Raw genomic sequence first — 72,089 nt, forward strand, 5'->3', positions numbered from 1 at the left:
CCAATCATTCTATACGACAAATGTTTCTTCTAACATCCCCACAATATCACCCCTTACCACAAGACCTCCCTTCAGCTTAATCTCTCCCACTCTAGGTTCCCACACCGCCCCAATCCCGCTTGAAGCAGCCCTGAGAAACATCGCCCATTCTCTCTCCATACCACCCCCCAAAAATTTTCGCTGCCCCAACGCTTCGACACTATTTTGTTTTATTTTTCTTATTAATATAAGAAGGCAGGAATGTCAGGCCTCTGAGCCCAAGATAAGCCATCACATCCCCTGTGACTTGCAGGTATACGCCCAGACAGCCTGAAGTAACTGAAGAATCACAAAAGAAGTGAATACGCCCTGCCCCGCCTTAACTGATGACATTCCACCACAAAAGAAGTGTAAATGGCCGGTCCTTGCCTTAACTGATGATATTACCTTGTGAAAGTCCTTTTCCTGGCTCATCCTGGCTCAAAAACACCCCCACTGAGCACCTTGCGACCCCCACTCCTGCCCGCCAGAGAACAAACCCCCTTGACTGTAATTTTCCTTTACCTACCCAAATCCTATAAAACGGCCCCACCCTTATCTCCCTTCACTGACTCTCTTTTCGGACTCAGCCCGCCGGCACCCAGGTGAAATAAACAGCCATGTTGCTCACACAAAGCCTGTTTGGTGGTCTCTTCACACGGACACGCATGAAAGGTTTCACTTATAAAACCATCAGATCTGGTGAAACGGATTGACCACCACGAGAACAGTATGGGGGAAACTGCCCCTGTGATTCAATTATCTCCCATCAGGTCCCTCCCACAACACATGGGAATTATGGGCGGGATAAGATTTGGGTGGGGACACAGCGAAACCATATCAGTGCATAACTGCTGTTTAACAAATATTTGTTGAATGCGTTAAAAGGAAATTCTTAGAAAAAGGTAAAACCATGACTAGCAGACAGATATAAATATAAACACTTGCTAGAGGATGTATTTTATGCTTATAAGATGAGGGAAGCAGGCAGATGTCAGAACCATTTCACAGCAAAGGTCAAAACAGCACAAATCTATGTCTAGTAAAGGAGAGTTGAGATGAATTGCAAATGGAGACAAAATTGTTTCTTTCAAAGTAGGAGGAAGTCAATTTAAACCACTACCAGCTAGGACAGTATTTACATATCTATCACTTACCTACAATTCACAAAGAGTTTCAGAATAGCTGGGAGATAATGGGCAAGGCTGCAATCTGATAGCTCAGAGGACATGGGATAGGCAGTGCAGTTTTCCACTGAAACACAAAAATGTTTTATCTACGAATGAATGAATCACTGGTGTCATCTTGACATGCAGTGAAGAGAGAACATTAATCAATAGAAACAACTTTAAGTCAGGACCTTGGGTACAAGATAACAGTTACCACGTTTGAGACAAGTCATTGTGTTCCCAAGTTGTGTGTCTGTCCAGGCCGCTCCGGCAGAGACGTGGAGCCATGGCTGTGGCTCACGGCTGTGATCCGCATCCTTGTGGCTGCAGGGAGAGTTGCAGGGCAAACTCTGCCCTGATTCTTTTGAGCCCATGGTGTGAGCATTTCTACTCAAAGCAGGCTTAACTGTAGCAACATGTTACTCCAGAATTGTACCTTGTATCTGTTAGATTTCATAGGCAGTAGTGGTTTTTTCTTTCACTGTGCTCCCTTTATGAGCCAAAATGAGCCCTGATGCTCTTATTCATAACTGCTGGAGCAGGACTTGCAGGAAGCCTGGGCCTGACGGTGATATTTCCACTGCCTGGCTGATGACCTGGCACGAGGGACTCGCACTGAGGCTGAAGTTAGCAACTGTGCATTGGCTGCATGGCTGATTGGCAAGGGGAAGGCTCTCAGCCCTTCTCTGCCCCCTGTGTGTTCTGCTGGGAATGAAAGCTCTTTGCAGGCACAGAGGGGAGTGGCTCCCCTTTGTAAACAAAATGACTGATGTCCCTCTCCATCCTTCTTTCATGAGTGAAATTCAGTAGCATCTTTATTTAAAAAACAAAATGAGCAGGGTACGGTGTCTCACGCTTGTAATCCCAGCACTTTGGGAGGCCAAGGCAGGAGGATCATGAGGTCAGGAATTCAAGACCAGCCTGGCCAACACAGTGAAACCCCTTCTCTACTAAAAATACAAAAATTAGTTGGGCGTGGTGGTAGGCACCTGTAGTCCCAGGCAGGGGAATCACTTGAACACGGAAGGTGGAGGTTGAGCCGAGATTGTGCCACTGCACTCCAGCCTGGGCAATAGAGCTAGATTCCATCTCACAAAAAAAAAAAAAAAAAAAAGGTTAAAAGTTTTCATTCATTTGTTAAATAACTAAAAAGTGCCTGTCAGTGGTCAAGGACCTTCATATGTAAAATATCTGATGATTATAACAAATCAGAGCACTTAATGTCCATTCACCCATCCATCCACCCACTCCTACCCACCTCCACACCCACCTACCTATCCACTTATTCACCCATCCATCTGTCTATCCACCTATCCACTTTCACACCCACCCACTCATCCTTTCATTCATCCATCCATCCACTCACCCATCTCCACAACCACCCACCCATCCATTCATTCATCCATCCACCCACCCACGCATTCATCCTATCCACCCATCCATGTATTCATCCATCAAAGTATCCAGCTATCCATTCATTCATCCATCCATCCATCCAACCACCCAGACATTCATCCCATCCACCCATTCATGTATTCATCCATCAAACTATCCATTCATTCCTCCATCCACTCACCTACTTACACACCCACTCACCCATCCAATCATTAATTCATCCATCCATCCATCCATCCTCCTACCCACACATTCTTCCCATCTATCCATTCATGTATCATCCACCCATATATCCACCTATCTATCCCCCCTTTTGTCCATTTTTTATTAAATGTTATTCTGTGGACCAGAAATTGTGGTAGGCACACAGCAAGATGAGCAAGAAAGACACCATCTCTGCCCTCAGGCAGAGTTAGGGAACAAACTCAGTCTATCAGCAAAACCTATTGGCTCTATATTCAAAATATATCCAGAATTTGACCACTTCTCACCACCCCAATGCTACCATCTTGCCCTTACCTGGTAAGTAGACAAGGAGCAATCACCATCCCCATCAAGACCTGCAGGGACCTGGTGATCGTGTCCTACCTTGTCCTCTGACCTCGTTTCTTATTTCTTTCTTCCTTCCTTGGTTGGCTTCAGGTGCTCTGGGCTCCACATCAAGCTTCCTTCAGCGTAGGAGACATAGGCCAGCCCTAGAGTGTCTGTGTAGACTGTCCCCTTGGCCCCTCTTCTTGGCCACTCTTCCAATAGGTAACAGCATGGCTGATGCCCTCACCTCCTTTACACCTCTGCTTAGTTGTTCTTCTCAATGAGGCCTTAAAAATGACAATCCACGTCCTACCCTGGCCCTCCTTTCCCCTTCACCCAGCCCCACTTTATATTTTGTCCCTTCTACCTAGACACTTTTTTAAAATGTGTCTCCCTTGGCCAATTGGAATGGAAGCTCCAAGGAGCAGGGACATTTGTCTGTTGCTCCCTGTTGTGTCCCAGATGCTCACAACAATGCCCAACACAGGGTGGAACTCAGCCAGTCTTTGTTGAATGAATGAAGGAAGGAAAGAATCAGCTAAGCAAAGAAAGTTGAATTAGTACAGCAGTTTCCAGCTATGGGGGCAATTTTGCCCTGGAGACAATGATGGGGATCAGAAAACACACCCTAAAATATGCCACTTTGTCATAAAGGTTATTTTAAGCTGAAGACACTTGAGATTCAACAGATGCAGGAAAAAAAAAGCCCTCAGAACTTTAGTTTTCTGACCCAAAGCAACTATCTTTGGGAAGTGAGGCTGCCATAAATTTCTCTTTAAGTCAAATCTACTTCCAGAAGGTAGAACGGGAATAAAAACTACCCCAAATCTCTCTCCAGGGTCGTTTTATGTCCCCAAAGGAGGCAGAAAGACCGCTCACACCTGAATAGACAAACATTATCACAAACTTTATCTAGTCTTTGTTCTCCTGAAAACCCATTTATCTTTCCAAAAAGCCATTTTTCTCCCCTGTAAGTGCCTTTTCCCTCCCACTTCATGTATTAAGATGGTAAATAAACCCCAGATTCTAACCACCCCTTGAGTTACTCATCACTGAGTTCTCTATGTGTGCTTTGCATGTGTAAATAAAATCTTTCCCCTTCTCTTAATCTGCCTTTTGTCAGTTTAAGTTTCACTGAACCTAAGAGGGTGAAGGAAAGGTGTTTTTCTCCTCCCCTGCTAGGACATCTCGGAGTGTATGGAGACATGCCTTATTGTCCGTTGACAGGACTTGGCAGGGTGCTTAGTGGCATTTAATGGGTAGAGATCAGAGATGCTACTAACCATCCTACAATGTGGCCTACAATCCTACAGGGCAGCCCCCACACTGACAAGGAATTATCTGAAACAAAACATCAATAGTATAGAGAAACCCTGAGCCAGTGGTTATAAATGGTGTTTAAAAAATCACTTTATTGAAGTAAGAGTAATGTACCAATAAATGCACCTATTTAAGTGCACAGTTTGAAGAGTTTTGACGGATGCATACACCCCTGTACTCGTGACTTCACTTCAGAAAGAAAATATTTACATGTTTCTAAAATGCAAAATCATGCCCCTTTCAGTCAATCCCTTCCCCTCCTCAGACAACCACTTGATCTCATCATTCTCACCATAGCTTAGCTTTCCCACTCTAGAACTTCATGTGAATAAAAGTATGTGTGTTTCGTATTGGGTTTCTTTTGTGCAAAACCATGTGTTTGAGATTCCCCTAGTTACATGTATCAGCAGTTTCTTCATTTTTATTGCTCAGTCGTATTCCATTGTGTGAATATATTACATTTTTTTTAATCCATTCTCCTGCTAATGGACATTGAAATTATTTCCAGTTCTTGGCTATAAAGAATAAAGCTGCTATGGACACTCGTAGAGTCCATTTGTGGACATAGGTTTTTATTTCTCTTTATCAATACCCAGGCATAAAATTGTTGGGTCTTAGGGTAGACCTAACCACATGAGAAAGTGCCAAATGGTTTTCCAAAATGAGAGTACCATTTTAATTTTAATTTTTTTATTTTTTATTTTTATTTTAGAACTGGGGGTACATGTGAAGGTTCTTTACATAGATAAACATGTCATGGAGGTTTGCTGAAGAGTATCATTTTAGTCCCGCTAGCAATCTATGACAGTTTTTGGAATTGGCCATTGTGTTAATTTCAGCCATACAAGTGGGTGGAGAGTGGTATTCACAGAAGTTGAATTGGGGCATTTATCAAAGTTTTGGTTATTCTAAGTGAATTCAGATGTCTCCCTCTTTCCATAAGGTCCCTATAACCAAATACTGTGACACGATTAGATCTCAAAACGGTAAGATCTTGGGTCTGCTGGACCTGGAAGTTGCTAGTCTGGGGGATGAACAGAGCATGAGGTGGCTGGATCTGGGAACAGCAAGATCATCACACAACAATGCTGCTAGTCTTCAAAACGGTGACACCACAATGCAAAAGCGTGAGGTTTCTTTTCTGCTCGGGCACAGCTGTTACTTTCTCGGCAAAAATTTCACAGAAGAGTATAACTAAGGAGAAAAGATTATCCTAATATATGGGGTGTCACCGAGTTCAAATCCGACAAACCAGCCACAGGTGTGACTGCATTCAGCTGCTTTCCCGCCCATGGGCAAGTCCGCCGTTCTTAGCAGGCTTTTAGCTCTGTTTTACCTGACCTTGGTTTGACCATTTGCTCTTCTGTTCACCTAGGGAAGATTTAGCCCTCTGGAGTTTAGTTCTCAAAAATTTCCTTCTGTACTTCTTTCTTCAGTGGCTTAAAAGAAAAGCTTCGTTTTGGTGATTTCTTGTGGTTTCATCAGAAACAAACTTATTTCGGCCAGGCACGGTGGCTCAGGCCTGCAATCCCAGCACTTTGGGAGGCCAAGGTGGGTGGGTCATTTGATGCCAGGAGTTCAAGACCAGCCTGGCCAACATGGTAAAACCCCATCTCAACCAAAATAATACAAAAATTGGCTGGGTGTGGTGATGCATGCCTGTAGTCCCAGCTACTCGGGAGGCTGAGGCACGAGAATCACTTGAACCAGGAGATGGAGGTTGCAGTGAGCCAAGATTGCACCACTGCACTCTAGACTCTAGCCAGGGCACACAGCAAGACCTGTCTCAAAAAAAAAAAAAAAAAAAAAAAAGAACTTATTTCACTGTCTTCTGTATGCCAAATGGGAGTGGAATCTCTCATTACAGCAACGTGTGGCAAATCCCAGAAGAATGGAATCACAGGATGCTCTAGAAACCCAGAGACAAGTAACTAATTTGAGGAGTCAAGGAAGACAGTCTAGAGGAAGCTAGAGTAAAAATCATTGGTAGGAAGTGTGCGGAAACAGGGGGAAGGTGCAGAGTGTTTCAAACCAGGGAAACAAGAGTCAGGGGAGAGTACAGACAAGGAGGAAAATGAAAGAATATGAAGGCAGGAATGGCAAAAATAAAGCTGGATCTGGTTTCTTCAATATGGTAGCCTCTAGTCCCCTGTGGCTATTGGGCATTTGAGACGAAACGGGTCCAGGTTGAGACGAGGTGTCACTATTCAGCTATATACACAGGACTTCAAATCCAGCTATAAATCACTGGATTTATAGTATACACTAGACATTTGTAGATAATCTATAATTTATAATTATAGATAGATCCATAATTTATAGATTTATACTCTAAATCTACTATAAATCCAGCTATACACCCTGGATTTCAAAGACTGCAAGAAAAATATCTCTAACAATTTTTGTATTGATAATATGTTGAAATGATATTTCAGATATATTAGGTTAAATATACTATATTATTAAAATTAATGTCATCTGCTTGTTTTTAATTTTTTCAATGTGTCTACTGGGAAATTTAAAACTATATTTGCAGTGTGCATTCCATTTTTATTGGGTAGTGCTAGGCTAGAAACTCATGCAGCACCAGATCCTGAAGGGCCCTAAAAGCTATCATGCGGGGTTTGAAGGGTGCACAAAGTAAATAGAAATGATAGGATCTGATTGATGGGTTGGGATTTTAGAGAGCTAGTAAATATCTCCTGTTTTCCGGAGTTCTGAATTAATCCACTGGCATAGTGGACAACCGTAGGACCCCTGGAGGCAGGCTCCTGTTATAACGTGGTATGAGAACGGATGTTCTCTGTGGTCAGAAAGATCGCAGAGTAAGCAGAAAGGAACAGGCTGAAATGAGTATGCCTCACTTCTCCTAAACTTGCCTACCCAGAAATCTTTCCTTTTCTGGGCAGAAGTGAAAGAGGGACTGAGGGAAACCAGGAGTTGGGAAGTACCCAGAGGTCCAACGTTACTCCTCCAAGCTTTCTCAATGATATGGGATGATTTTCCTTTTGCAGTTGTAACAAATAATCAAAAACTTAGTGGCTTAAAACAATGTATATGTATTATCTCCCAGCCCTGGAGAAGTCCAGGTCAGCTCAGCTGGTTTCTCTACTCTGGTTCTCAGAGGCTAAAATAAAGGTGTCAGCTAGACCGAGTTTCCATCTAAATGTTTGGAAAGGATCATTCAGATGGTTGACGGAATTCAGCTCTGTGCTGTTGTGGGACTGAGGGTTCCACTTCCTCATGGGCTGCAGGCTGTGGCCACCATCCCCTCTCAGGGGCCTCTCTACAGTCCTAGCACAGCAGGCCCACCTCTCAGAGCCTGCTCACATTTGGACTCTTTAGGGCCTCCTGTTTTGCTGAATCTCTTCTGATTGCCTCTTCTTCCAACTCAGAGAAAAACCTCTTCTTTTACAGACTCCTGTGATTAGATGAGTCCTGCTCAAATAATCCAGGATCATCTCTCCCTGGCTCAAGGTCCATAATCATAATCCCATCTATAAAGTTCCCTTTACCATGTAAGGCCACAGATTCACAGATTTGGGGATTAGGATGTGCACGTCTTCCAGGGGAACTCTCACTGTTCCACCTACCATACATCCTAAATGAAATACAGAGATATCCTATATTTAAATATGTACATTTGAAACCACCTTTGTAAACTTATGATGGAGACACTGAAAGAGATCAGACCTAACTGACTCCATCTTGTTTCTAACCTCCAAGCTGTCCTTGTTCATTCTTGGGTGTAGGCTGAACTAACTTTGGGAGGAACTTAGTTTATAGTTTAAAACAAAGATGATAGCCCTCTCCCAAAACAAACCTCCTTCTTGCCTGGGGACTAAACTGCCTTTGTAGGACTAAGAAATTAGCCACAAGATTAGAAACTATGGTTTAGGAGTCATGCAGCTGGAGGGTACAAGATTCTGACCCCTCCCTAAACTGCTCCTAAGGTCCGTGGTTGAGATGTTTTGCAGACTCTGCACTTGATGGATCAGCTGGCACCACCCAAATTGATAAACTGGCTCATCTGATCTTGTGGCCCCACCCAGGAACTGACTCGGCACAAGAAGGCAACTTCGACTCCCTATCAGGACACAGGATTTCATCTCTCACCAATCAGCACTCCTGGCTCACTAGCTTCTCCCCAACCATTTCATCTCTGACCAGTCAGCACTCCTGGCTCACTAGCTTTCCCCTGACCACTAAGTTGTCCTTAAAACTCTGATCCCCAAATGCTCAGGGAGACCAATTTGAGTAATAATAAAACTTGGTCTGCTGCACTTGGTCTGCTGCACAGCGGGCTCGGGGTGAATTACTCTTTCTCTATTGCAATTCCTGCATCTTGATAAATCAGCTCTGTCTAGGCAGCTGGCAGGGTGAACCCATTGGGCAGTGACACATTCTTTTGTTATTAATTTCTTGAGAGGTAATTAAAATTCAAAGGTATTTTCTTTGCCTCAGTGTCCTCCTATAGAATATGGGGAAAATACTGAACTCTACTTCCTGAGGCTGTTGCGTGTGGTTGCAGCTATGCCAGGTAACAAGTTAAGTGCTCAGTAAAGGCAAGTCATTACCTTTATAGAACAATACTGATCTGCTTAACAGACAAGCTACCGACACAAATCAGCCCCTAGCAGCAATGTCATCTTCCACATGTTGTTCGTGTCCCACCTGCCAAATGGTGCCTAGTTTTCCAGGTTCCCAGGCAATGTGCCATGTTTTTCCTGTCTTAGGGAACCACCAATGAGACTGGTATTCTGTTTGGAAAGATTACCTGTTTCTGCATTTGTCAATATAAGTATAGAGAATTGCTAAATAGGGGGGATGATGTGAGGACCCTACTGAAGGGACTTTGGTTCGGATGCAACTTTCCTCACCCTATCAAATTTGCACAACCAAATTGCAATGGTAACAAATGAGTGCAATTATACCTACCTGCTGAGTGCAGCCCCCCATGCAAAATACAGGATGGTCGATGAAGACTATTCACACCTATTCCCTCCTGTGGTCTGGTTGGCCATGGGCCCTGCCTGCTTGGAAGTGCTTATTTCAAGATGCATCCCCATCTATGCTGAAGAAAGAGGCACCACCAGCCACAGCCAGCACCTCTGGCTTTGCGTCTTCTGTGCAAGGCCAGCACCTGCTTCTACAGCAGTGCCCTTGAGGTCCTTTTCCTTGGCCCTTGCTGTTGGAACTCAGCTGCCTCGTCCTTTTAACTCCACCCATCAGGTGACTCTCACCATCTTTGCTGAAGTTACAGATATTTGCTGGAATATTTATTTATTTAAGAGTAATTTAAAATATCATTTCAGTGATGTAAGTGATATTTAGGTTTTTGGGTTTTTGGTTTTCTGGATGGTCTGTGGTTTTTTAATTTTTTATTTTTTATATTATTATTTTTGAGACAGAGTCTCAATCTGTCACCCAGGCTGGAGTACAGTGGTACAGTCTTGGCTCACTGCAACCTCCATCTCCTGAGTTAAAGTGATTCTCCTGCATCAGCCCCCCAAGTAACTGGAATTACAGGTGTCCACCATGATGCCTGGCTAATTTTTGTATTTTTAGTAGAGATGAGGTTTCACCATGTTGACCAGGCTGGTCTCGAACTCCTGACCTCAGGTGATCTGCCCACCTCAGCCTCCCAAAGTGCTGGGATTACAGGCGTGAGCCACTGTGCCCAGGCTGGATGGTCTGGTTTTGAATTATTCACCCTGGCTGCAATTGTGCCCATCAGATACGTTTTGCTTTTGTTTGCTTGTGCATTTATTTTTCCCCTCATAATTTTTCAGAATTCAAGCTTTTGAAAATATATATGCAGTGGTTTTGTAGCTTGGAGTATTTATTCAAAATACTTTCTTCTACCCCTGTGTACTAGGTCTACTGCTCGGGTCCTCCTCTAACCCCCTTTGTATGAGATGAAATGAGAATATTTCCCCTCTATTGCTGCTGGGCTTGACCATGTGACTTGCTTTAGCCAATGAAACGTGAGAGGAAATGATGTAAACCACAGCCAGGTAGAAACTCCTGGATTCTCTGCCCTTCCTCTTCTTACTGAGAAGTGAAGTCTAGATCAGGGAAGCTGCTTCAGCTTGGATAGGAAAGGACATGGAGAAAAGCTGAAGTCAACCCACCAAGCAGTCATGTAATGTGAGTGAGAAGTAGCCTATTATGTTCATAAGCCATTGAGATTTAGGGGTTGTTTGTTACCAGGACGTAATGGATGAAAGCTGACTGGTGCACCTGTGTCATCGGGAATATCCGCAATTACTCAGTCCCAGGGCAACTAACTTCAGGGCGCCTTGGCATGGAGCAGGCCCCTTTCTACAATTCAGTTCATAATAGCCACTTTCTGCCTTGACCCTTGAAATATCTTGCTTGATCATCCAGTCCTATCTTCTGCAGCTGTGACAAATTTGAAAACCATTGTTACAGTTAGTGTAGCTACACAATGTAAAAGGCTGCAGGGGCCAAGCGTTCAGTGGCTCATGCCTGTAATCCCAGCACTTTGGAAGTGGATCACTTGAGGCCAGGGACTCAAGACCAACCTGGCCAATATGGCAAAACCCGGCTAAAAATACAAAAATTAGCTGGATGTGGTGGTGCACACCTGAATTCCAGCTGCTTGGGAGGCTGAGGCAGGAAAATTGCTTGAACCTGGGAGGTGGAGGTTGCAGTGAGCCAAGATTGTGCCAACACACTCCAGCCTGGGTAACAGAGAGAGACTCCATCTCAAAAAAAAAAAATAATAACAATAATAATAATAAATGAAAATAATAAAGAACAAAAAGGCTCCAGGGCTTGCATCATTTTGTATATATGTTATAAATCTTTATTGGGTTAACTCACCGTGATTGACTGATTGATTGATTGATCTGTGTTGTTGTTACTGTAGACTAGCATAGCCCACCCTGACTTATAGAGATATATACATCTGTTACTCCAGGTAAAAAATACGGACCCAGACGGAACAATGAAATGGAATAATAATGGAAATGGAAATAATGTAAATGGAATAATATAAATAATATAATGTATTATAATATAAATAATAATAATATATTCAATAATATAAATGGAAATCAAAGCCATGAGAGCAAATGGAATTCTCTATCCAAGTATCCAAGGAGCATTGGCCCAGCAGTGAGGGGAAGATGCTGTTTTGAATAGGAGCAAGTTCAAGTGCCAAGTTCAGCAAGGCTGAGGATTGAGCACCAGTTTCTGCTCTATCAGTGTTCTGGCAAGTGCAGTGTCAGAGGGGAGACAAGAGAAACAGCCAGCTCTCAGAGGGTTCAGCTGTGCTTGGGAGGCTGAGAAGCCAGAGTGAAGGCAACCCTTAGAACACAAGTGATGACAAATGGCAGACACGGTAGAAGCTGGAGAAAAATGTAGAAACAAAGGAATTCTATATAAGATTAAGCATTCTCACCTCATTTTAAAATGCTGATAAGAAGTTGCTTGGTTAAAAACACATAAGAGTTAGGCTAATTAGGGATTAAAATCCTTGAGAAGGTGTAATGAGAGAGAAATAAAAGGCAGAGAATGTGCAGAGGGATTAACTTTAGCCCAGGAAACAGTCTCTTCCTTCAATCAATTAAGAGAAGGAAACAAAGAGATAAGAGCATGTGGGTAGGGGGCTTGGGCTTGAAGAGTTGATGCTAGAAGGGAGAGCTCTCATACATTACTTCACATGCTCATTAGGTGTATGTTCTGTGCCAGGAACTAGTGTGATGGTGAGGTGGGAGGGTGGAGACACGAGGAAGGGGAGGTGGTTGTTGAGGGGATGGGAGGGTGGGGGCTCTAAGAGTGGGGAAGTTGAGGGAGTGGGGAAGTGGTTGTTGGGAGAAATGAGGGAGAAGTGTGGGGAGGTGGTTGTTGAGGGGGTGGGAGGGTGGGGGCTCTGATGGGGGAGGTGGTCGTTGGAGGGGAATGGGGAGATGAGGGTATAAGTTTAGGGAGATAGTTATTACAGGAGTGGGAGGCTGGCTATGAGAGTCAGGAGGTGGTTGTTGGGGAATATGGGAGAGGAGGATGGGGAGGTGATTGTTGAGGGGGTGGTGGCAAGTGACTGGGGTTTTGCATGGGTCTCCCTGGTTCCCAGCTATTTCCCTGGGTTCAGATGAAATAACTGAATCAGTTACACAGTGCCACACTAAGCATAAGGCTCTAGGTCTCTAAAGCCCAACTAATTCCGAGGATTCAGAGGACAGGAGCAGGAAGCAGGAGGCCCCCTGGCAGAATGACTCCTTCTCTGCAGCCTTCATCTATCAGGGACAGACCCCACCTGCGCACCTCCGTGCTCCCCCTCTCCTGCCCTCTCTCCAACCCCGTGGCTTCCGCCCCGCCCCATGCACTTGGCGTCAGTCACTTGGAACAGTGCTCTGAGCCGACTGGGCTCTGTTTGCGGAAACGATGGAGGAAGAACGGATGTGAACCCTCTGGACACATGAGTTACTCATGCTGAGGATACAGCCCTATGTGCGGGCAGCCACCTAAGATCACGCCCACGGGTCCCCATGCATTCTCCTCCCACCTGCTTCCTACTTGATAAGGGTTGTTTAGGGTAAATATGTGCGATAAATGTATTGAAAAACAGGCAACTTCAACTCCCTGGCTTTGTTTAGGATGGCTATTACAGACTGAATGTCTGTGTCCCCACAAAATTCATATGTTGAAACCTCAACTCCTAATGTGATCGCATTTGGAGGTGGGGAGATAATTAGGTTTAGATGAGGCCATAAGAGTGGGGGCCTCATGATGGGATTAGTGTCCTTATAAGAAGAGACTCAGAGGCCAGGGGGAGTCGCTTATGCCTGTAATCCCAGCACTTTGGGAGGCCAAGGCCGGCAGATCACCTGTAGTCAGGAGTTCAAAACTAGCCTTGCCAACATGGCGAATGCCCGTCTCTACTAAAAATACAAAAATTAGCTGGCTGTGGTTATGCGTGCCTGTAGTCCCAGCTACTCGGGGAGGCTGAGGCAGGAGAATCACTTGAACTCTGCATTCCAGCCTGGGTGACAGAAAGAGACCCCATCTCAAAACAAAATAAAAACAGAAGAGACTCAGAGAGCTTGTTCTCATTTTCTCTCTCTCTCTCTCTCTCCCTCTCTCTCCTTCCCTCTCCTTCCCTCCCTCCGCCTCTCTCTCTCCACCTTGTGAGGACACAGCAAGAAGACAGTGTCTACAAGCCAGAAAGAGAGCTCTTACCAGAACCTGACCATGCTGGCACACTGATCTTGGACTTCCAACCTTGAGAATTGTGAGAAAGAAATTTCTGTTGTTTCAACTGCCCAGTCAATGGTATTTTGTTATGGCAGCCCAAGCTGACTAATTGAATAGCTTATAATTTAAAAATAATAATCTTAAAGCAAGGGAACTAGTGGAGTTCTATTACATGTCTTTGTTATTTTTCTTCTCCATGGTGGGCTTTGGCTGTGATGCTAGTAGTTTTATTTTTTCCTTTCATTCTATTTTTCTGTATCTGCAAATATTCTATCATAAGCATCCATTTTTTTAAATAAAAAGAAGTAAATGTTTTTATTTATGATTTTATAAGTTAGAAAGCAGATTTGTCTATACCAGGCATCTAGAATGAAATTACTTCTAAAATTGAGCACTAATTTTAGGGCTAAGTTTTTGGCAGTGAAGGCTAAAGGGAAGATTTTTATATTTCTTAGAAGTTGTTTGATCAAGGTATGCATAAAAATGCTGCCAGAGAGAAACCTGGAGCCACCTTCCAGAAGGAATACACACAAATCCTGATATAGGAGACATAGGTTAACCTAACAGGTAATGTCTGAGTAGTGCTGTAGGCAAGAAATAAAAATATTTTTCATAGGCGTTTTCTTATATTTCCCTTCCATGGAAGTTGAGGAGGTAGTATTTTGTCATGCCTACATTTCTCACAAATTATAAATGTGTTTATAGTCTAGAAGAAAAATGTTTTCTAATAGTCTAACTTTATCCATGGACAAGCTGTAAGGAACTAGAAGAATGAGCAGGTAACACAGACGATCTCTCTGAAAACATCAAAAGCCCCAGGTGAGTAATTTTTATAGAGAGGATGGTATATATATATATATTTCAGGCAGAAAGTCCTGGAAATTGGCTACGTAGGAAGCAGCCCTCAGTTCCAGACTCCATGTGAATGAAGCCAGACAGTAAGAGCCCTCAAGTCTTCTCCATCTGTTCCCCAGAGGCTGCTGAAAGGACCCAGGGAAGAGCTCATGACTGTGGTTTCATCCGTGTGGGGCCCACAGGCATGTTCACAGAGGATGCGGGTGCCTGGGGCCCAGGTGGGTATCTCCAGAACAGCTTCCGAAACACTAAGTTCCATATCCTGACATTGAAGGGACTGGCCAGGAACTGATCCTTCAGCAAGAGGGAATCCACATGGCTGGCCCTAGCAAATCTGTGTCCAAACCGTTTTGTTGAAAAAGATACACCACTTGGGGTTGGATGAAAATGATTTTCTAGGACCATCAGAGCTTGAAGATTTGTCAGTCACTGAGGAGGATGCTCATTTCCCACTGGACCACAGCGGGGCAGCTTGTGTGAAGGCAGGTGTATTGGAGCTCATCTGAACTGGGTACCACATTCTAATTCTTCTTGATTAGCATCAGGGCTTCAGACAGGTCACTTCACCAGCATGTCCTTTAGCTTCCTTGGATGTAAAAATGCATTTCGTGATAATGAACCCAGTAGTTCATCTGTCTTTGCTATTGCAGGAGGAGACGATTCTATTGATAAGGGACACCTCGGGTGCTCACTTCCACTCTTGCAAAATGGCCCCAGTAGACCTCACTCTCATTTCCAAAGAAGAAGAGCAGGCTGATTCACTGCATAGGTTCAAAGGGGGTTGGTGACATTAACCAGTATTTGATTGATTAGTGAAAGATGAGGGCTGTTAGCAGGACAGCACTCTTCCCTGAGTCTGTGTTGGCCTGGGTGTCTACAGAATATTCAGCATTTAGGCTTAATCCGTAGGTGTGGTAGTGTGGTTGCAAGGGGCTCCAGATAGACTCCTAAAGCTATGAGAATTTTTGCTCCTCTGGGACCCACAGAGACACTTCCACAGAGGCCAGAGGCTCCACTCAACATCCATCCCCTAGGTCTGAGGGACACATGGTTACAGGATACCTCACGCCCCAGACAAATCTGTGTTTCCTCTCCAAAATAATAAAGAGGGTTGGAACGAGTTTCACTGAAGACTGAAAGTCTATTTCTCCTTCCCTTCTAGCCAGGGAGGTTAGGAGTAGGTGGCAAACTTTAAGAAAATGAGATGAGAAAGTGAGTTCTGTTTTGACATAACAGAGAAGAAAGATGTGCACAGAAAGAGATTGATCTCCTTGAGTAAACGGAGCCCAGAGCATTTTTCTCATAGGCCATATTCATTTACCAGTGCTTGAGAAAATCATTCCCTATCATTGTCCCCGCACCATAAGTCACATTCAGAATCTCCTTATCAAAACAAGATAAGGATCAGAAAAAAATGAGCTGGAGAGAACACATGCTGCCTAAGTCTGGGAAGTCATAATCTTAATATGAACGGCTTAAATAGCCCAGCTAACGAGCAGGTTCACTCTTAATTTTCTAAAACAATGGCAGCTTTTGCCAGCTCTTTATCAAACCAAGATGGGACTTATCACAAGATGGTAAATGATTTCTCATCCATTATTTTATCAGTACCCCTGATTTATTTATTACCCTCAAAGGCATATTACTCTTAAAGTTTCTAGACTTCCTCTAGGAGGTGGCAGGGTGAGGGTGGAGAGAAATCCCACTGGTGGACTTGATCAAGATTTCTTGCGTATGTTTCTTTTTTATTTCAGTACATGATTAATTCACCTGTTAATCTGTAAAAACTTCACCCTCCCCATCTCTGTCCCCACCCTCAGTGGCAAAGAACTATTCCTGTCCTTGAAACATTCTCAATCGAGAAATGTTTTTGACAACCGTTCTTTTTGTTGTTGTTGTTGTTGTTTTGTTTGTTTTTATTTTTAGAGACAGAGTCTCACTCTGTCACCCAGGCAGGAATGCAGTGGCGTGATCTCAGTTCACTACAGGCTCCGCCTCCCGGGTTCAAGCCATTCTCCTGCCTCAGCCTCCCAAGTAGCTGGGATTGCAGGCATGCATCACCATGCCTAACTAATTTTTGTATCTTTAGTAAACATGGGGTTCCACCATGTTAGCCAGGCTGGTCTCAATCTCCTGAGCTCAAGTGATCCTCCTGCCTCGAACTCCCAAAGTGCTGGGATTACAGGCATGAGCCACCATGCCCGGCCGTATCTTTCTTGTTTTTTGTGTTCAACTTGTCTTACAAGAAAAAAATAATAATAATAAAACAGCAGAGATGAGGTAACACCGACAAGAATTAACTCTTCAACTCCTCGAGAAAGAAATCCTTTCTCCGTCTTTATCTACTGCCTTGAGTAGACTTGGAAAAGATGTCCACCATTTACTGACCTATGATTTCACCAAATTCTAAAGATCAAGGCAAGAAAACCTGGCTGAAGTGGGATCTACCAGTAATTCACTGAGAGACTGAACATAAAATTAATGATTTGCTCCCTGGGTGAGTTCCTGCCTGTACAGCCGAGAGCACCACAGCCCCTTCTTCTTGGGGCTTCCGATTCAAGGACATGACAAAAGGATCCGGATTGGCTGAATGTGATTCAGATGGAAAGGTACACAACAACATCTACATCTACATGCAGTTGTTAAAATGTGGCTTGAATGAGACTCACCCTCATTCGTCCCTGTTTCCCCACCCTCCTCATTATTCACCTCCTGCATCTTCTTCTGTTGGGGGTGGTGTTTATGGCATTCCTCTATTGCCTGGAGAGTTGTCACAGCATTTTGATGAAGAATGGTTTGTTTTTCTGCAAAATCCTGAGTTTCATCCAATTAACCTTTATCCTCTTTGTTATATTAATTTGAGCAGCCCTTGGCTATGACAAGAAAGAACCTCCCTTTTCCTCCATCAGCTCAACCCATCCTTCTCTTCAAGACCAACCTCTGCACTCAGGGAGGGCCCCACTTCCCCTTCACCACCCTCAGCTCACATTAGCTTGCTTCTGGCAATAATTTACAATTCGGATACTTACCAGAATCACCTGAGGGCCTGCAAAGTCTGTGTTTGGAGCCATCTGGACACAGGTCTAGATTTCTGCATTGATGTGGGCAGGGATATGGCCTAGGCATCTGCATTGTTTAAACTTTCCAGGAGATCCCAGTACCTTAGGAGGATGAGACCCTCATGGCTGCACAATGCACACTGCTACCTCCATGCCAAGGCATTCTGATTTACGTGGTCTGTGATGGCACATGTGTGGGGATTCTCAAAGGTTTCCAGATGACTCTTGCACAGGTTGATGGAGAGCCGCCAGCTTCCTCCTTATCGATTGTGCGACAAGGTGTGAATATTGCCTACAATGTCACGAGTAGGCCTGCTGTCCTCTTTCCTAGAAGCTTGGAGTCCCAGGGACAGCACAGACTGCATGAGGAACAGAATGACTAGACTCATTCCTCGAACCCGAAGCTCCAGCACCACACACAGTTCTCCACGCCCATGTGACATTCATCTCCCCAGGGCCAGATCCAGATTTTTACAGGGCCTAGTTCCCATTCAATTTGGAAAGGGGGCCTCCTTGATAAATGATTTCCAAATTATGGGTAGAAACTGAGGTTTGGAGGCTCCCTTGTGGCTTTCTTAGCTCCGAGGTTAACACGGATCACCTGCTCCCAGGTGGGTTTGCTTAGATTGCTAGCAGCCTGGTGGAGTCTGTAGACAGATCTGTGAGGACCGGGACCATTTCCCCCACCTTTCAGGGCTGTTCTGGACCCTGACATTATACTTGGAGATATTTCTTCTGGAATCACACGCAGATGAAAGCTCCAGAGAAAAGGCCACTCATTCCCCCAGAGGATGCGCCCAGCTCTGCAAGAGGCATCAGCCCTTAATATATGGAATGTATTTTGCCAGGACCATGACGGTCATTAGAAATGGGCCTTGGGTGTCATTACCCCAGAGTCATCGTGGTGAAGTATGTGTCCTCTGAGTAGACAGAACATTAGAGCGCCCTGAACTGAATTGGTCAGCCGAAAACACCAGAGTGTTTTATCCTTGGAAGGAAATTAAGCCATTTATTGGAGGACAGAAGTTCAGTATAATAGTTAAAGCAATCTGACATTTCCATAAGTTAATAAAATGTGTATGGCTGGCATAATTCGGTATGTAAAAGCATTGATCTCTCCTCCCCAAGGTCCCAAAGGAGAATTCTGGGCAGTAGGAAGAGGCAGAAGGTCAGGGTCAATGACATTAGACCTGTGTCATTGAAGATCAGCCCGCCTGAGCAAGAACCCCATGCACCCATGCACACTCTTGCACTCACTCCCCTACTTCCCCACTCCCCCACTCCCCCACTCCCCCGCTCCCCCACTCCCCCACTTCCCCGCTCCCCCACTCCCCCACTCCCTCACTCCCCCACTCCCCCACTCCCCCACTCCCCCACTCCCCCACTCCCCCACTCCCTCACTCCACCACTCCCTCACTCCCTCACTGAGGTTGCTCATTCACGTGCACATTTTTGAGACTCAGCTCAGATCTTGCCCATTTTCTGTGTCTTTCTCCCACTCTCTTGTTCAAAGCATACACTTCCTGATGCATACATGTGGAGCCTAACTATGATCCTTTCTCAGGCTCATACTGTGAAGTATGGCAGAACCATGTATAGCACAACTATGAAGACAGGCACCTCTCAACTATGAAGACAGGCACCTCTCAACTATGAAGACAGGCACCTCCTGTGCTAATCCTTTAATTCTCAGCACTTAACAGAGAGCCTGGAGCAAACAGGCACTCACACGCCGGCTAAATGAATGAAAGAATGTGAATGTACCATCAGGTGTGTCTTACTTGGTAAAATCCCTGCTCATGTGACGGCATGGTGGAATCTGAGTGGTGTTTCCAGGTCTCTCAGGCACTAACTCTGGGGGTCCTTAGGCAACACCTCACATTCCATGTCTATTTCCTTACCTATAAAATGGGGGCAATAATGGCACCCACTTTATTGGGATTAAATGAGATTATTTCTACAAACATTGGTAGAGTGCCTGACCTACAATAAACATTTAATAAAGTTCTGCAGTTATTGTTTTGCCAATGGCAAGCTCTTATAAAAAGAGATGAGCTCACAGAACCACGTTTATTTAAAACATTTGCTTTTTCTTCATCTCTGTCCCTAGCGCTCATAGGCAATATTTTTGCAGTGGACATAGTTTTAGCTGGGGTAATAATAGTATGATTAGATCCTCAACTCACGTGGTGGAAATCAAGAGCAACAAGGAAATGTACAACTCTCCCGGGAGAGTACACGGATGATGTCCAAAAGCAAATGGTACGTTCAAACTCAGCAGGAGTGAAATGGATGATAGAGATGCCTTCAACTAGCCCACAGCAAATTATCCGCTGATTCTTCTCCACTGTTTAATTAGGGTAACACAGCCAACACAGCTCAGTACAAAGAAACCATTTTAATGAGTGTTCACAGTGAAATCAATGAGGCTGACAGGTAGCAAAATATCTCCATTTGTTTTTCTTGGATATAGGCACAATTGGATGTTGAATTAGGTCAAGGGCAGGGTCAGCATGTATCATCATGCCTGCTGTGGATGCCACGGTCTGGACCTCTTAGAAGCTGCCCTTCCTTCTCTAAACCCACAATGGGCATTCTGTGTTGGCTTCTTGTCCCTTGATGCTCAGGTGAGTGGTTGGAGCTCTGTGCTGGTGAGGCCCCTGGATTTGCCTGGGATGAGGATTTTTGCCCCTGTTGCATATCCTAGAGACCTTCTGTCATGAACAGTGTACCTAGGAGAGGAATTCAAGCATTATATGGATGCCAAAGTGAATGGCTTTAAAACCCTGAGGTCCTATGACCTACAAAAGTGTGTCTCCCATCACCCAGAGCCCTATTTGAATCCATTCTCATGAGATACAGGTGGCAGTAAGAGGAACACTCTCACATGAGTCTGAGCAGAATAGGAGGGGTAGACAACCCTTCACCATTTTAGCCCCTACATAGATAGGACTACTGATACCCAGATTGTACACTGAATGTGAGAGACTCGTGGTTTCTCCCTTATTCCCAAATATTCCCAGTACCAACAGTTTCCTTGGATAGTCTCCCCAAACCTGGGACTCCACCCAGGGTGGTGTTTAAGAGATGGTAAATGAACTTCAGGGGGCATTGGGGAGCACTCAGGGTATGGAGGAACATAGCATCATGCCATGAGGAAATCATTTCCTTTACTTTCAACCCTGCTGATTATATCAAGGAGGACATAGAGTTGGGCGCTGGTTTGGTTGGACAATCTTCATGTCCTGCCAACCTCCCATTTGAATAGAGAGAGCAGCGTTATGTTTACAGTCTTCAGCAGGCAGTAAAAAAGCGCCTAGAATTTGATAACGCTTTTCATTTTGTAATTATTTTATAGTTTATTTTACTTAATTCCATTTACAATTAAAATGTGATTTCTCTCTCAAAGTAGTTTGTTTTGTTAGAAAAAGTTACTTAGCTTAAATAAAACATAAATGACCTAGTAACACAGGTGCATTGGGAGAGACTGATGACTTCAGAGTTGCAGTCCTTGGTTGGTGGTTTTGGTTCCTGGATGGGCGTTGTCCTTGATGGCTCAGCACCAGCTGGGTGGGTGTGAAAGGGCAGTGGGTGAGGGTTGTCAGCAGGACCCCAGAACATCAGCTCCCTCATCCTGACATCAAGTGTCTGCATGAATTTCTTTGGAAGAAAGGGCCTCTGCCACTGACACTAATGTTAGACAGCTGTTCCAAGTGTTCTAGGAGAAGATGAGCTAAACAAATGGGCTCCACACAGGAAATGCTCTCTGGGAATAAGCGTGGGTGTGGAGTGGAGGTGATTGAGTCCCAGAGTTTCTCTGGAAGAAGATGGGCTCAGCTTTGACATTGCTGGGGAACTTGAAGCAAACACCACTTGGGAGCTTGTTTACTCATATCCTCTGAGGGATACAGAGGCCAGTGGGGAGCAACATGGAGATATAATTCTAGAATCAGGGCACACTCCAGTCTGACACCCATTGGCTGTGTGACCTTGAACTTGGGCAGTCAACTTTGACTTTTATCACTTGCAAAAGGGGTTGAAGACTGCTCAACATGAAGTGCCATTTAAGAAATCCCAGTGAATGCTGATACAGAGTAGCAGTGCTTGTTGAGGGTCCAGTAAGAGCAGTCATTATTTTTATAGTCAGATGGCAGGAAGCACCTCTCTCCTTGATCCTATCCTTTCTTGATGGGCTTCAAGGACATCCATAGCTGGGCAACCATAGGGCAAGACCCTCACTCCCTTGCCAACCCACGTCTCTCCAATAGGAGCCAAGCTGGCTCACTTGAGTTTCACTTTGTGTATTCAATTGCCAAGTCCCTGCCAAAGTATTTTCTTCTATTAAGTGTCTAGCAGAATCTGTTCATGCAACATGTTGTCATCATCTGCCATTTGAAGCTGATTCAGCCATTAGCACCCCTCTATGTTTCTATAAATATTTAAACTACCAATACTTGCTAATCGCCTCGGTATAAAATTAGGAAGGATCAGAGGATGTTGATTCACCTTGGTTATTAAAAAGTCAGCTTAATCTTTAGTGCTGAAGTGCTTCCTGCTACTAGAAGATGAATGTGAGTAAGCAGATTGGAACGTGCACAGGAGTATATGTTTTGTTTTGTTTTTTTAAGCCAAATAAATCATTCTAACACCTGCAGCCCGCACACTAATTGGCCTGTGTCTTCGTTGCAGTGGTACTTCAGGCCACAGTTAGGAATAATTCTGTATTGTCTCCTGTTTTCCCTACCAACTTTCACATCCTCATCTCACACCCAGCCTTCCTCGTGGTGCCCCTGCAGAGGACCGAACGCCCCACTGACCTTGTGAGCACCACTCTGTATTCATGGATATGCAGATTGAGTGTTCCAGAAGATGGCAGGCTTATTAGACTGAGTTTGTAGATTGAACGTTCCAGAAGATGGCAGGCTTATTAGACTGAGTTTGTTTGAATTTATAGTGAAGACCTCTCACCAGATGGTCAGGGCTTGGTTTTCAGGTAAGCCAAAATATAGGAAAAGGGGTTTTTTTTCTTTGCAAAAATTCAGCTCACCAGATCCCAGGGTCAGTGTGGCAAATCGTCCTCATCTGGATTCGTATTTCCTGGCCCCTTGCCCATGACAGGCATCACGAGTTGATCACAGCTCTGTTTCCCACAGATCAAGGATTAGAGCTCAGGGTCCTCCCTGGTGCAAGCAGTCACCATCAGGTAACACCTGATGAAATCTCTTTGTGGTCCTGGACTTTAGCTATTTTTTTAAATTGAAAGGAGATTTTTTTTCCTTGTAAAATAGAAATCCTTCTATATACAATCATGGAATTCTCATGAGTTTGCAATCAGTATTGACATTGACTCATCAAAGACTATGTGACCCTCCCAGTGAGTCTGGGTGGTGCTTGTTCCAATTTCCAGCTGAATCTCCTTGCCCACAACAGAGCTTCCAGATAAAAGGTGGTGACTCGCTGAAGGTCACAGGGATTTGTGGAAGAGTTGGGTGTGAACCATTTTCCATATCTTTGCCTGTTGCCTTTTCCACCATGGGCTATGAACATTTATTCAACCACACAAACCATTTCTTACCAGTCTGAAATAACTCTGTCCAGCCTAGAGAAGATATTAGCAGGAAGTGTTTATGAGTGTCCTTGGGTAATCCTGTGCCTTTTATCTCCTCCAGTCCTTGCATGCCTTGCCCATGGTAGATTTGCAATGAGTGAAGACTGTTTATTGCATGTGACCCTATTGAAAAGGCTTATTTTTAAAATCACATTTCCTAAAAGTAGAATTCACACAAATGGTGTTGGTTTTTCTGTTTTGATGCACAAACCATTTTCTGCTTTCTACTCGCCTTTGCGGGCAGCTCAGACAGGCAGTGGAGTCTTCGTGGGGGCATCAGCGATGCTCTCCATGGGCTGTGCCTGGGCCCCGGTCACATGCTGGGCTCTGAGGGACCATTTACATGGCTATGTATGGCACATCTGCATGATGGGCGATGTGGTGGGCATGGCAGAACATTCAGAGGCACACACAGATCTAACTGCTTCTTCATAAAGATTCTTACACAAAATGCTAGGGGCCTGGTGACTTTCACCATAACTAAGACTTTCTCTTAGTCTGCTTGGGCTGCCATACATAGCAAAATACCATCGATCAAGGAGCTTATGCAGCAGGTGTTGATTTCTCACAGCTCTGGAAGCTGAACACCAAGATCAAGGTGCTCGCTGATTCAGCTCTTATGGCAAACCTTCCTGGCTTGCAGATGGCTGCCTTCTTGCTGTGCCGTCATATAATAGAGAAAAAGTCTTCTTTATAAATCACTGAGCCCATCATGGGGCCCTACTCCCCTGACATCTAAACTTAATTGCCTCCCAAAGGCCCTACCTCCAAGTACAATTACTTTGAGGGTTAGGGATTCAACATACGAATTTTGGGGTGACATAAACACTCAGTCTATAACAATGCTCCCTCAATGCCCGCCAGAAATTGTTAGCTTCATTGGATGGTGGTGAGAGAGAGGGCTTTGGTTAAATCAGTCCTGAATTTGGGCAGCACATTGACATCTCTGATTTCATTAGTTGGGTATGGTCTGGGTTTGGTCTGGGGGTTGCGAGTTTTAAAACCACCCCGGGTGATTCTAACGTGCAGCCAAGGTTGCCAGACACAGAGTAACTGCATTCTTTATGTGCCTGCATTATATGATGTCTGGTCCTCCCAGAGGAAGACACCTGGCTGTAGGAGAAAAATGACATTAACTTACATTTTTGAGTATGCCTCTGTACCAGGTGCTGAACAGAGTGTTCTGACTTATCGTGACTGTGACGTTCATCATTGTAGTAACTCTCATTTCCCTGTTTTCAAGATGAGGTGGCAGAAGTTTGGGGCCTCAGGTCTAGCTTCCTTGCAGAGTTCACATCTTTGCTTGTGCCCCTCCCTCTGCTGCCTTTTAACAAGAGCAGAATCTCCAATGCTCTCTGTGCTCAAAAAGAAGAGGAAAGAAGCTCATCTGAGGGAACCCAGGAATTTGGGGAGCTGGGATACGCTCCATCATTTGGAGAGTGACAAATTCTACCCGGCTTCCAAGAAGACACTCAGAGAAGTGAAGACTGAGGGAGGGGGCTGTGTTGAGAGGCTCGCACAGTCACTGGGCACCTTCTTGGTTCCCTCTTGCTTAGTCCTGGGTGGCAGTCGCCCAGATGCAGGGCAACCGGTTCTGCATTTCACATCTGAGCTGCCCAGAAGCTGTGACTTCCAAAGCCTGCATTTCCACTAGCTGCAGCGGCTGCCTACCTGCAGGTCGGGAGAGCCAGTTGGCCTGCGAGTCAAAGCCACATTTGAGTACCGGGTGGCCCTTTCTCCACTGAGTCCTGGCAACAGGTTGCACCCCACAGCACAATGCCAGCCTCTTTCCGGGCGCAGCGGCTCTCAGTGAAGCGCGAAGCCCAGGTTCCAGTCAAAGAATTGCCAAGTGAGTACACACAGCGTTTCCAGCTCATTTCCCTGCATTATCCCAGGTCTGTGTATAAACAAAAAATCAATAATAGCTCTTGGTGGTATTTTAATTGGCATTAGCTGTGTTTTAATTAGTAAGAGAAGCAGGAGGAGGGAGGTCAGGGGAAACTCCTCTCTGACTGCCACCTCCTCCGGAGTGTTTATACACCTCCAGGGAAGGCACAGCAGCCCCTGGCTTTCTTTCTTGAACTGCCCATTAGGATAATTCATTCACAATAAGCATCTCTTCTCGAATCTGATTCAGGGCTCCCAGGTTAACGTCCTCAGTCTAGGAAAATAGCACCTGCAAATTAAATGTACGCCGGGGCTCCATTGCTTAGCACTGTCTAACAGTTTGCAAAAAGGTGATTTGCAGATTTAAAAGGAGATTCAGTCTTTGAGAGGCAGGCAGAAGGCGTGGAGGGACAGCGGTGGCCTCCAAGAGGGGACAGAGTGGCTCAAATCCTAAACCCACCTCCCAGAGGTTGTGGGGTCTGCAACAAACCCTCCTGTTGTCTGAGGAATTTCCTAACTGAGGTATTCAGACTCGATTTAAGGGGCTTGGGAAGGGGCATGTAGCAGTGAGGACAGGAACTAACCCATTATTAGAATCTGCTGGGGGGAGGGCGAGATTGGGAAGGTCTGTGTTGTTTTAAGAAGTTGATGCATATAAGCAGCCTCCAACACTGCAACAGTTTTCCAACAAAAGGAAACTTCTGGAAAAAATAAGTTAAGTCAGTGTTTTCATTAATGAGATGTACTTTTAGCAGCCCATTTAAAAATTTATTTTCAAACAGCATCAAAAAAAGTGAGGCAGGACCTCGCTTTTTTTTTTTTTTTTAGATTTAACCAAATAGGTGGTATGGGTTAAAGAAATGGGAAAACCCTGGACTCTCCCATCTTTCATATTCTGTAATTTTATCTGGTGGGGAGATCTATTAAAATTAAAAAAAAAAAAAGAAAACATTTGGATCATTTGCAGAATTCAAGCTATGCCCACTGATCCCAGCACGTATCAAACACCAACACCAGGCTGACAGGGGCTGAGCTTTGCTGCACACAGATGAACAGGGCAGCAGTTTGATCCTTAATCCTGTAGACAGGAATCTAGGTCTTCACTCCGTCTAGACAGCACGCATCTGAGGCTCTGTCCCTCCAGGCTGGCATGGAGATGCCTCTCCTTTCCTCCTCCTTCATCACCTCATTTCCTTCCCTAAACATCAGTTTCCACACGGCATAAATGTTGTTTTTATTTCTAGTCTTCCAAACATAAATTGAGTCACCTTAGCATCTTCCCCTGGCTTCGCCTTGCACGAGGACAATCCCAGGCTACTTGGCCTTGGGGGCTCCGGGCTCCTCCTGTTCCTCCCTTTCGCCACTCAGGATGCCCAGTTCAATTGGTCTGGAGGGGGGCTCTGGGTGTTACTTCCAAACACCCCATCCCAATAGGTGACTCTAAAGTGCAGGCAAGACGGGCTGCTGCTCCTAAGAGTTCCAAAGATAGAAAGCATTTGAGTTTGGGGTAACTCGAATCTGGGCATTGCATGGGGCATCCCAGTTGGATTTAAAATCAGGTAAAGTATTTACAAGTAGAGGTGAGGAAGGGCATTCCAGACCAAGAGAGCAGCCAGGAGGGGCAGCGGATGCCAGGTAGGGGATGAAGGCTTGGGCGGTGTTCCCTCCAACTAGTCAGTGCTTGGGCTGAACAATGGCCCCCCAAGGTTTCAGGTTCTAATTCCTACTTGTCAGTGTTTTTTTTAAAATTCAACTTTTATTTTTGAAACAGGGGGTACATGTACAGGTTTGTTATGTGGGTATATTACACCCAGGTACTAAGCATAGTGTGCAACAGGTAGTTTTCCAGCCCCCCTCCAAGTAGACTGCAGGGTCTGTCCCCATGTTGATGTCCATCTGTGCTCAGTGTTTAGCTCTCACTTACAAGTGAGAACATATGGTATTTGGGTTGCTCTTCCTGCATAAATTTACTTAGGATAATGGTCTCCAGCTGCATCCATGTTGCTGTGAAGGACATGTTTTCATTATTTTTTTGTGGCTGTATAGTATTCCATGGCGCGTATGTCCCACACTTTCTTCATCCAGTTCATCTTTGATAGGCACCTGGGTTGATTTCATGTCTTTGCTACTGTGAATAGCTCAGTGATGAACATACAAGTTCATGTGTCTTTTGGTATAATGACCTATTTTCCTTTGGGTATATACCTAGTAATGGGATTGCTGGAACCAATGTTACCTTATGTAGAAAAAGGGTCTTTGCAGATGTGGGGTCTGTGCAGCTTAAGGGTTGTGAGATGGAGAGATTATACTGGATTATTTGGGTAAGCGCTAAATGCAATCACAAGTGTTCCTATAAAAGACAGATGAGGGAGATTTCACACATACAGATGAGGAGACCACATGAAGATGGAGGCACAGACTGGAGCAATACAGCCACAAGCTAAGGAAGCCCAGAAGACACCTGAAGCTAGAAGAGGCCGGGAACCTCCCCTAGAGGCTTTGGAGGGACTGCAGCCCCACCAATATCTTGATTTTGGAATTGTGTCCCCCAAAACTGTGAGAGAAAAAATTTCTGTTGTTGTGAGCCACGCAGTTTGTAGAAATTTCTTCTAGCAGCCCCAGGAAGCTCATGCTGCTAAAGTGGAAGATCTTTAGCAGACAGATTTGGCAGCCTGGGGCTAAGGTACAGGAAGGGGAATGCAGTGGGAGCGGGAGGCATGTTCTGGAGACAGGGAGACTGAAATCCAGGGCGGCTCTGGGTCTGCCTCAGATTATTGTCAACAGAAGCTTAAAGGAAATGAAAATAATAGAGTGTGGCAACAGAGAGAGGAGGTCAGGCTCCCCCAGGGCTGAGAGAAGAACTGACAGCGTGAGCAGAGTCTCCTGCAAGGATGGCCCTCCCTCACTAAGGCAAGGGAGTCAGAAGTCAGGGATGGACTGACGCCGAGGCCGGGAGCTGGTAGGGTGAAGGAGCCCCTTGCACAGATGGTCTCTCAGGAGGCATCAGGGTAGCATCCTCCAGGGTTGGTCCCTGGCCACACTAAGGTCATCCCCATGGATTCTGAGCACCCAAGCAAGAGCTGACCCTAAAGACTCCATGAAGTGCCTTACAGGGAGAAGCCGACATCTGCCACATCCACCTTGTCCACCACAAGTACCTGGAAGAAGCTGCCACCAGCTTCTCAAACTTACCAAATTGTGGAAATGCTGTGTGTGTGAGAGAGCGAGAAAGAGGTGGGAATGGGAAAGTAAAGAGAGAGGGAAAGAGATAGAGGGGAGAGGAGAGAGAGAGCTGTCTGTGTTTCTCTTTTGACAGAACTCTTGTTTATTCTGGAAAACAGCGGTCCCGAGCAGAGCAGCGCTGGAGAATCATTTCTACTTTATTTGGGAGAGCGCTTCTTCACGCCAGAATCCCATAAACTGAAGTCTTCCAGATTATAATCACACGTGTTAGTGTTGGGAACTAAGGCAGGGATTTACTGACAACACTCAAACATTTCATTTTTTTTATTCGTTCCACCTAGCAGAGATTCATTCATGTATTCACTCATTCATTCATTCACTCATTCATTTGTTCACTTATTCATTCAACAGACATCAGGCCAAGGGGCATTCTTCCAGGCACCAATGATTAAGCAGGGAGCAGGGAGCAGCGAGCTGGGGACCCACCTGCCTTATGGGCACATGGTCCAGTGAAGAAGTTTGGGGATTTTGACTCTGCCACTGAATTGATCAACTCACCCCTTGCCTGTCACAGCCTTCTGACATACAAAAAAGTAATCAAAAAAGCTCCATTGCCTCCATCAAAATTATCAACAAAAATGTCACATGGGCCCCTGCTGCTGACAAAATCCTCAAGCAAAGCAAGAGAACACCCCTTCTGGATTGAGAGCTCCCTGAACCCCATACCCTGGGTCCTCTTTCAAAATTTGCCCCTTTCTCCGATTGCCTAAGACATTCTGCATTCTCGCGTCTGGGGAACACACTTTATCCTCTTCTTTCTTATTCCTACCAGACTGAGAGTGATGAAAGCTTCTTCTCAAATCAATTTCTGCCTAGGAGAACACCTAGATGGATGGGGAAAGCTGCCTACCTTGCCCCCAACTAGCTGTGCAACTTGGGACCAACCAATTCATCTCTCCACTCTTTATCTGCTCATCTAGAAAATAAGATAATACCATATTCTTCTGAGGGTTGTTGTCAGAATTGCAGGAGACAAGGTGTTGGATAGTGATTCTGTCTGAACATCCTTTGCACCTTTGTTTCCTGAAAGCTTTTCCTCTTCCCCAGCTATCTCCTAGTCATCTTCAGCTGATTTGATGCTTTTACTGCATATCACACTTTCCTGGTTGCCTGTATCCCTGTAGGAATTAAACAGCTTGTTGTGTGCATTTTTATTCATGCTGGCCTGTTGCCTACTAGACCATTGGTTCTAAGGTGCGAGGTCCACACGTATGGCCCCATCACCGAGAACAGCATTAGGCACTTTGTACAGGCAGAGTTTATATTGTTGAAAGGATCAAGACATGCATGATTTAATTAAAACATTGATGCATTCATGTATTGTTTGTGTGTTAATTTCTGTGAAACATTTTTTAAAAATCAGATCCTGAGTCATGAAAGTGAGACAAAAATTAGACTTGGCTTTTGCCTATGGCAACTTTGCCAACCTCATAACCCACCAGAAGCATAAACACTATGTGCATCAAATTTAGATAACTCCACCAAACAAAGGCAAAGCAGGATTGATTGTGGAAAGTAAGCTGAGAAATAACAAAGTACATTCTGTGCAGTGTGAAGATTAAATGCATATGAAATACCCATCTTGCCAAACTGCCTTCAGCCAAATTTTGCAATGCAGGCCAGAAATCAGGAACCATTCCCTGACTCGAGGAGAGTCTAAGAAATCCAAGAATGATCCCCTCCCAAGGATTTCAAAACAACAAGCCAGGAAGGGTACTTTTCTGATGCCTTCTGTATGAAAGAAGAGTTCCAAGATAATGCCTGCTGTCCTCTGACTGCCTTTCTGATGAGCAACAAAATGTTTGATTTTCTTCTAATAGATTTGTCATTTTACTTCAAGTATCCAGTATTATTGACCTATGGAACCTCAATTTCAAAGCCATTAAAATCTAATTTTCCACACTGTGTCCCCAAGAGATTGACTAACTTTCAAAGAATAATTCATTTTGTTTAAGGAAAAAAATGCATCTCTCTATATTTTCTTTTTCATTCTTTAAAATAATTTAAGGGACATTGCTGTCAGCATAGCCATTATTACTCCCCCAGTGCCTTTCTTGCAAAAGAACATAAGTGCTCCTCTGACAAAGTAAGATTTGGTCACTAAGGACTGAAGGCTGTATTTATGTGGGGAAACTACCACTTATTGATATATTATAAAAGACCACTGTCATGTTTCACCATCAAGAAAGCAGGACAGAAGTCTCAAGGTTATTTGTTTTGGAAAATAACAGATGTGTCAAAGACTAAGCAGAAAAATGTTTTGAAGGGGAGAATGTCTTCTGGCAAGTTTCAGGAGTCCAAGACCTCTAAAATTGAGTTATCTTTCTCAGCTGCTAAACTGAACCTCTCCATTTAAAACTCTGGGATCAGAACACCTAACGAGAGGCCACTTAGGCAGGTGTTCACAAATCCATATACAGAGATCTCAGTCAATTGATGGGAACCACATGGGTGTCATCACATGGGACCCATTATACTTGCTCCTTCACAAACATATGCAATATGGGATCCTAGAGTTGAAAAAGGATATTAGTGGACAAATCAGGGCTACTGGGCTACTAGCGGAGCTGCTAGTAGTTAATTTCTTGGTTTAGGTTTTTGTACTATGGTTATGTAAGATTACATAAGGATTAAGATTACGTTAGGAGTAGGTATCTGGTGAAAGGTGTATGAGAATGCGTCTTACTAACTTTGCAGCTTTTGTGTAAGTCTAAAATCATTTAAAAATAAACATTTAAAAGAAATGTATAGTCCATATATTCAGAAAGGTTGGAAAGCAAGAGAATATACCATTGTCATAAAAACATGCCAGGATGCAAGAACAAGTGAATGCTTCATTCTAAAGCTCCTTTGGTAAGATGTGTGCAAGTCTGTGGACTAGAAAGTTATGCCAGCCACTTGACTTTACTTGAATGCCATGGTTTCTTTATACAATCAAGTGACTGGTGCACATGATACCAATAAACTTCTGTCCTTGCATTGGAAGAGTTAGCAAACAAGAGGTGCAGCCCACTAGTGCCTGAATTAGGTCATAATGGCACACCACGGCACCAGTTGTACAATGGTTGGCCCATAGCAGATGCTCAATAATTCTTATTAGTTAGTCTCCTGCAGGTCAAGTCACACCCAAGGAACATACTATCCATGTGATTGCTAGAAGCCCAATTCAGAAGGATAAACCTACAATTTAATGAGGATTTCACGTTGACCTTGAAACACTGGCAGTATAAAGGAAGGTCTGAGTAGTTTTACAGGATCACAAAGATGAAGGGGGATACCAGAGTCAAGACCTATGACTGGGAGCCCAGAGGGGAGGTGAAATCATCTGCTCAAGTTTGAGACCTATTGAAAAAAGCACTATTATTTTCAAAGGGCACATTTCACGAAAGTTTGATACATCTAGGTGGGTTTGAAATGGGACTATGGATCCAAAGAGTCACAAGTAGCCCAGGGATGGCCATCACTGTTTCTCATCCCCCAAGAGATTAGGGGTTTTTTGTTTTCTCTTGCTTCTTCATTTTATGTAAAATTAAATAAGTCCTTTCTCTTTGAGCTCTGCAGTCTGATGCTTCTAGAAGTCCTTTCTCAGTCTTGCTGGCTCATGAGAACAGCTAGGAGGGGCCCCATTGAGAGACTGCAGTCTCCAAGGGAGGCTGGACAGAGAGAAGGGCCTTTCTGGGCCTGGCCTCACCATGTCCTTGCTGTGCAGCCTGATCAAGTGACTCCTCATTCTGTGTCAGTTCCTTCATTCCAACATGGATAAGAACACTCTGCAGTACCTAGTTATTGGAAGGGATAAATGTAATGACATGGCCAAGCAGCTTGCAGCACACAGGGCTGCTTTGTAAATGCTGGCGGCCATCATTACTCTTTGTGATCCTGGTTCAGCCAGAGGGAATTTGGCTGAGGCTACTGGACATGTGTTTCTGCAAAAGACAAGGTCCCGCCAAACAGCCAGTTCCTGCAGAGGCCCCTGAGCAGGAGAAAACCAAACCCCAAAACCACACAGCAGTCTTTCTTTCCTGCACCAAGGGAGCAAGAAGACCATGAGAGGACCTGAAAGGCCAAAGATACCAAGGGAAACTAAAGAGGTAGGGGTTGGGAGGAGACAATCCTGCAGAAACAGGAAGAAATTGCTTTACTCAATAAGCCAGAGATGCCGGCATGGCTCCGCTCAGAGCAGGTGCCTGTCCAGGCCCCCAGCTACCTCCTTCATTTCTGTTGCCCACTCACCACTCTCCTCATCCTCTCTCTGAGCACCCTCAATATTTATACTGTAAATGTGGAGGACATCAGTATTGTTTGAAATGTACAAGCCTCTTTCTCAAAATAATCTCAGGAGGTTTGAACTAGTAGGAAAGACATAAAAATAAGACAACTTGGAACAAAGATGTGGAAAAGTACTTTGAAATTGCCTAGGAATGCCTCTCAAAAGTCATTTCAGCACACATTAGGTACCCACGCTCTGCAAGCATTGCCATGATTCAGGATATCTGAGTGCTCCTTACATTCATGGCTAATGTTAACTGAGCTTTCACTATGTGTCCAGCATAGGACTGTGTGCCCTCTACACATCACTTGCTGAGTTCCTACAAGAGCCACAAGAGACAGGCATGATTGTTATTCTCATTTTGCAGAGGTGAACATGCAGGCTTAGTAGGGTTAAGTAATTTGCTCAAGGTCGCATAGCTCAGTAATGGCAGAACTGGGGCTCAAACCAGACAATGAGTTCAAGCCCAAGCCTGCAAATTCGGTGCTGTCCCATGGGTCTACTTAAGCAGAAAGTCTTTTTCCTTTCTGGATGTGCATCCCTTGGCATCTACCTCCTGCACTCGGGAGATACTCAATAGACATTCTTGGACTCAGTGAGGCCAGATGGGCTCTGAGCCCGAGGACTCTCATTGCTATGATGCCATCACCCACATCATGAGCTTTGCCTTTGCTGGGGTCCTGTGCTGGGAGATTCTGGAGGGGATGGCGGAGCCTGAACTGGGACCCCTCCTATTACAGATGCACTCTTAGAAACGTACCTCACACCGAGTCTGCAGGCTCACATCTCTGACAAAGTTGAGAACTTAAATTCTCATTAGGCAGAAGAGTCTGTTCCATGCTTATTTCATCTGGGTAAGAACGGCTGGAGTGAGCGCAATCAGGCGGAATCTGCTTGAGAGTCTTCAGAGGCGCTCGCTGGGGAGGCAGCTGCAGCCAGGATGGCTTCCTGCATTTCAGTTCTCTTCTTCAAGACCATCTGTTTTCCCACAAAGGCATGTTTCCTTACATCATTCTTTATATACCTCGTCTCCATCTCACACACACACACACTCACACATGCTCACACACACACAAACGCAGTGCTCTCCCAATGCAAAATCTATATGTGTAATCAACATTTTCATGAGACAAGTTCATAGAATAGAATCTGAGCTGAGAATCTCAACTTAGTCTGAAGAAATATTTAGATCCTGGGTAGCCTGAGCGTATGCAGGTGTGTGTGTGTACGTGTGTGCGCATACACACACACACACATCCTCCCACCCCTACCACATTCCTACATCTTTGCACAGAGTAATGAAGAGGATTTATTTGCTCTATTTATTGGGCCTGATAATCCCTTTCTAAAGAGAAGGATGAGGTGGTGCTGCTGCATCCCTTTCAGCCAGAAGGCAAAGCTTCAAGGACATTCCTGTCACCTCAAGTGCAATATCACTTAAACAAGCCCAAACCTACCAGCTAGGGGCTTCTTCTCACACACATTGGCATCCGCATTTCTGCTGTTGCCCATACACTGATGGAAAGCCCAGGTATCCTTGTGGAGTTCTGCCTTCTGGCCAACCCATAACTCAAGCCCAAGCTTCATCCTTCATGTTCCCACTGTCTACACCTTCTCTTAGGTCTCTCTTCCCATCCCCAGCCCTGTAATTCAAGTTTTCCTGGCTTAGGACCATCCCCTGTGTTATGGTTTGGCTCTGTGTTCCCACCCAAATATCACCTTGAATTGTAATAATCCCCATGTGTCAAGTGCGGGACCAGGTAGAGATAACCGAATCATGGAGGCAGTTCCCCCAGGCTCTTCTCATGACAGTGAGTGAGTTCTCCCAAGATCTGATGATTTTATAAGGGGCTTTCCCCTCCTTCACTCTGCACTTCTCTCTCCTGCCACCATGTTGGACCTGTTTGCTTCTCTTCTGCCATGATTATAAGTTTCCTAAGGCCTCTACAGCCATGTGGAACTGTGTGTCAATTGAGCCTGTTTCCTTTATAAATTACGCAGTCTTAGGCAGTTCTTTATAGCAGCATGAGAATAGACTAATACAGTAAATTGTTACCACAGAGAGTGGGATGCTGCTATAAAGATATTTGAAAATGTGGAAGTGACTTTGGCACTGGGTAACAGGCAGAGGTTGGAACAGTTTGGAGGGCTCAGAAGAAGACAGGAAAATGGGGAAAGTTTGGAACTTCCTAGACACTGTTGAATGCCTTTGACCAAAATGCTGACAGTGATTTGGACAATAAAGTCCAGGCCGAGGTTGTCTCAGATGGAGATGAGGACTTGTTGGGAACTGGAATAAAGGTGATTCTTGCTATGCTTTAGCAAAGAGACTGGCAGAATTTTGCCCCTGTCCTAGAGATCTGTGAAACTCTGAACTTGACAGAGATAATTTAGGGTCTCTGGCAGAATAAATTTCTAAGTGTCAAAGCCTTCAAGAGGAAGCAGAGTGTTAAAGTTTGGAAAATTTGCAGCCTGACAATGCAATAGAAAAGAAAAACCCATTTTCTGGGGAGAAATTCAAGCCTGCTGCAGAAATTTGCATAAGTAATGAAGAGCCAACTGTTAAGCACAAAGACAATAGGGAAAATGTCTCCAGGTCATGTCAGAGACCTTCACAACAGCCCCTCCCATTACAAGCCCAGAGGCCTAGGAGGAAAAAAATGGTTTTGTGGGCCAGGCCCAAAGCCCCCCTGCTCTGTGCAGTCTTTGGACATGGTACCCTGTGGTGCCTCAGCTGCTTCAGCTCCAGCCATGGCTAAAAGGGACCAAGGTACAGCTTAGGCCATTGCTTCAGGGGGTGCAAATCCCAAGCCTTGGCAGCTTCCACATGGTGTTGAGCCTGTAGGTGCAAAGATGTCAAGAGTTGAGGTTTGGGAACCTCTACCTCAATTTCAGATGATGTATGAAAACACCTGGATATCCAGGCAGAAGTTTGCTACAGGGGTGGAACCCTCATGGAGAAGCTTTGCTAGGGCAGTGTGGAAGGGAAATGTGGGATCAGAGCCCCCACACAGAGTTCCCACTGGGGCACTGCCTAGTGGAGCTGTGAGAAGAGGGTCACCATCTTCCAGAACCCAGAATGGTAGATTCACTGTTTGCCTAGAAAAGCTGCAGACAGTGAACTCCAGCCCATGAAAGCAGCCAGGAGGGGGGTGTACCCTGCAAAGCCAGAGGCAGAGCTGCCCAAGGCTATGAGAGCCCACCTCTTACATCAGCATGCCCAGGATGTGAGACATGGAGTCAAAGGAGATCATTTTGGAATTTTAAGGTTTAATGACTGTCCTATTGGATTTCAGACTTGTGTAGGGCCTATAGCCCCTTTGTTTTGGTCAATTTCTCCCATTTGGAATGGATGTATTTACCTAATGCCTGTATCCCTGTTGGATCCAGGAAGTAACTAACTTGCTTTTAATTTTAGAGGCTCATAGATGAAAGGGACTTACCTTGTCTCAGATGAGACTTTGGACTTGGAGTTTGGGGCTAATGCTGGAATGAGTTAAGACTTTGGGGGACTATTGGAAAGGCATGGTTGTGAAATGTGAGAACAGGAAATTTGGGAGAGGCCGGGGCAGAATTAAATGATATGGTATGGCTCTGTGTTCCCACCCAAATCTCACCTTGAATTGTAATGATCCCCATGTGTCAAGGGTGGGACCAGGTGGAGATAATTAACTTAAGGGGATGGTTCCTCTATGCTGTTCTCATGATAGTGAGTGAGTTCTCATGAGATTCGATGGTTTTATAAGGGGCTTCCCCCCTTTGCTTTTCATTTCTCTCTCCTCCTGCCATGTGAAATAGGACGTGTTTGCTCCCCCTTCTGCCATGACTGTAAGTTTCCTGAGGCCTCTCCAGCCATGCAGAACTGTGAGTTAATTAAACCTCTTTTCTTTTTTTTTTGAGAGAGAGTCTCGCTCTGTCACCCAGGCTGGAGTGCAGTGGCACGATCTCGGCTCACTGCAAGTTCCACCTCCCAGGTTCACACCATTCTTCTGCCTCAGCCTCCTGAGTACCTAGGACTACAGGCACCCGCCACCACGCCCAGCTAATTTTTTGTATTTTTAGTAGAGACCGGGTTTCACTGTGTTAGCCAGGATGGTCTCCATCTCCTGATCTCGCGATCCACCCGCTTCAGCCTCCCAAAGTGCTGGGATTACAGACATGAGCCATGGTGCCTGGCCACCTCGTTTCTTTATAAATTACCCAATCTCAGGCAGTTCTTTTTAGCAGTGTGAGAACAGATTAATACACCCTGAAATAGCATTATTTTACTCTCCATCTAGTGTCACTATATCAATTCCTTTTCTGTGAATACCACTTTGAAGCCTCTCCTTACTGAAAAAAAAACAGTGGCTGCCTATTACCTGTAGGACAGAGTAATCCAACCCTAGTCCTTTTAATGCAGTTAGCTCCTCCAATCCTTCTTTATTGGAAATACATGGGGGTCCTCCAATGCATTAGCTCTTCCAATCCTTCTTTATTGGAAAGATTGAAAAAGGGACCCCTTAAACAAAAGAGGTGTCCTTAAACAAAAGAGGTGGCAAGGCTCTGGAGTTATTAAAACCTTAGTTCAATTCTAGTTTGACTCTTTCCTTAATACCACCTAGTTGATGTCAGGATTTCCAGAAAGCAGAGCCCATTCAAACAAAAGTAGCTTTAGGGGAGGCAACAGCAAGCATTCGGGGAGAAGAATTGTTTATGTTCTTGAGTTTTGGGAGTGTGTTAAGAACAATAGCTAATTATATTCAGTGTCTTAGTCTGTTCCTGCTGCTAGAAAAAATTACCCAAGACTCAGTAGTTTAGAAATACTAGACATTTATTTCTCGTGGTTCTGGAGGCTGGGAAGTCCAAGATCAATGTGCTAGCAGCATCAGTTTCTGGTGAGGGTTTCTCTCTACTTCCATGACGGTGCCTGGTTGCTGCATCCTCCAGAGGAAGGAATGGAAGGGCAGAAGGGAACTCCCTTCAACCTTGATCCCTGTTATAAGGGTGCTAATCCCATTCATGAGGGTGGAGCCTTCATGACGTAATCACCTTCCAAAGGCCTCACCTCTTAATACAGTTGCACTGAAGATATGTTTCAACACGAATTTTGGAGGGGCCACCATCATTCAAGCAGTAGCACCGAGCCGAGCACTGGGGATAAAATTAGAGGGCATGTGAACAATGGCTACACCACAAGGGCTTCTTTCTACATTCAAATTGTTCAGGTTGAGTTTACTCAGCCTTTAGCTGACACTCCCTAGGCCTATTTCAAACAGCTGAGGAAAAATGTTGAGTCCTCAAGGTGAAAAAGTGAAGAGTGGCCATCACTGCACAGATGTAGCAAGAGGTCCCACCAGCAGGTGGCCCTGGTGTGGCCAAGAAGAGATGCCAACCCCTGATGACCCAAGCTCTTCCCACTGCCTACTGGGGCCTGGTCGCACATATTATCTGCTACAAGCTTCCAGGCAATGCCCAGAAGTTGCACAAGAACCCCATGCACAAAAACACTGTCACCCTTGGGACCAGGTCCTCTGTCCGTAATCCATTTCTTCCTCCCTCTACCTCATGCCAGGAGGAGAGATCTAACTTGCCTGCCTTCTGAAGTGATGATTTGTATTCCAGCACAATTACACGGCAACTCCAAATGAATGAAGATTCTGCTTAATATTTTTAGTAATGATAACACTTTGTAGGACAAGTGCTTTTTAAAACTCAGAGATGGAGGATGTGGAGTGGCATTTAAAAATGGAGTTGTTAGACAAGATTCTCTGCAGCCCTGGTAAATGTCAAACATTTTATCAACTGGGGAAAGTGGCATGTTAGACATATTTTCCCCCAAACCTGATTAAAACAGAAAGTGCCTTTTGCATATTCGTTTCTGTTTTATATTATGTTAGATATGTAGGAAAGAAACAAAGAGAGAGTGAGGAGAGAAGGAGGGAGGGAAAGAGGGAGCAGGGACGAGGAGGAAGGCTGGGAGGGCTGCAAGCATCAATTTAGGTGTGTGCAGATGAAGTGGGAAACAATCTGCTCCAGAGGCCCAGAGGGGACAACAGCTTTTTGAGCAGAATAAATAGTTTGAATGGGCTGAAGCTAAAGAAACCTGTTCTGCTTAGAAACGGGAGTGGAGTGGTTGGGGCTGACTGGCTGGCAGTCTCTCTCTGGAGGAATGAAATCTCGAGGGAGCCATGTTTGTGTTGGAAGACAAATTCGCTCAGCATATAGATGCATGCGGCGTGGCTGGCACCATATGGCTTCCCCTCCAGTCAGTCCAGCAGCTGAATTCTCACTACAAGCTGAACTCCAGCCACCCCAATAACAAGTCACAGGACCAGGTTGAACCACCCAGGTGGGGCTCTGTGATGAACGAGGGGAGGTCGAGGTAGGAGCCGCGGAACTACAGGGATGGCTTAGGTGGCAGGTCAGGAAGCATCTCCATCAGTGAAGGAATCAGAAATCAGTCCTGCAATAAGGCATATTTGCCCCTTTATTCTGTACACAAAAAAATAAAAGAATGTTGATGTGTGGCCAGAATTAACTGGAACTTAGGACTGTGAGTAATCAAAGCCTGTGAAAGCTAGCGGGAAGAGTGACAGCAAGGAGCACTGAAGAACCAGGGCAGATGTTGATGAAAAAGCCACAGGGGCGTCTTCCAGAAGCCAGGGCAGTCACATGGGGGCTTCAGGGAGGAGCTTCAGAGATCAGCACTCCGTCCCCTACCCCCAATACCCCCACCCACCACACTCCTGTTTTGTTCCCAGGGCACATCCGCTGCCTACCTTATCTCAGAGGAGCTATGAGTCTCCTGTGCCTCCCAGACTCAGGCGGTGCGGGGTACAGGGCGGGTCGGCCACGCAGAAGCAAAGGCTCCCATTGTTGATTCAAAATTCCCCCAGGAGGGGGTATTCCTGCCTCAGCTGCTGCAAGAGGCTGTCCGCTGGTCCTGTTGACTGTGGCCAGGAAGCAGGTGGGACCCACTGCAGCTGAAGGCTTCAGGGACTCACCACGGGCAGGCAGTTATCCAGGAAGTTGCCTGAAGGTGTTCACGGCAGGCAAACTAAACATGAGAGCAGGTGGCAGCCAGTGGCCTGGAGGGATCTAGAGAGGAAAGGGAGGCTGTAGATGCCCAGCTAGAGTCAGGCAGGAGCGAGAGAGTGCTAGGGTAGGAGGCTCTCTCCTCCTGTTTCATGGAGACCCTTTGTAGGGCCAGAGCCCTTCAGTCCCTCCTGCTCTCTGGAATTCCTTCATCCACTTTCCTCCCCTGGATGAGCCAGTTCTTTAGCATGGCTGTGCATTTTACAAATTTCCATCCTCCAGGACCACCAGGAAGCAGTGGCACAGAAAGTAAAGTCACGCTGGCCTCCCCAAGTTCCCTTCCTCATTGTTCTCTCTGGGCCCCTCTACCTCCGTCACCACTCCCCTCCTGGACACTTAATGCTAGGGATTGTCTTGTGCATCATGGGGGCCCTGCTGCCCAGCAGGGTGACTGCCCCTGAGCATGCCTTTGCATTAGTTTGCTTGTGTTGTGATGACATAAACTGAGTGGCTTCAACAACAGAAATGTATTTGCCCACAGTTCTGGAGGCTGGAAGTCCAAGCTCAAGGTGTTGGCAGGTTTGGATCCTTCTGAGACCTCTCTCCTTGGCTTGCAGACAGCTATCTTCCTTCTGGATCCCCACATGGTCTTCCCTCTGTGCATGGCTGTGTCTGTGTCTTAACTTACCCTATTTAGAAGGACCCCAGTCATTTTGGATGAGGGCCCACCCTAATGACCTCAGATAAACTAAAAATAGGGCATCCCCCCCAGCTCCCTGAACGGGGCTCTGTATTTGCTCCCCAAATGCAGGCTTCTCTCTCTGACTCTACTTGGATGCTCTAATCTGACACTGGGTTCTGAAATCCACGAGGATAAGTGGTAACTCCTTCTGATTTTAGTTCAGTGAGGTGTGTGGTGAGGTGACTATTCCATAGACCCAGCAATTGCAAGGAACAGCTCTTCAGATTAACAGTAAAATGCATACATACACACACACACACACACACACACACACGCACGCACACACACATAGTCTTAGCTCAGGCTTCCACAACAAAATACCACAGATTGGGGTGATGTAAACAACAGAAATTTATTTCTCACAGTTCTGAAGGCTGGGGAGTATGAGGTCAAGGTGCCAGCACATTGAGTAAGTTCCTAATGAGAGTTCTCTTCCTGGTTTACAGATGGCCACCTCCCCACTATGTCCACACGTGGCAGAGAGAGGGAGAGAAAGCATAGCCAGCAAGTCTCTTCTTACAGGAACACTAATCCTATCACAAAGGCCCTGCCCTCATGGCCTTATCTAAATCTAATGGCTTCCTAGAAGCCTACCTCCATCACATCAGGAGTTAAGTCTTCAACATATGAATTTGGGAGGGTGGACATGGCCATTCAGTCCATAACATACACACATAAACACACACACACACACACACACACACACACACACACACACATATTAAATTATAAACACAGTCACTGGTGTACGCTATATTAGTCAGGGTTCTCTAGAGGGACAGAACTAATAGGATAGATGTATATGGAAAGGGGAGTTTATTAAGGAGAATTAACTCACACAATTACAAGGTGAAGTCCCACAATAGGCAATCTGCAAATTGAGGAGCAAGGAAGCTAGTGGTGGCTCAGTCTGAGTCCCAAAACCTCAAAAGCAGGGAAGCTGACAGTGCAGCCTTCAGTCTGTAGCCAAAGGCCCAAGAGCCCCTAACAAACCACGGGTGTAAGTTCTAGAGTCCAGAAGCTGAGGAACTTGCTTGAAGTCCAGTGTTTGAGGGCAGGAAGCATCCAGCACAGGAGAAAGATGAAGGGTCTCAAAGACTCAGTAAGTTGGGGCTGGGCGCAGTGGCTCACGCCTGTAATCCCAGCACTTTGGGAGGCTGAGGCGGGCAGATCACGAGGTCAGGAGATCGAGACCATCCTGGCTAACACGGTGAAACCCCGTCTCTACTAAAAATACAAAAAAATTAGCTGGGCGTGGTGGCGGGTGCCTGTAATCCCAGCTACTCAGGAGGCTGAGGCAGGAGAATGGCGTGAACCCGGGAGGCGGAGCTTGTAGTGAGCCGAGATCGCGCCACTGCACTCCAGCCTGGGCAACAGAGCGAGACTCCATCTCAAAAAAAAAAAAAAGACTCAGGAAGTCTGCTCATCCCACTTTCTTCTGCCTGCTTTATTCTAGCCATGCTGGCAGCTGATTAGATGGTGCCCACCCAGACTGAGTGTAGGTCAGCCTCCCCCAGTCCACTGACTTGAATATTAATCTCCTTTGGCAACACCCTCACAGACACACCCAGAAACAATACTTTGCATCCTTCAATCCAGTCAAGTTGACACTCAATATTAACCATCACATGCACTCATACTAACACATACACATACACACAAACACATACACACATACTAACACATACACACACACACTAACACATACACACACTAACACATACACATACTAACACATGCACACACTAACACATACACATACACACTAACACATACACATACACACATACTAACACACACTTGTGACCATCATTGGTGATGATATTTTATCAACTCTGATGAATGTTATCTGCGTACACAAAAGTAGTCATCCCTCTAAAAGACCTCCCCTGCAGGAACTGAATTAATGTGGTAGAAGCTTCCCTTGCTCCGGATGGGTTTTCAGAGGTAGATGAAGCTGGTGTGCTCACAAGACATCCTACTGCAGTGAAATCATCCTGGGTCCCGAGTACAGGCTCGGGCCGTTCAAACATACACAATTTTAGGAGAACGTCAGTTGTCAATGTAAATCTCGTAACTACGACGCAGAGAGGAGAGGAAAGAGGCAGGCAGATGGGATTATGCAAACCGTGGCGATGCCTCGGTGTGTTGCAATGCCGCGCATTTCGTGATGTTTGTGATGCTCCTGACTTACTAATGCCCTTTTTGTGCTTCTTCATAGGAGAGTGGGTACTTCTCTGCCCTGTGAATTTTGATGTGGAAATTGCCCATTGCTCTCATGTCACATTAAGAGGTAAAATGGCATGCAAGACTACCGCTGGATATAATCTGGATGATATACACATTTGCAGAAGTGTATGAGAACGCTTTTTGAATTTGAGAACCACAGTTCTGAGTTTATGGTATCAACGAATATTTTTTAAATGGGCTTTTGAATTTAACCTAAAATGAGAGTCTTCTCGAACACAATCTGAATCCATTAGTAGTGATTTAACATGAATTTACCGTCATCATATCATTCCGCCTGCCTCTCTGACTCTGAATCCCTTTGGCCAAGTCCATTGGCCAGATTATTATCTTGCCCTCTGGCATTTGGCAGGCATTTCTCTTCTTGGGATCATTTGATTTTTTTTTTTTTTTTTTTGGCAATAGCTATTTAAAGAGTAACTCAAAATATGACTCTTGCTTTTCATTGCCTATCATTTTTGGGATTTTGTGTGGATGTGTGTGTGTGTGTGTGTGTGTCTTTTTCTCCCTCTACTCGTCCCAACAGAAACACAATGAATGGAAGGATGAGTCAGTGTGCTTCTGGAAGTGTCTTCACATTTGTTTGTTACCCTAATCAATGGATGTTAGTACAGGAATGCAACCGCTGCATTAAATTAAAGAAAAAATAAAGGTAGATAATATAATATTAAAACAAAGTCGGTACTTACAGAAAGCACAGCTGAAGTCAGCGCCACCAGTTTGCAGGCAGGTGACACCCTTCCCTGGGAGATCCCCTGGGGGAGCACATGAGGCCGGTCCTGCTGGCCACTGGGAGGGGCTGCAGGGAGGAGGAGCACCAGCCACACTCCCTTCCCTGCCCTGCCCTTGCAGGGGAAGAGGGAAGCCAAGCCCAGGCTCTGCATTAGCAAGAGGCAGAGAAAGGTGAGTATCCTGGAGAAGGTTTCACAAAGCTACTTTTTTCTTTTTGCAGGGAGAGTCCCTATAACATAATTGGACATCAAACAATTATGATGTTTGATATGAGAAGGAAGCAGAGTCCCTCCCATCCTCTGACACGTGCTTGTTACCTGCAGGCATATCCACGGGGACAGCTTCACCCTACCCTTCCGGCTGGGGAGACATCGCATTTGGAGGTGACTTCATCCTGGGAAATGCTGTACCGCATGATAGGGGCCATTTGCTGGAGGAGCAGGGGGGCTTTCAGACAGCAAAGAGCTCTCTGTTGGTGCCCTCTGCACCTTGGGCACAAATCGAGATTGGATTCCTGGGGAAACTCTTTGGAATATATAAAACATAACTTACTTTTTAAACCAATGACAGGTAGTTGTATCGTTATCTGACTGGAAAACAGATGGTACATTCAAATTGCGTATTTGAAAAGGACTTGGGAAAGAGACTATTGACAGAGAAATGGGCAGTGTTTGGAGAATTACTGGGATTCAGCAGCCAGCGTCTGGCCCTGAAAAGACAGAGGAGAGAGCAGTTTCTAGAACCCGGAGATACAGACAGAAGAATGGAGAAGGTGCCTAGCGGGGAGCTGAGATTCTCATTCAGGGGTCTCTGCCAGCCTCCAGGAGCGCCAGGAGGGAGCCGGTGGGATAAATTCCCCAGCCTCTCTCTTTCCCCTGTTTCCTGCAAGTGTGCTCTGTTGGCCAAACCCAGCGGGAAAGGCAAGAACCATAAATGCGGGGCAACCTCCCCAGGCACACAGCAGAGTGGATGAGTGGGAGGCTCAGCAGAAGGCATCCAGCAAGATGAGGTCTTCAGGTTCTCCCAACCCTGGACCATCTCTTCTCAGATTCCTTGGTGGAGTTTTCTTCCTCTAAAGAGCTGACGTTCTCAGGACCCCAACCTCCGCCCTTCTTTCACTCTGCAGGTTCTGATTTTGTCTTAGATTTTACATCAACACAAACACCCAGGCAACCCCTAAGTCTGTGTCTCCCACTTAACCCCCTCCTGAGTCAGAATACCCTACTTTTTTTCTTTTTTTTTTTTTTTAAGATGGAGTCTCACTCTGTTGTCCAGGCTGGAGAGCAACGGTGCAATCTTGGCTCACCGCAACCTCTGCCTCCCAGGTTCAAGCGATTCTCCTGCCTCAGCCTCCAGAGTAGCTGAGATTACAGGAGCCTGCCACCACGCCTGGCTAATTTTGTATTTTTAGTAGAGACAGGATTTCACCATGTTAGTCAGGCTGGTCTCGAACTCCTGACCTCAGGTGATCCACCCTCCTCGGCCTCCCAAAGTGCTGGGATTACAGGCATGAGCCACCATGCCCAGCCAGAACATCCTATTTCTAGGGTGTTCCAGGGTGAATTACCAGTCAGAGTGGTTCATCCACCTGGATGTCCCAAAGTCACCGCATGGACGATAGTGAGCCTGGAACTTTGCTGCCCCTCCAGCCTCCAACCACCTCAACAAGAAGCTGAAATTCATTCCTGTCCCCCGTGCCCCCTTAACCCTCATCTCGCTGCTGTCAGCTGCATGTCTTGACACCCCGCCCTGTGCTGGAGTGCCGGCTCCGTTCCACTCATACTGCCTCTGTTTCCCAGTGACTTTTTTTTTTCCATTCTCCCTCAGTCATCCCTTAGCATGACCACATGAGACCACTACAGAAGCAGAGATCTGTTCATTCCTCCCTCAGGCAGGCCCCCTGCTGTTCATGAGGCCATGGACGGGGCACTTCTGGTCACGTTCCCCGAGTTCCCACTTCTGCTAAACACAGCTCAGCCACCATGTATGACAAGTTGGGCAATTCCATAAAAGTAGCTCGTTATTAATGGAAATTTAAAAATAAAATGTGGTGAATGATTCACTCTGTGAAGTTTGATTTGCACAAGGGAACTTTTTTTTTTTTTACAAGAGAACATTTTGGGATGACGGACATGCTCTATATCCTGATTTTGTGGGTGGATACACAGGTAAGTAAATGCACCCATCGGAATCACCCAACTGGACCCATAAAAATGGGTGCATGTTGCTGAATGTAAATTAGGCATCAATAAAGTTTTTTTAATCTTTAATTTTATTTTAAGGATACATGTGTAGGATGTGCAGGTTTGTTGCATAGGTAAACATGTGTCGATGGTTTGTTACACCTGTTAATCCATCACCGAGGTATTAAGCCCCACATGCATTCAGTATTTATCCTGATGCTCCCCCTCCACCTGCCCCCATGGATGAAGCTGGAAGCCATTATTCTCAGCAAACTAACACAGGAAAAGTTGTTTTTTGTTTTTTGTTTTTGTTTTTAAGTTAGAGCAGATTCAAGGTTAGCACCAGCTCTCACATTACACTCACTCATTGGCACTCATGCTTTTGTATTAGTTAGAGTGACTGACGCTAGCTGCTTTGACAAACAGCCCCCAGGTCTCAGTGGCTGTTTACCACAGGGGCTTTGCATTTTGCTCACATCCTGGAAACTATTGTGTGTTCAAGACAACCTTTCAAGTGGTAAGTCAGGAAATCACTCTCCTCTCATTTCATCTCGTGTTTCTGCTGGGACCTCAGAGTCATCCTTGAGATCCTTCGCATCCAGCCAGTGGACCACGAGGAGAGAGAGAATCACACATTTTACAAATTGAGCCTGGCAGTGTCTGACCTCACTTCTACTCACACTCTGATGGGCAGAATGAGTCAGACGCCCTGCCCCCACACATGTCAGGGCTGGAGGCTTCCGAGAGGCAGGGAGGAGAGGAGATCTGGTTGTCAACAGGCTGCATGGTCCCTGCTCTGTCTTTATAGATAGGGACATAGCAGGTTGAAGTTAGAGGAAGGTCCCCAGGAACTGCACAGAAGCTGCAGCCTATGTTATCAAAAACATATCCCCAAGTTGTGCATGCTTGTAAAATGTGTGGCATCTGCAAATGGCTGGAATGCTCTATTTCCTCATACTGCTTTGGAGGGGTGTCCTTGACCATGAATGTGCTGGGGACACAACCATCCATCCACCTGCCATGTGTCCCAGGGTGGGTTCAGGGCTGCCAGATGCCCCAGGATCACCCCTCACTGGAAAGAGAACTTAGACAATCTGACTACTCCACAGGAGCAGGGGTGGTGAAGCTATGGGCAGAGGCAAGACCACTCGGGGCTGGCGGGGGATAGGGAGAATCGTAAGTCCAAGCTGGAATGGAACGGTGACTGCAGGAGATTCAGCAGCATGTCGAGGACACCACCCTGTGTGTTTGGCTCTGGCAGGTAAAGGATGCAACAACCACCTGCATCCAGGGGTCTCCCTCCACCTGTCTCCACCCCCCATGAATTCCACCACTGAAAGAAACATTGGAGCCCTCCCAGAGTGTGGTACAAGGGGTGAGAAGTTTTCAGAAAGAGGATGGTGGCCACCTCCTTCTCCTTTGTCTTAGTTTTGTCAACAAAAGTCTACATTAATCACAGGTTGTTGTTGTTTTTCTGTATCTTATGATGTTTTGACATCTTAAAAACTTTGCTGGCTGGAAAAGACTACCCCTACCAAAGCTAGCCAATTCTTAGAGACATAAAAAACCGTAACCCTAACCCTAACCCTAACTCTATTAAACCAACAAATCTCAAGCCTATACCCCAGCCACCCACTTTGCCTAACTCTCACACCCCAAGCCAATATTTCCCTCGCCCTAAATTATCCCAGGGCCACGTATGAGGCAACTAGAGATCACTCCTCTACAGCCCAAAGCCTGCTGGAATTACTCGAACTAGCCAATCCCAGACTGTGCCCTGTCTCACCTTTCCTGAGAAGGCCCCAGTAAAAGCCCTGGCCTAGGCTTTCCCCTTGTTTCTGACCAGCTCTGGTGCTTCCCCACATGGCCTAGGTGTTGTGATATGTCCTCTTCTCCCAGGACTTGTAAGTAATACATCTTCTTTCAATGGCATTGGACTCTGTGTCATCACTCGGTCACCTCCATAGATTAAAATCTTAAATGAAACCAGGATTCATGAATCCTTCCTGCAATTCTAGTGCCATCCTTGTTCAGGAAATGTAATTCTATGAGCACTTTCTCCTCCCACGTTCCAAAGCTAAGTGCCATGTTACATCTGGCAGAGTGTAATACACATTCTATTTACTGTCATCCTGAAATCCAATTGTTCAGCCAGATCTTTGCTACCAACCTGCGATTACATGAAGTGTTAGAGGTACATGGTACACCACTTCCTGATTTCCTGAACAACGTGGACATTGTATTCAGGTCTAGCATCAGCGAGCCATGAACAAAGAACAGGATGGTGTATTATTAATGAATGTACTGATTCCGCCGCACAGCTGCAGAGCTCTTGGTACTTTCAGAGCAACTGCGCAGCTTCTCATGTGGTCCGAAAAACACCCCTGTGGGTAGGCAGAGAAGGCACTGTAATTGTTGTTAACTTATGAGGAAATAAGGACCAGAGTGTGAATTGGCTTGCCCAAGGACACACAGCTGGTCGATCACGATGCCAGGATCCACATCTGTAGCTCCTTCAGCCACATAATATTCTTCTTTTTATCTTCAGCTTGGTGTTTGCAGGCTTGTTTTGGTTTTGTTTTGCTTTTGTTCAAATTTAAGTATACACATCTACGAAAGAAGAGTGATTAAAGAAAGCTGAAAAAATACATGCAAATTAATATTTATCTTGCTAGAAGACACTGTAGCTTTTCCTGCACTGGTGTTCTGTGACAGGATTTTTCCCCAGGCTTGCTGAGGGCCGGGCGCTGTGCTGGGGCCAGGGCTGCAGATGCACACAGAACAGATCCAGTGACAGCACCCATGGATCTTACATGGAAGAGACCCCATGACTGAATAGGAACCACACACATAATCCACACTGGGGTAAGTGCTAGTTCAAAAAGAACACAGTGCTTGTGATCATGAGAGGCAGGGACCTCACCTGTTCAGAATGTGAACCCTGAAAATTTGAGACAGGTCTTGGTTAATTTAGAAAGCTTATTTTGCTGAGGTCGAGGACACGTGCCCATGACATAATCTCACGAGGTCCTGACGACCTGTGCCCAGGCTGGTCAGAGCACAGCTTGGTTTTATACATTTTAAGGAGACATGAGGCATCCATCAACATATGCAAAATGAACATTGGTTTGGTCTGGAAAGGCAGGACAACTCAAAGTGGGGAGGGGGCTTCCAGGTCACAGGTAGGTGAGAGACACACGGTTGCATTCTTTTGAGTTTCTGATTAGCCTTTCCAAAAGAGGCAATCAGATCTGCATCTATCTCAGCTAGCAGAGGGATGACTTTGAACAGAATGGGAAGCAGGTTTGCCCTAAGCAGTTCCCAGCTTGACTTTTCCGTTTAGCTTAGTGATATTGGGGGCCCAAGATAGTTTCCTTTCACAAGGATGTCAAGGGTGGTGTCCCGGCGAAGAGATGTATCTGCAGAGGCAGAGGGACAGAGAGCGGATGTCCGAGGGAGGGGAGATGAGAGTGGTAGGCAGAAGGAAAGAGTGTTTCAAACAGGGAGGACAGGGTTCATGGTCCTCCTGCAACCCCAGTAGCAAGGACAGTGTGGTCCTAGAAGCCCTAAGGGTAGCCAAAAGGGCCTCAAGAAGAAAGGTGTGTGGGGTCATCAAAAGCAAGACTTCTTTGGAGGCCATGTCCAAGAACATGGCCTTTGTTCTGAGAATCGTAGGATGTCTAAGCAGATTTTAAACAAATGGGATGATACACACCATTGAAAAGCATGTCCTGGCTGCTCTGAAGCAATAGAAGGAGAAGGCAAGAGTGAGAATTAAGGATGTCCATTAGAAGGTCAAGGTCAGCATCCAGGCCAGAGTTGATGGCATCTTGGTCTAGATGACCTGGGTGCTGCAGAGGAATACCTGAAACCCTGACGTCGAGGTCATGTCTTCCCGGGGGTCCCAGGAACCTCCCTCAGACATACAGCACCCGCACAATTAACATTCAGGGGCGCTGCTCCTCCAGCTGTGCCGGCACATCTGCAGGGACCCTCATCAGCTCACTCGCTCTGCAGGTAATAGATAGCTCTGGAAAGGAAACTGATGTTCCAGATGGAGATGGCCAGTTTAATTTGCAGCTTCTAAATCTGTACAGATACAGTGTTCTGTCATTAAAGATTCATTTAGACTTATCTTAATAGGAAACAATATAACTCAGCCAGACCCATAAATGACAAATCGCCCTCCCTCAAGAGAAATCCTAAGGCAAAAGACGTGACTTTCCATCATTTGATCCAGTAGTTAATTTCCATGTAGCTGACAGCGCTTCATGGCATTCAGAATGATGAGTGGTCTCCCTCCGGCCTTCTGTCCAATGTACTACAACTAGCAACATGGGTTGAAGCTTCATAACCAATGAGGTGACCATTGGTACCAGCTTGAAAGAACTGGTCAGATAGTAAGTCATGGAACCAAGGGAGTTTATAGCTTATGTATCACTGATTCTATACCACCTCTTGATTTTAAGAATGAATACAACCACAAAAAGGGGGAAATGATGGAAATTCCCCAAGTTATATACACATAAAAGTGACTAAAGGAAATTCCAGCTGGGGGGCAAATACTGGCTTCAAGGGCATCCTGGTACATTGCTTTTTTCTTGGCTTCTCCAGTTGGAAGCAGCATACTTTAGGGTAAAATATCTAGAATTTGAGCAGGGTATGATGGCTCATGCCTGTAATCCCAACACTTTGGGAGGCCAAGGCGGGCAGATCACCTGAGGTTGGAAGTTCGAGACTAGCCTGACCAACATGGAGAAACCCTGTTTCTACTAAAAGTACAAAATTAGCCAGGCACAGTGGCACATGACTGTAATCCCAGCTAATCAGGAGTCTGAGGCAGGAGAACAACTTGAACCCAGGAGGCAGAAGATGCGGTGAGCCAAGATTACACCATTGCAGTCTCCAGGCCTGGGCAACAAGAGCGAAACTCCATCCCAAAAAAAAAAAAAAAAATCTACAACTTGGAGTCATACTGATTTGACTGTGATTTCTAGCCTAACACATGCTAAAAAGTTAGCATAGTGAGATGTTTAAGAATATGGGACTTAGAAGCCAGCCTGGGTTTGAATGCCAATTCCAATGAACTCAGGCAAATGACTCAACTTCTAAGCCCCTGTTTCATTCTCTTAAAAAATATATAATAATAATAAAGCAGTTGATCCTACCTCATGTCCTTGTTAGATTTAAATGATATAAGTCCTGTAAAACCACCAGGACAGTGACCAGCCTCTCATACTAATGGCAACATTGGTGAGCACTTGCCTTTTCTGCCTGTATGATGGCACATAAATGCCTGCATTGCTTTTCTTAGTCTATCTCAGGCTAAATTAAATGTGCACAAAACACTTAATCTAGCACTTGGCAGGTGACAGTGTCAGCAACGTGACTTTCACTCCTGACTTTGTATTTGAAAGCTGGTTGAAAATTTGCCTAGTCCTGTGACCAAATAATCCCATGATTGAGAAAGCTTTTTGAACCATATAACAAAGGAACATGCTTTATTCATCAGCTAACTACTTTCCAGGATTCCAGCACTCAGACCCCGGAGTACGTTGAATGCCTCATCTTCAATGGCAGCATCCAAGTTCAGGATTGGACAGCTGGAACCCCACAATGAATAGAAGGAACTTGGGCCCCATATTGTTTAGGCTTTTCTGGGCACCAACCACCCAATCAATTCAGGGGACCTCTCATACCGTCCTAAGCAGATAACTTGATTTAAGCCCCCAACCTGAACTCAAACCATCTTGGGCCCTGAGCATGTACGAGAGTAGTAGCAGAAGTCTTCTCTCAAGTGAGACTGGAGTGCTGAGGTCAAAGGGCTGTAAAGTCAAAAGACAGAATTGGCTGAGAAGTTTAAGTAAAACCATGTAAGTGAAAACACCAAAGGGAAGCTCATATGAATTGCAGATGGATTAATTACCTATTCCTTCATATCAATAAGATCACAAACTCAATGGCTTCAAACAGTACACATCTATGATCTCATGGCTTCTGTCATCCAGGAATACAGACTCTTAGCTAGGCCCTCTGCAAGGCTGTAGTTCCAGTGTCAAGGGAGGGCTGAGTTCTCATCTGATGCTGGACTAGGGAAGGATCTGCCTCTAAGCTCCTGTGATTGTTGTTGGAATTCTGTTCTCTGCAGGCTGCCTGACTGAGGGCCTCAGTTTCTTTCTGACTGTTGACAGGAAATTTCTCTCAACATGGTCACGTGCTTCCTCCGAGCCAGCAGGGGCGTGAGGCACCTGGCAAGGCATTCAATATTATATAACATGATCAGGTATAAGCAATTATGCTCATTCTGTTACAGCTGTGGCATTCTGTTAGTTAAGAGCAAGTCCCAGGTTTCATCCACACTAAAGCAGGGAGATTGCATAGGGAGTGATCAATAAATAGCAGGTGGGGGTCCTGGGGGTCACCTTAGAGCCAGTCTGTCTCAGCAGTGCTACCTGAAGGAGATGGCGTCTCAGAGGTCTATTCTTCCCTCCACTGGCTTGTGAGAAAATGGAAGGAAAGGATCCTGAATGTTGCATTTGGGAGAAAGGGAGTATCTGAGTCAGGAGATTAAAACAAGGGAACAAAGAATAAGCCAGGGGCTTTAGCTGGGAAGTAAATTACATTTTTTTTTTTTGAAGAGGGAGAAATCTGCTCTTAAAGTGAATCTGTCCACTGCCTCACTGCCATGAAATTGTCCCTGAAGCATGTCCAGTAAGGAGAGGCAGCATCCAGCAGGACAGCTTGAGCATCCAGCAGAGGGGCCATCTCTGTCCATTTAGGGCACCCTGGCCCCACTCCTGACGCTACCATTCACTGCTAGAGGACCCTCAGCAAATCCCGTCCTCTCAGAGAAAGGCTGTGACCTAAGACACAGAGGGGCACCACCTGTCCAGCTGCCCCTGCTTGGGTCATTGATTGCCCCATGCAGAAAGGAAGAGAAACCTGGGGAAAACTAGCAGGGGAGCCTCTTACAGAACTCAGAGGAAGGCGATGCAGCGGTTTCTAAACTGTAGCTTATGGAAAGGGAGAATGGCACCGATGACCACTGAAGGCTCTGGGACTGCCAGTCAGGGTGAGATTTAGGAAGAGGGCTGCATGCACCCAACTTGAACTTCTGAGAGCCTCACTGAGCATTGGGGGAGCATCACTGGCTTTTTCATTTGGAGTTTGTGCACTGCTGGAGGCCCCAAGATTTCCACTGCTGAATCTGTTGTGTGCCTTTGTAATGGCACATACCTTCCATTGGGCCAAGTCCAGCACCCTCAGGACAATGCACCATGCAGGAGGGGTCCAAGATAAGGCTGAAATGACAGCATGAAGCTCCACAGCAGTATTTACCCCCTCCACTGAAAGAGGGTGTCAGGACAGACTTAGCCATCACTCCACGTGCCCCAAAGCATGCTCCTGAAAGCATTCGGCCATGAGATGCTCAGTGGGCACCTGCAGACCTGGTAGAAGTGCATGTGGCTTCTCCCTATTGGCATTCACAGAGCACAGAGGTGTCCTGAGAAGAGAAAATATTTATTTCAAAACTTCTCCAACATATCTACACCCAGGACTTTGGGTGTTTACTGGTAACAACTGCCAATATTTCAGTAAGCTGGTGGGATAGAGGAACCACTGGGAAATGCTGACAGCCCCAGAGCAATTATCCATAAGTAGTCATGGAGGGTCACTTCTGTGCCAGCCACTGCTGGGGATGAGGGGCATTCAATCATGAAAAGAACAGACAATGTGGTCCTTGCCCTTGCAGAGCTTCCCTTCTAGGGATGAAGCAATGACAAGACAAATGCACAGAGTGTGCAGGATGTTAGAGGTAAGTTTTAGGGAGAAAAGGTAAAGAAGATAGGTAGGATTGGGGCTGCTGACATTTTGAATGGGGTAGGTGGGAACACTTCGCCAAGAAGGACCTTGCTGTCTCCACCTGGAGAAAGTGAGCAGATGAGGAGGAGGCTATCTGGGGGAAACAGCGTTGTAGGCAGAGGAGCAGCAGTGCAAAGGCCCTGAGGTAGAAGCCACCTGCAGTTCTGGAGAAGCTGCAAAGAGGCCAAGGTAGTTGAGCAGAGAAAATGAGGCATGAATGAGAATAGATGAGGTCAGAGAGGTGGTGGGAACAAGTCACATTGATTTGTCTGCCGGGTAATGGAGGGCAGAATCCTACGGGGTCTGATACGTAGTGGAGGGAGCACATCCTACAGGTTTAACAGTAACTGGGGCCAAATCCTGCAGAGTCTGATAGGTAGGGAGGACTAAATCATATAGGGTCTAACAAGGAAGGGAAGGAGCAGCTCCTGTAGGGTCTAATAATTAAGGGGGCAGAGCACATCCTGGAGCTTGATAGGTAACAGGTGCAGCTGTGTTGAAGACTTTGGCTCTAACTGTGCTGCACGTGGTGCTGTTAGAGTATTCTGAGCAGACAGCCCTGCTGGCTGTGATCTCACTAAGGGTCCATCTAGGTATGAGATTTAGACAGGACTGCAGGAGGGACTGAGAGGGAAGAGGGCAGACTCATCAGCAGGCTGATGGTGACTCAGGCCAGGGTGATAAGAGGGCTGTAACTGTTGTTACTCACCAAAAAGGAATCATCCTCTACCTCTCCTTTAAGCTTTCCCCAGCTTTCCCCTCCATAAACCACAGTCTTTAAATCTAATGCTCTGCACGAAACCCAGGCAATCCATTATTAGACATTGTTATGTTTTTTCCACCTAATTGAGCGAGTGGTTAGGAATTTAAGACATTTTATGGCACTTATTAATCTATTGTCAGTCTTTAATTTTATAGACAGGAACCAGTTAAGAGCTAAGCTATAAAATTTCACTATGGATTCCAGGCCCTTAATGTAGATCACAAGATTCACAGCAACACGGAGGGGTGGGAGAAGGGGGATAAGAGGAAGAAAAGCGAAGTTCATCCCCTGTGGCTCCAGACTGGGAGGTGTTTTCGGCCCCCTCCTTTCTAACTTACACCAATAAACTTGAAATGAACTGAACTGAAATGAACTGAAACATGAAATGAACTGTGTAGAAACCTTTCTACCAAAGCAAATTTGAGGATGAGCATACCCTCAATTCCACCACGGTAGCTCTGTGGTTCCTCTCCAGAGGGCTTCAAGACAAGTCAGGATTTGCACAATGACTTTCCCAAAGAACAGCAGGGACAGGAGCTCCATCATCCCCACCAACATCTGGAGAATCCACTGCACAAGTTAACCCATTCTCGTGCTTGGGTATTCACTGGCACGACTCTTGTGATGGAATCAAGCTCAATATCCAGTGAGGCATTGGAATCCTGCAAAGATTCTTTCATGATGGAGACAGATGCTGGATCATTCCAACCTCAAAAGTCCCAGGGCCTGAATCATCTCATCCAATTGATCTAGAGATGCTCCTTATAAAGTCTCAGGCACCACACACTCTTGCCAGACTCAAGCCAGTTGTTTATCAGGACAAGACACTAGGTCAGCCTCTAACTTCCCCTCCCTTACATCAACAGTTCCCCTTCATGCCCCCAATCTGCTAAACACATTACTTTCTTCCATCCCACTAATGTTTACTAATTACTTAATTGGGATCAGGAATTCAGCGAGATGCTCTCTGCTCTTCGAGGAGATGATGGATGTGTGAAAAACTAAGGCACACGATGACGAAGGCAATCCTGGCTCATGAGCTGCAGGGTCGATGTTCCATGGGACCCAGAGGTTACAGTCACTTCTACTTTGCAGACAGAGAAACAGGATTAGGACCAGGTAAGGTTTCTCTTGAGGAAGCTTGAGGTTGGGTATGTAGGCTGTCACGACAGGCCAAGAGTGAGACCAGTGACACCACAGTACTTCAAGCTCTCTGCAGATATTCTGTTCCGAAGCTGGATCCTATCCGGCTCCCACCCAAACCCTCTGCCAGGGTAGTTCAAAGCCAATAACTCACCCTGCAGCTGCTGACTTCTGTGAACACAGCCTCTGATAAAGCTGCACACTTCTGCTTCAGGTCCTGATTGTCCCAAATCAACGACAAGGTATCATTTGTCCTTGGCCTCAAGGTGTCAATGATCCTCACTTAAGAATTTTCAATGGCAATATAAGAAACAATCATATATGTATGGTTTGCAAAACTATGATTGGAGATATGACTCCTTGTACCGTTAAAGTCACCTATGTGAGGCCCACAAGGCAAATTCCTCTTAGAAGCGGCATTGGGCTTTTTTTGTGTGAGATGCTGAAAGCTACATGCTTCCTCGGGTGCTCTTATTTTTTCTTTTCTGCCTGCCAGGGAATTTGGACTAAGCCTTTATGATCCATTGTTAGAGCATGTCCCAGCTTAAGGACTTTTTAGAGACAATTAACTTTCTTCCTTCTTTTTCCCTGCCCCCAAATCATTCACACAGATTTTCATCACATTCCTATGCTACTTTTTACTCTTTTAATTCACTTCTAATCTTTTCTAGAAGCAAGTGGGGATTTAGGGAATTAATTCAACTCTTTCTTATCTATGAACTCACAGTGACCACTGCCCCAATGTGGAAAATCACTCTCGGTGCAGACACAGTTCAATTGAGACATGAAAACTTCTGAAAGTGGAGTCTCTCAAGCAGCTATTGAAAAGGCTGCCTCTGCAGAATATTAATAACATAGGGAAAGCTATGTGATATGAATTCATTTCTGAGAAAGGATATCAATCTATGTATAGTGCCTTGTGAACCTCATTTTGTAAAAATAAATTTGAAGTGCATATATACATATAAAAATGGAAAGAAATGGTACTAAAAGGTTAATGTAATTATTTCTAGGATGTGAGATTAATCATGATTTCTAATTCTTCTTTGAAACTTTCCATTGTGCTCCATTTTTTTGATCCATGAGTGTATGCTGTTTCTCTTTTGCTGAGAATTGTTTCCAAGTTACCCATGTTGCACACCTTCATCTGGATCATTCATGAAAACCACATATACCACGCCACTGTGTGAACACATGACTATTTATGTATCTATTTTCATGTTGGTGGACATGGAGATGACTTCCAGTCATCTAGTCTTACAACAATTCTGCTCTAACTTTGGGGGCCACAGGTGCAAGTTCTTCCTTAGAGTTTACCTTGAGAGGTGGAATTGCTGCTTCCCACATGATTGTAAAACAGATCTTCAAAATGGGTTCTTCATTATCAATACCTGGCACTGCAGAACTGCTTCTCTTTCATTTTCGGCCAATCTAATTGGCACAGTATGTTATTTCAGTATTTTCTGAATGCAAATGAGGTTAAATATCTGCTATGGTCTGTGTTTACATCCTGCCAAAATTTCTGTGTTGAAATCCTAACCCCCAAGGTGATGGTATTAAGAAGTGGGGCCTTTTTGGGGTGAGTGGATCATAAGCAAAACGCCCTCAAGTATGGGATTAGTGCCCTTATAAAAGAGAACCCAGAAAGTTCCCTCACCCCTATGTGAGGATGCCATGGAAACGTACAGTCTATGAACCAGAAAGCAGGCCATTACCAGACACTGAATCTGCCAGGACCTTGATCTTGGACTTCCCAGCCCCTAGAACTGTGAGAAATAAATTTTTGTTTTTTGCAAGCCACCCAGGCTATGGCATTTTGTTATGGCAGCCCAAGTGGACGAAGATAGTGTCTTTACATGTGTTTGGCTATTTGAGTTTGCTTTTATGAACTGTATATTTTCTTCTCTGTCCATTTATTTATTGAGGTATTTGCATAATCTGAATTGATTTCTTAGAAATCATTCATTTAAAATGATGGCTTATTTGCAGAATATTAATTCAACTTCTCTATCTTTTTTTTTTTTTTTGTTATATGTTTTTCTTTTCTCTTCTTTTCTTTTCTTTCTTTCTTTTTTTTTTTTTTTTTTTTTTTTTTGAGACAGACTCTCCTCTGTCGCCCGGGCTGGAGTGCAGTTGTGCCATCTCGACTCACTGCAAGCTCTGCCTCCCAGGTTCACACCATTCTCCTGCCTCAGCCTCCTGAGTAGCTGGGACTAAAAATACAAAATACTTTCGTATTTTTAGTAGAGGCGGGGTTTCACCATGTTAGCCAGGATGGTCTCTATCTCCTGACCTCGTGATCCACCCGCCTCAGCCTCCCAAAGTTCTAGGATTACAGGCGTGAGCCACCGTGCCCAGCCTATTTGTTATATATTTTGCTAGAGCTAAAACTGCCACATTCCAACCTGAATGGAGCTAATGATTAAAACTTGAGTTGTATACCACCCCCACTCCCAACACACACACATAGGAAGGTCGTCAGGGAAGCAGGGTTTTTGGAGCCTCAATTTTAGTACCCAAGTCACAAGTATGTAAATGCTACAGAAAAAAGAACAGGCCCTAAACTCAAGTCTTGCCTGGACATCAGGCAGATGTTCATCAGGAGGCATTGTATTTCTCATCTCTCATAGGAACTCTGATTTGAATCAAATCACTGCAACTTTTGCATTTTTCTGATGGGGGTGAGCATAATCCTCATACAAAGAGCTTTCTCTCTTGACTGTTTCAAGACAACACCTGCCAAGCTGCTCCTTGGCTGAGGTCTCTGGGGAGCATGTTTATTGAAGGAAAAGGAATATTGTATCATGTTCATCTTGAAGTGGCTGGCCTCCGGATGTCTTTACAAAGATCCGTCTCTCAATACAGTCCCCAGTTCTGTAATACCTTCTACCAGAAGCACAGTTTCCTGGTGTTCTGTTTTCATTCTTGTTGATGAAAAAAAACCCAGCCAGAACTTTGGTTTTATTTACTTTTCTTCCTAATCTTATCACCTCCTCTAACTGTAGATGAAAATGGTGGTTGAACTGTAAAGTTATAATGCCCTACCTGAGATCACTTATCTTGGAGCATGTTGGTGTGTATTTAGGATATCTGCACCATGGGGTACTTCTCATGCCAATGGGACTTTAAATATAATGCATCTCTTTGTAATTTATTCAACCCTACGAATTGAGAGCATTTCCTTGGCCAAATATTGTGCTAGGCATTGAAGACCGAGCTGCCTTTGTAAAGAATGACATTACTTGCGATACAGGATCCTTGAGATTGAGTGACAGGGATACAATGGGGGTACTGAATCCCCATGAAGACAGGCTATGAAAAGACCAGGGAGCAGAACATTCCAGGGAGAGGAAGTGAAAAGTGTGTTCAGGATGCTAAGCTTTAGGATCAGAGAGAAGGCTGGTGTCATGGAGGCAGTCAAGGATGAGGAAGAGAACGGTAGGAGACACACAGGAAAGATACATCTGGGGATGGGTCCTGCATGTCCTTTGGCCAGGGGAAGGTGTTTGGATTGTATTCAAAGTACAGTGAGACTGAGATGAACTGTTAAGACCACTGTGGCTGCTTTGTGAATGCACTGAAAAGGGGTCCAAAGAAAAGTCTGGAGATTGACATCATAGTACAGAAGAGGATGACGGTGGGTGCAGGCCACTTCCCTGATCCCAAGAGAATGTCTCCATCCAGCAGGTATAACTGGGGGCAGGGGAGCCCCATGAGAGGAGCACCCAAGATCCAGATGCTGCACCAGCTGCAGACGCTCCCCTTGTTTGGAAGATAAGAAATTATAAAGACCATTTTCCCAAAGAATCAGTAGCTTCCGTCTTAATGAAGGCTGAAATCTAAATGATGTTATTCTGGTGGAGGACTTTGTTTCTGTCAGTGGTTTTTAACTAATTACCATAAGTACTGTCCATTTAGAATTTCACCGTAATTCCAATCCCTATTAGTGTGTAAGCAGTGCCTTATCTTTGCCGCAAGCTACTGTTTATTCATAGAATGAGACAGTACATCACAGACATTGTCATATCAAATAGATGTTTTTTGTATTACATTGTGTGCAGTATGAATGAGCCAGAAGTGATTTGCCGAGTAGGAAGTGCATTAAGAAATGAATTTTGAATTTTAAAACACATTCACTTGCTGTTGCTTGAGTGGTAGGTGTCTTGGGTTCCAACTTCCTTTTTATCTTTGGGTTTTTGCCTTAAGAAAATGTGAGCTGGCTGGTGGGGCTGAAACATTGAAGAGGGGCTTGTTTAGTGTCCTCAGGTCACCAGGGGATGTTGCTTTCCACTGCCTCTGTGCACAAGAGTGGGTATCTTGCTGGCTGCAAAAACCACGCTACCTCCGTTTCTCTACCTTTCATCAACAAAGATGTCAGCTATCTGGCCTGTCAATTTGGAGCCATAAGGAGATCAAGCTGGCACATTCTGCAAAGCTTAAATGCTTGGTTGCCATTAGGATTCGGAACAGTACTTTCAGGAGCCACCAAATGGAACCTCACATCTGCAGGGACCCGGGGAAAGATCACCTCTCTCCATTTGTGAGAGACACATATGGAAGCAGACAGATGTTCTTGATGAGATGGCCAGTTCAATTTACAGTTCCTAAATCTGCAGAGACATCATGTCCTGTCATTAAACATTCATTTAGAACCATCTTCATAGGTAATAATGTAACAGAGCATTGTACCTAGATGATAAATGGTGCTTTTTCTGCCTGAAATATTAAAGTGACAACTGCTAACTTTTCTCCATCTGACCGTTCAAGTAAGTACTTGGCTGGTTAAAACAAGCACATTTTCTCAAAGCTCATTCATGCGGCTGTTTGCCACGTGCCTACTGCGTGTTGGACAATGTGCTGGAGGTGAAATGGCATAGACAACATACAAGACACAGGGTCGCCTTCCGAGAATCTTCCAGGAATATGTTCTGAATATTTAAGAATACATAGAATAGGCCAGGCTCGGTGGCTCACGCCTGTAATCCCAGCACTTTGGGAGGCTGAGGTGAGCAGATTATGAGGTCAGGAGTTCAAGACCAGCCTGGCCAATATGGGGAAACCACGTCTGTACTAAAAATACAAAAATTAGCTGGGCATGGTGGCAGGTGCCTTTAATCCCAGCTACTCGGGAGGCTGAGGCAGGTGAATCACTTGAACCTGGGAGGAAGAGGTTGCAGTGAGCTGAGATCACACCATTGAACTCCAGCCTGGGTGACAGGGTGAGACTGTATCTCAAAAAGAGAAAAAAAAGAATAAAGTCAGGATATGTCTCAGGAAATGAGTACTCTTCTTTGTTCGGTTCACTTTAAAATGAGTTACATTTTTAAATTTCTCAAGCATATTGGACGTTTCCCTGTATGTTGTCAATGCCATTTTGAAAGATTTATATATGCATTACACTTCATAAAACTTCTTTCTTATTCAAAGGCATATTTAATTAAAACCCAGTTTTATGGTGCATGCACTAATTATTACTCTTGGCTTGAAGGCTCAGGCTGAACCTGCTTTGAAATTCTGCAACTCAAATCCTTTGCAGTCATTTTGGAAGCTTGGATGTTTTCAAAATAATTCAGTGGTTCTTATGTAAGTTGCTTGCTGATTTTTTTGTAAATGTAAAAATATAAATAAATAGAACACCCAGGAACTTGTTATAATACAGCCATATCAAGAGAGATTTGACTTGCTGAAAATATCATGCTCAGTTAAGATATTGTGAGAGGGTATAGACTTTCAATGGAGGAAGCTATACTTCTTATCTAGCCGAGCCTTATTATAACTTTTAGGATCTGCCATGCCCATCTCCCTTCGTGGCACAGTATGCACTAATATTGGTTGAGTTGAATGGAGATAAAGCACTATTTTGACAAAATCTTGTTTGACTTACTGTTGTGCAAAACGATTCTACTTAGACGTAGTACAGAAGTGGCTGCAGAAAGAAAAGTGGAACTGCTGAGGATGGTTGAGAAAGTCTTGATGTTAGAACTTGCATTTAACAGGGCCAGACTCAACACTGGCCTGATGCTGTGTGTCAGAGTCCTGGCTGCTCGTGAGAACTTCCTGGAGAGCTTTTGAAACATACCACAACCTAGAATCCCCCGCTATGCTATCCCCTGGTGACCTGAGGACACTAAACAACCCCCTCTCCAGTGAGTCCCCTAGGGCTGACATAACAGATACCACAGACTGAGCAGCTTAAACAACAGGAATTTATTTTCTCACAGTTCTGGAGGCAGAAGCCCAAAATCAAGGTGTCTGCAGCGTTGGTTTTGGGTGAAGCCTCTCACCTTGGCTTGCAGATGGCCACCTCCTCCCTGTGCCCTTCCACAGCCTTTCTCTGTGTGAGCACATCCCGGGTGTGTCTTCCTCTTCTTCTAAGGATACCAGTCCTATTGGATTAGGACCCCACGCATAAGACCTCATTTAATCTTCATAACCATCTTAGAGGCCTCATCTCCTAATATAGGCACGTTGGGGGGTTAAGGATTCAACCTATAAATTTGGGGAGGACACCTTTTTTTTTCCATAACACGCCCTAGACAAATTAAATCAGAATCTGCGAGAATAGGGGGAATCATTACTATTTTAATGACTTTAATTTAAATATTTAAATTCAGGTATAGTTGACATACAATAAGCTGCACACATTTAAGGTGTACAATTTGATATGTTGTGGCACATGAATCTGCCAGTAAAACCACTTTTATAATTAAGAGAATAATTATCATGCCCCAAAATCTAATCATGACCCTTTGTAATCCCTCGCTTCCGTATCCCTCATCTCCAGACAACCAACAGATCTGTTTTCTGTTACTGTATTAGTTCGTGTTTTATAGACTTTTACATAAATGAAATTTTACAGCACGTACTATTTTCTTTTTGGGGGAAGGGAAGTGTCTGTTTTCTCTCAGCATCATTATTCTGAGATTCACCCATGTTTTTATACATATCCATAGTTTATTTCTTTTTGTTGCTAAGTTGTATTTTATTGTATGGTAGCTTTCTTTTGATTAGTGTTAGCATGGTACATCTATTTCTATCCTTTAATTTTTAACCTATACATGTCTTTATATTTAAAGTGGGTCTCTTGTATGCAGCATATTGTTGAGTCTTTTTTAAAATCTAATTTGATTGTCTTAGTTCAAGCTGCCATAACAAAGTACTATAGACTGGGCGGCTTATAAATCACCAAAATTTATTTCTCACAGATCTAGCAGGAAGCCAGCATGGTAGGGTTCTGGTGAGGCCTCTCTTCCATGTTGCAGCCTGCCAACTTTTCATTGTATCCTCATAAAGCAAAAAGAGAATGAGAGAGCTCTCTGGGGTCCCTTTAATAAGAGAATTAATTCCATTTATGAAGGCTCTATCCTTATGACCTAACTTACTTGTTAAAGATCCCAACTGCTAGCACCATCACATTTAGGGATAGGATTGTGACATATAAATTGGGGGAGGGAGGGCACGAACATTTAGTCTTTAACACTGAAAATCTATGCCTTTTAATTTGAGTGTTTGAGCCATCTACTTTTAATACAATTATTGATATGCCTAGATTTGAGCCTATCATCTTGTTATTTGTTTTCTATTTGTGCTACCTGCTATTTGTTATTTATTCCCCTTTTCTTCTTTTTCTGCCTTATTTTGAATTACTCTGTTTTATCTCCTTTGCTGTCTTTTTAGCTTTAACTTTTTTTTTTTTTTTTTTTAGTGGTCACTTTTGGAGTTATAGCGTACATCTTCAACAGTATATCTTCAAGTGTTAGTATACCATTTCATGGTATAAAATACGGGGTATACAAAACTTAAAATGGTATATTTTCTTTTCTCTCCTCCTGGCCTATTGTTACCCATTTTGTTTTTATATGTTATGAACTCCCAAATACATTGTTATTATTTTTTAAATAGTTTTCTTGAAAAGGAGTTTAAATAATAAAAAGTATATATATACTCATGTAGTTACCACTTCTTGCACTTTTCATCCTTCATGTAAATCTTTATTTCCATCTGGTGTTAGTTTCCTTCTGCCAAAAGGACTCCTTTTATTGTTTTATTCTTTTTCTTTTATTTTGGTTTTTAGTGTGAGTCTACTGGTGATGAATTCTTTAAGCTTCTGACAATGTTAAAAAGTCTTTATTTTGCCTTCATTTTGTAAATATATTTTTCACTGGCTATGTAATTCTCAGTTGAAAATTTTTTTCTTCAACTTTTAAAAATGTTGGCCCACCATCTTCTTGCTTGCATTGTGTTGAACTACAAATCTGTTGTCATCCTTAACTTTGTTCCTCAGTACGTCTGTCTTTTTTTCCTCTGCCTACCTTTCCATGTTTTCTTTATCATTGTTTCTGGACAACGTGATTATGATATGCCTTAATTTTGTTTCTTCAGTTAACAAATGTTTCCTTTTTTTTTTTTTTTACTGTCATCACTAAACAGCAATGTCTGAATTTTTCATAACTCCTTTTTTTATTATTATTATTATACTTTAAGTTTTAGGGTACATGTGCACAATATGCAGGTTAGTTACATATGTACACATGGGCCATGCTGGTGTGCTGCACCCATTAACTCATCATTTAGCATTAGGTATATCTCCTAATGCTATCCCTCCCCCCTACCCCCCACCCCAGAATAATCCCCAGAGTGTGATGTTCCCCTTCCAGTGTCCATGTGTTCTCATTGTTCAATTCCCATCTATGAGTGAGAACATGCGGTGTTTGGTTTTTTGTTCTTGCAATAGTTTACTGAGAATGATGATTTTCAATTTCATTCATGTCCCTACAAAGGACATGAACTCATCATTTTTTATGGCTGCATAGTGTTCCATGGTGTATATGTGCCACATTTTCTTAATCCTGTCTATCATTGTTGGACATTTGGGTTGGTTCCAAGTCTTTGCTATTGTGAGTAGTGCCGCAATAAACATACGTGTGCATGTGTCTTTATAGCAGCATGATTTATAGTCCTTTGGGTATATACCCAGTAATGGGATGGCTGGGTCAAATGGTATTTCTAGTTCTAGATCCCTGAGGAATCGCCACACTGACTTCCACAATGGTTGAACTAGTTTACAGTCCCACCAACAGTGTAAAAGTGTTCCTATTTCTCCACATCCTCTCCAGCACCTGTTGTTTCCTGACATTTTAATGATTGCCATTCTAACTGGTGTGAGATGGTATCTCATTGTGGTTTTGATTTGCATTTCTCTGATGGCCAGTGATGATGAGCATTTGTTCATGTGTCTTTTGGCTGCATAAATGTCTTCTTTTGAGAAGTGTCTGTTCATATCCTTTGCCCACTTTTTGATGGGGTTGTTTGTTTTTTTCTTGTAAATTTGTTTGAGTTCATTGTAGATTCTGGATATTAGCCCTTTGTCAGATACGAGTAGGTTGCAAAAATTTTCTCCTATTTTGTAGGTTGCCTGTTCACTCTGATGGTAGTTTCTTTTGCTGTGCAGAAGCTCTTTAGTTTAATTAGATCCCATTTGTCAATTTTGGCTTTTGTTGCCATTGATTTTGGTGTTTTAGACATGAACTCCTTGCCCATGCCTATGTCCTGAATGGTAATGCCTAGGTTCTTTTCTAGGGTTTTTATGGTTTTAGGTCTAATGTTTAAGTCTTTAATCCATCTTGAATTAATTTTTGTATAAAAAATTAATATAATCAAATGTTTCTTGTGTTTCACATTTTTATTATTTTGTTGAGCTTTATGAATCTGTGGGTTTAGAATTTTTATCAAGTGTGAAAACACTTTGACCATCATTTCTTCAAATATTTTTCTTTTCTGTCCTTCGCTCTTTCTCCTCTCTTTCAGAACTTCCAATTATACATATGCGAGGCCACTTTACATATGTTACAGCTCACTGATGTTCTTTTATCTTTTTCCAGTGCATTTAATTTGAGTCATTTTTATTACTGACTTTAAGTTCACTCATTTTTTCTTCTACAGTGTTCACTCATTTTTTCTTCTACAGTGTCTACTTGGCCATTTATCCCAGCCAGTGAATTTTTTTAACTTAGACATTGTAATTTTCATTTCTAGAGATTTGATGTGAGTCTTTTTTCCTCATGTGTCATGTTTTCTGCTCTTTTCATGCCTGGTAATTCATGATTGGACTTCAGACAATATAAGTTTTATTCTTGGGTGATGGATATTTAGTCAGAAAAAGTTTAAACCTTTCCAGTCTTGCTTTTAAGATTTATTAGACCAGATGACAGCAGCATTTAGTCAAGAGCTCCTTTTTTTCTTCCATTACTGCAGAAAGATCCTTCTGCGGGACTTTCCCAGTTCCTTTTGAATTTTGAGGTTTTCCAGTCTATCTGGTGGAAGGAGGCATTATTCCAAGCCCTATGTGACTGACGGATACTCTCATTATTCCTTAAATGTTCCCTAAATGTTTCTTAAACACAGCCAGCGTGGCCTACTTGACAATTAATGGTTTTTGTTTTGTTTTGTTTTGTTTTCTGGGAGCTCACTTCCAATGTGAAAGGAGACCTTGCTTAGAAAGCTGCCTTTCCTGGAGGTTCTCAGCCTCCACTCCATGAGCTCCAGTCTTTTTGATTTCCATGAAGCTTGATTGGGCTCTTTTAGATCTTGGTTTCTAAAGCTTTGAGTTATCACTTGAGTCAAATGAAACCAAAGAGGTAGGCTGTCCCTTATAAGATTTAAAAAAAAAAAAATGTGTCCTGTTTAGATGATACAGAAAACAAACTCCCTGAAAGACATGGACATTTTTAGGGAAAGATACACATATGCTGTCCATCATAGAGGAAACCAGGGCTGCTGTTGTGTCCTTCATAGACCCTAGAGGTCAGCAATTTTGGAGTTCCACATACTAAATTCCCCAGTATCCAAAGCAGAGTTGATCTCTGACTTAGAGGAAGATGAAATGTAATATTCAATTACATGGTGTCTGAGCAATGCTTCAGAGCACCTGATACATCTCAAATCCCCCTGGATACCTTCTTATGCAGACAGAAGCACCTTTATATTAGAATAAACTTTAGCTACACACTGTTCTGTTCTCTCAAGACGCTCAAGACAATTACATTTGGTTAATGGAAATATAGAAGCCCTTGTCATTTTAACAATAGAACATTCACTTCTTTGAGCCTTATTATAGGGATAATTTGTTGCTGCCTTCCTAAAGGATATATTTATTGATTTCTTTATTCAACAAAAATATATCAAGCACTTGTAGTGAGCTAGGTACTTTTCTGGGGCAGTGTCAAAATAAAACACCGTCCTTGTTTTCCAAACAATCTCTGTTGCTCAGTGGGGCACCCTCTATTAGAAAAGGCTTAAGGGAAACCTCGGCTGCAGGCTGAGCGAATACATAGGGTCATTTACTGTTTAAACAAATGCCTAGTACTCAAGTATCTGCTTCATGGCAGGCACTGGCCTCAGTCACGTGCAAGACATGTTCTCATTCCTCAGTCTCCCATGAAAGTGGATGGCTTGGCCAGGTGCAGTGGCTCATGCCTGTAATCCCAGCACCTTGGGAGGCTGAGGTGGGTGGATCATGAGGTCAGGAGTTCGAGACCAGCCTGGCCAACATGTTGAAACCCCATCTCTACTAAAAGTACAAAAATTAGCCAGGTGTGGTGGCGGGTGCCTATTATCCCAACTACTCAGGAGGCTGAGGCAGGAGAATCACTTGAATCCGGGAGGTGGAAGTTGCAGTGAGCTGAGATTGCGCCACTGCACTCCAGCCTAGGCAACAGAGTGAGACTCCATCTCGGAAAAAAAAAAAAAAGAAAGAAAGTGGATGGCTTTCAGCCCCTTCTTCCTGACCTTCATCCCCATGATTCTGGGGTATTTCATCATCCTCCCAATAGTTAGCAACTCTTTCAGTTCTTAAACTTGCTGTCCTCACAACACACCAGATGGAGCTAATTTGACAAGGATTTATCATGGAAATGGGTGCACAGACACTGCACTGACAGGTCGTACCATATGTAGACAGCAACTACAAAATGAAAATGGCAGAACTGAAGTCTAATTCAGCTTTGTGTGAAATATTCCAATTTACCCCATTTGCAGTCTCTCATACAAGAGGCTGGACCAGAATATTAAAAAGCTATCAACCTTGAAATAGTTGCTCCTAATCAAGTCAGGTAATGAATGATGAGAAGAGAAAATATTGGGATCGTTGGCTGTTTGTCACAAACAGTGAATTACTGAGCAAGAATGAGCCATGTGCTAGCCACTAATTGTTAATCTGGCCTCTCTGATTGTTTTCATTTTAGGAAATCATGATGGCTAATTCGACTGATGGATTTTCACAGACTTAATTGACGTCAGGTTTCTCTGCTTGGTTTTTCGCCAGTATCCATTCTTTAGTGTATTCACAAGGGAGGTAGAGGTAACATACAAACACTGTGTCCTTAAGGAGCTTAGAACCAAGTAGGAGTGGGTGAGCAGAGTAAAATCCAGCTATGCAATCATCCATTTATTCAGCAGATGTTTGTTAAACACATAGGGTATTTTAAATATTGTGTAAAGTGCTGTGGGCATTCTGGAGAGTTCATCCAAGCCAAGTGCCTGGCCCATGGAAGATGCCAAATAAATATTCATCACATGAATGAATAAGTGAACATACTTGAGATCAGAAGAGACTTTCACTTATTGAAGGTGTTTGCTATGAGTACAGATATTTTCGTAAGAAAAGAGGTTTTGGAAAATGGAAGACTGGATTTGAGGAAAAGGAATAAGTGCATTTGGCCTGGAGCCTGGTTGTGTGTAGGAAAATGGGAAAAATCAGTCTGGGATAAAAGGCAGGGACTTCTTGCAGCAGGACACAGTCCTTGGCTAGGGAACGTAGGCAAAGAGAAATCAACAGCGCCTTAAGCAGCTGAGGGAGGTGACCCAGTCACGGCAGCACGAGAGCGTTTGTGCTTCCCGAAACATGCTAGCTGATATCAGAACAATCAGTCCCTTTAGAGAAACTCAACTCATTTCACAAAGCGAATTTCCTCCCTGGAACTGAAGGTTTTATCCAAGTTCAGAATGTAGTGTCTCAAAAAATGGAGCCAACACACCACAATCTTGGTTCCAACAATTCCAGACTAGGTGGAAACTACTGCTTATTACATTTGACTTTACGGGAATTTGGCTCAAATGTCTGTGAGATTCTACAGTAGAAAATCTGTCCCTAATAATCTACTTTCTCTTTAATTCAGAATGAAACTGTTGGCCCTTATTCAGCCAGAATCCAGTTCTGCAAATAGCACATTTCTCTCTAACTAGACAGTGAGGCCACTGCGCCAACTGCCCATTGCTGGCATGAAACACCAGTTTAACCAAAACAACCTCATCTAGACCACTCTGATATGGGATGAAGATGAACAGCCAACACGTTGACTCTGTGATGAAAGGACCAGTGACACTCACTAAACAATTAAAAGCACTGATAGAACCTCCTGTTCTCATCATGAAGCCAGTTTTATCTCTCTTCAGTAACTTCCACCGTTCTCTCTCCTATGCCTATTGCCTTTATAGATCATGTTTTTACTATTACAGGTTGATCTTTATGAGGCTACTCCACTGTAGCTGAGAATGCCATACTTTCTGGAATTTTTTCCTCTCTGTGGCCTCAAAATTCCTCTAGGGAATATGTTGAAGAAGGAAAGAACCATCCCTCATTCACTAATCATGTGGAGGTAAGATCATTCTCAGGCAGTTGGTAAAATCTGCAGCAGCAATAAAGATGATTTGAGATTTGAACTGCTGTGCTGGTTAAATAACTCTAATGGAGACCACAGGAGTTGGCCATCTGAGCCAGTGCTGAGAATGCATCTTGGTTGCTGTTAATTTCCCAGGTGTTGGGAGAAACCGTAGGATATTGGAGCCTGTAGATGAATTCAATAGAAAACTCCTGGGTAGTTGCTGATGAAGATCAGAGATAGAGATTTCTGTGGCTCTGAGGTCATCAGATCAATGAAAGTACAGAACAGTCTCAAAGTAGTTTTCTTGGAAATGGGGGATGGGGATGGATGACTTGCCCTTCCACTGCATTTCCACAGCAAGCACACCATGTTTGCTTAAGTTGCATGTTTATTTGGGCATGTCCTCAAGGGGTTGATCAAGAGTATAGAAGGGCCAGCCAATCTAGGCGCCTTCAAGGCCTCTCTCCAACCAGGACTTCCAACTCTCTTGTTCAAGGTCTTTCTACTAAGAGTCCTTTATTCTTCAAAGGTCTCCAACTCGTATTGGTCTTACCCTCTCTCACTCTATCCTAGCTTGGATTTCATGCTGCTTCATTAGAAGCTCTCCTTGCAGATAGTTTTGGCATCCTTTCCCTTCCTTCTTTGACAATTGGGACAGAATCCTACTCTGAATGATTAAATCAACCATCACTCTCATGCATGACTATACCTAAAATGCAGACATTTGCTGCTGGTTTGCTTTACATTCATGGTAGGAAACCTTGGCTGGAGCCTTGGGTTGGTTCTCAGTGAGCTCAATCACTCACTCAGCCTCTGACACAAATATTTCCTCACCTTGCTTCTCTTCTTCAACCACACTGTCAAGCATCTGATAGCCTCAACTCACAGAAGCCTCCAGACAGAACTCCTGCATCTTTCTTGGCCACATTTAGATCTTCCATGTCTCCTTCTACCCTGTTATTACAAAGTAAAAAGTGTCCCTCCACCTTGGAAGGACTTCACTTATTAGGGTGTCTCTTCTCTATGCTGACAACAATCTCTCTCTATGTGGTCATTTCTCCACAAAATATACTCTATTAAGACCCTTCTAGAGAAGTAGGAAGAGAAAGAGGAGGAGGAGGAAGAGGAGGAGGAGGAGAAGGATATTCATCTTATATCCCTCTCAGCTTCCTTCACACCAATTGGTAAAGAGAGTTGTCTATAAACTCTTTCTCCAACCTTTCATCATGTGGTTTCTCCTTAAGACCTTCTCTTTTGGATTCTGCCCCAGAATCTCTCCCAAAAGACTCTTAATAGTTACCAAAAGCACAGTGCCCATTCCCTTTTCCTCTATCCATTCTTTCTTGAGTGCAAATGCCATCTTCTTGGATTTTTCTTCTTACTACTCTTATTCCTCCTTCTGTAGCATTGCCATAGCTTCTCCAGCTCTGATTTCTAAGCACTAGGCTTCTCAAGATGTACCCCTTTCTTTTTAACTATATATCCCTCCTCAATGATCTCATTCCATGGCCTTAAAAAGTATCCTTGCAATTAAATTCATGTTTTTATTTCTGACAAAAAGCTCTCTTTCCTGAATAGCTCCAGACATATGTCACAACCTGCTACCTCGCAGGTAGGTCACACTCAAGACCGAGATGTTGATCTTTGCCCTTCCTTTCACCCACTGCTCTGACACTCTATATTCCCCATTGAAGTGACATAATCATATGCCAAATTCTCAAGCCAACAGCCCAGAGTCATCCTGAAACTCACCTTCTCCCTCCCAGAGCATTCACAACCCAACCCTCCAGCAATCTGGTCAATTCTACCTCACGAAATGCTCTCATCCACATCACTTTGCCTATGACCGCCACCTTAGATCAAGCCATCTCCCTCGCTCACTCAGAATCCTGAAAATGCTTCCTCAGCATTCCCTCTGCTTCCATATTTGCTTTCTGATCTATATTCTGCCCAGCAGCCCATGTGAACATTTTAATGAAAAAAATTATTTATTCTTCTCCTTCAATTTTGCAGTGACACCCCATTGCACTTCAGATAAAATTCCAACTTTTCCCCATGACCTACAAGGTCATGGTTGACTCCTTTCTCTCTGTTTAGCCACACTTCCTTTTGCCTAATGTGATTTGTGGCCCTGGACTCACCAATTCCATGAATGTCCACACTTCTTTCCCACCCCACAGCAGCTCCTCTCTTCATCGTGTTCACAAGATTGGCTTCTTGCACTCATTCTCATGCTACTCCTGGCTTCTCTGCGTCATCTTCTTAGGGTTGCTCTATCTGTGGGGTTGCTTCTGCTATGCCTTTAACTGCTATGCTGTTTTTCTTTTTATTTAGAGTCCTTTCAGAATTTACAATTGTTCATTTAATTGTGTGCCTATTTGCTTATTGTCCAACTCTCCAATTAGACAGTAAGCATCATAGCATCATTGGGGAGAGACCAAGTCCACTTATCGGCCTTGGCATCTCCAGCCATTGGCATGGTGCCAGCTCTGAGTGGTTGAGAATATCTGAGCATATTAGGAGAGTGGGTTAAACTTCCTGCTTTTTCTATCCAACCACCGTTGCTTTCTTCTTACTGTTCCCGTGCCTTACTTAGTGATTCCCTGAATCGATTCCTTGCATCCCACAGCTCTCTCCATCCAGAATTCCCTTCTTGAATTCTCCCAAATGCCCAAATGACACCCCACTTAAGGCTCAGCTAAAAATCCATCTCCTCCAGAAGGTGCTCTAGATCCACAGAGCAAGTGGCTCAGTTCCTCTGTGCATTTCTGAGCAAGCAGCCCACTTGAACTTCCCTGTGTTGAGTGGGCACCCATCTCCCTTGTGTTGAGTGGGCACCCATCTCCACTGTGGGACCAAGGCTGCTGCAGGCAGAGACCAGGCCATGCATTCTTCAGCACCACAGAGGTCCTTAGTTCTATTAGTTGCCCAAAGATGTGTTGAGAGAAACTCTTATTCCCTATCCCTCTTTCTTTGTATAGAATGCAACAGAGCAGAGAATATTTCAAATAAGACTGCTTCCATGGTGTCCCAGATAAAGACTCTGTCTTATCTCTTTCAACTTACCTGTATCTTATCTTATATCTTTCCTGGTATTCAACATTTACAAAGCTCCCAAGGGCTAACGAAATAGGCACAACAAAAGTTGTATTTTCAGGAGC

The 72,089-nt window shown here is 44.4% G+C and overlaps 1 long non-coding RNA gene across 1 annotated transcript, besides 3 other annotated features; it reads left to right on the plus strand.

Annotated features, from left to right (window-relative positions):
* Window positions 212-880: an enhancer, noted in NCBI's record as "OCT4-NANOG-H3K27ac hESC enhancer chr1:5178470-5179138 (GRCh37/hg19 assembly coordinates)". NCBI's record gives its function as "activates a minimal SCP1, AML or CMV promoter by ChIP-STARR-seq in naive and primed H9 embryonic stem cells {active_cell/tissue: H9 hESC(naive and primed)}" and the evidence as "EXISTENCE:reporter gene assay evidence [ECO:0000049][PMID:30033119]".
* LOC105376682 (uncharacterized) lies at window positions 13,658-17,113 on the plus strand. The gene is made up of 3 exons (XR_946906.2): window positions 13,658-13,692; window positions 14,521-14,728; window positions 16,923-17,113. It is a non-coding gene; the product is annotated as an uncharacterized LOC105376682 (long non-coding RNA).
* Window positions 24,855-25,355: an enhancer, noted in NCBI's record as "H3K4me1 hESC enhancer chr1:5203113-5203613 (GRCh37/hg19 assembly coordinates)". NCBI's record gives its function as "activates a minimal SCP1, AML or CMV promoter by ChIP-STARR-seq in naive H9 embryonic stem cells {active_cell/tissue: H9 hESC(naive)}" and the evidence as "EXISTENCE:reporter gene assay evidence [ECO:0000049][PMID:30033119]".
* Window positions 38,996-39,496: an enhancer, noted in NCBI's record as "H3K4me1 hESC enhancer chr1:5217254-5217754 (GRCh37/hg19 assembly coordinates)". NCBI's record gives its function as "activates a minimal SCP1, AML or CMV promoter by ChIP-STARR-seq in naive H9 embryonic stem cells {active_cell/tissue: H9 hESC(naive)}" and the evidence as "EXISTENCE:reporter gene assay evidence [ECO:0000049][PMID:30033119]".

Source organism: Homo sapiens, chromosome 1 (assembly GCF_000001405.40).
Source record: "Homo sapiens chromosome 1, GRCh38.p14 Primary Assembly".
Classification (NCBI taxonomy): domain Eukaryota; kingdom Metazoa; phylum Chordata; class Mammalia; order Primates; family Hominidae; genus Homo; species Homo sapiens.